Genomic DNA, 71,901 nt, shown 5'->3' on the forward strand with positions numbered 1-71,901 from the left:
TTGAAGTGGTGGAAAAATGTGTTGTATGTTATCTATTATCTGTTTGTTTCTTATTTTGTCTTGGTGATCACTATGTCTGTTAATTGCATATTACTTTTATGCTGTTTCCTCTTTTTTCTTCTTTCTTGTTTAATTCAAGTATCTGAGCAGTAAAAACTTCTGTATTTCACCTTTTTAAGTCTGTGCCTGTTGAATGTGAATTCCAAACCTAGATTAATCCTGCACAAGTCCCCTTCCCCTACACCTCGATACTATTTCTCACCTCCTTGGCTAATACATCACATCTCCCTGCTCCTTTCTCTTCCACATTCCATCTTTCTTACACTTCAGTTTCTCCCACCTCCAGAATCTAGTCTCCTCCCCCTGGAAAGCTCCCAGGGCCTGTCTTCCCAGGTGAGGATCCTCACTTCAAGGCCCCAGAAGCCCTGGCCTGCTTTTGCCTCATCCAGCTCTATTGTCCACTCCCAACTCATGGGAAGGTTCCTTGAGATATTTAGTGACCAATAGCCCAGAGGACTCTTCCTCTGGCTCCCACTAAAGAAAACTGAAGGATCTCAGTTCCCCACCCCCAACACCCTTTTCTTTCTTGAAATGCCTCCCCTAACCCCAGTTGTCAATTCACAGAATGTCAGAACTGGAAAGGTTATCTTCCAAACCATCCTGGCATCCAACCTTCTCCTTTTTCAGAGAAGAAAACTGAGGACCAGGCTTTGTGACTTTCCCCAGGGCCTTAGAACCACTCATCTCAGGCAAGTGGCTTTGTGTGTTTTGGTGAAGTGCTACAGTGTTAAGAAAAAGACTTTCCATGTGAGTACAAGGAAAAGAGCTGGATATACTGATCACAGAATTAGCGTTTTACCTTGGCAAGTCACTTCAGCCCTTTGACTTTCAGCTTCTTCCTCTATAAAATGGGGGTGAGGGGATATGGGGAAGTAGTAGGATAGACTACATGACCTTTTAAGGTTTCTTCAAGCCTATGATTCCGTGAATAGTTAACATTTGATATAAATTTGAGATACAGAAAAAAATTAATTTCCAAATTAAAATAAAAACTTCAAAACACAAAAACATAAAACTTGATCTTGGTTCTGGAGAATTATCTTAGTACATGAAAGATATCAAGTACTCTGGAAAAAATTGTGACCCTTTCCATGTGGACAAAGAAAGCCTTATTTGCTTACTACCTATATGATCTTACATAAAAATTATTTAATTTCTCTTCCCCTCAGTTTCTTCATCTGTAAAAAAGAGGGATGATAGATGGTCTCTAAGTTCCTTCCAATTCAAGATCAATGAATCTCCATATAAGGCACCATGCTAGATCCCAGGGGATGCCAAGACTAATATGAATCAGTTCTTGTCCTTAAGCAGCTTATATTCCAGGAAGAGGAATACAGAAGACATTCTTCTTCTGGAATGAATCTGGAGTCTAATCAGTGAGCATACTTCTCCCTGATGCTGCTCACATGAATACCTTCTAATCTTACTACATTCTTTTCCATATCATCTTAAAGATCTCCCAGAGAAGACCTACAGATTGAAGGGCTCCCACCTACATAGATATGGATGATACAGAAAAGTTTGAGAATGGAAGGAACTGGGATCCCAGATACTTGTGTAACTGTGAAGATCCAAGATCATGATGTCCCAAGTCTAGCTTCCTTTTCTTCAAGGAAATATTGAAAAATAGAACTATTTCAGTCTGAAATCCTTTCAGATCCACTTGATTGAAACAGCCTTCTTGATATTTAAATTCCAGAGAGGCAAAAGCCTGCCCTGAAATTTTCTAGATTCATCATTAACAAAGGCTTAACTAGTTTCTAAAGGGAAACTTAAAGCTCAAGGAGGAACCCCGACTTCCTGAAAATAGATTCCCTAGCACCTGGAATTCTCCTTCTCATCTTCACTTCAGGGAACTCAATTCCCCTGTGATCAAGAAGTCTTTCCTAGTTTTCCTCAATTTTAATGCCTTCCCTATGACTTAAAGCCTTCTCCTCTCTCCTAATTTACCTGGCAAATATCTAATTTATACATAGTTGTTCCTATATGGTCTTCTCCATTAGACTAGTAACTTCATGCAGGTAGTTACTGTCTTTTGCCTCTCTTTGTATCCCCTGTACTTAGCACAGTGCCTGGGATGCAACTAGTTCTTAATGAATAATGCCTGTATATTGAATGAATGACTAGGAACATAAATATTTTTTGATTTAGCCAATCAGCAGACAGGAATTCTACCCGTTTGGATCTCTCTTTATCCTTCCTCTTTTTTCCCTCTCTCCCTTTCTTCCCTTTTCTGTCTTTATGTCTTCCACGCCCTCACTCTGTCTTCTCTTTTTCTCCTCTATCTGTATCCCTCTTTCTTTCTCTCACCTTTCCTCTTCTTTCCCTCCCCCTTCTCTCTTTTTCCCTCTCTATCCCTCTCCTCATTCTGTATCCTTTTCCCTCCTTCCTTCTCTGTTAGGATTACTAGGTGAGAACTCAGGTTGTCTGGACAGTGACAAGGTGAGAATTCAGGTTGTCTGGACAATTACAAGGTGAGAACTCAGGTTGACTTGATAGAAGGAGCAAGCTCATTGGCTGAAGTGGTTCTTCCCAGAAGCCCTTGCATTATCCCACGCCCATTCTCTTGGAGGATAAAAGAGACAACAGTGGGCCTGGAAAGTCAGTCTGCCTGGAGAAGGATAAGAGCTGGAGGAGATTCAGAGCCATGATTCAAGGAGAAGACTGCATTACATCAGGCTTGACGCAGCTCTCTGCAGGAAGGGAAGTCGGCTCTCTGCAGGAAGGGAAGTCACTTCTCTGGACAAGAGTTAACAGCAACTACCTGGAGACAATGGTTCACTACAGGAAGAAGAATCTGTCTGAGAGATTTGAGTAGACACAGCAGATCTCTTCCTAGAGAGCGATCCGGCAGCTTCTGGAGACAACAGCTCGCTACAATTGGCGCCCAACGTGGGGCAAGGACTTTTGCTTATCCTGACAAGAGGAGCTAGACCAGACCTTCGCAATTTGGCGCCTGAACAGGGACAGACACGGTCCTGATTCCAGTGGAAAAGCCTCCCATCCAGATCTCAGTCTCTCTGACCCAGAACCGTGAGTAACAAGGAAACTTTGTTAAAGATTAAGTGAGTGTGCTAATAGATAAATAAGGAACTTGTTAAGGGCTAAACCAGCAATCTCTTATAGCTGAAATGGGGCACATGTTAGCTAAATTCAATCCCTGGACCTCAGCCAACTCAACCCCAGCCCCAGAAGCAACCTCAGCTCCACCCCCATTCAGGAGTGGTACTATAGAGAGTATAATCAAGATAATTGAGGAGCAGAGTTTACTTGTAACCTGGGTACAGATTGCTAAACTCTTGGCTGCATTAAGACGCACATCCCCTTGGTTCTTAGAGGAAGAAAAGATAGATGTAGATAAATGGAAGCTAGTGGGATTTGAAATGAAAAAAATTCATGCAAAAAATGGGCCTCGTTCAATTTCTGCAGAAGTATTTTATATCTACAACATAGTTCAATTAGCCTTAAACTATCAAGCAAGTTGTAGGAGAAGTAAAAGTTCTAAAAATGAACAGAGGAGGAAGTGTGAGGAAAAAAGGAAAGATCAAGATCTTTCCCTAGAGCAAGAGGATTTAAATGAGGAATTATGGTATGATTCTCTTGAAGAAGCTTCAACCCTGCCTAGAGAACAGATTATTTACAGGCCCACATCAACCCCACCTTCAGAGGTGGAGGAAGAAGGAGGGGAAGAGGCAGAAATACAAACAGAATCACCTGTGAAGCAGCCTAAGCTTATGACAAGATTAGAAAAAGCAATGGTTAAAACTAAGAAAGAAGGACAGGATATAAGTGATTTTGTACATGCATATCCTGTGATTGAAGATATTGACTCTGTAGGTCAAAAAAGGAGAAGATATGCACCTTTAGATTTGAATAAAATTAAAGATTTGAAAAAAGGTTGTACCCTTTATGGGGCTACATCAGATTATGTCAAAATGTTACTAGATGGTTTGTCTTATGAAGTCCTAACCCCATATGATTGGAAATCCATAGCAAGGACATGTCTGGAACCTGGAGAAAATTTGCTATGGCTTGCGGAATTTCATGAATTATGTAAAATTCAAGTCAGATTCAATTTGGAAATAGGAGTTAACACACAATTCACTTTTGAGCACTTAGCTGGTGAAGGTCAGTATGGAGATATTTCGGAACAGATTAATTATACCATGACAATATATGAACAAATTGCTAAGGCTGCAATAAAAGCTTGGGGTATCCTCCCTGGACAGAAAGATCGGGGAGAGGCTTTCACTAAAATACAGCAAGGTCCCAATGAACCTTTTGCAGATTTTGTGGGACGTTTGCAAACTGCTGTCAAAAGAACTATTGGAGAAAATGCTGCTACAGAAATAATGACCAGACATCTGGCTAAGGAAAATGCCAATGAGATTTGCAAAAGAATTATATGGGGATTAGACAAAGATGCTCCTTTAGAGGAGATCATAAGACGCTGTGCTACAGTGGGAACAAATGCTTTTTACACCCGGACAATGATGAATGTGGAAAGACAGGGTCCCTCCTGGCAAGGGCCTTCTAGAGAAACTCGGCGATGTTTTCAATGTGGAAAAATTGGGCATCTAAGAGCTCAGTGTAGATATGGAGATACAGTGAGAAGACAGAGTGAGAGAAGACCTAAAACCCCATGTCCAAAATGCAACAGAGGACTCCATTGGGCATCAGAGTGTAGATTAATTCAGGGAAATGGGATGAGGGGCCCAGGTCCAGGGCCCCAGGCAAAAAAGACTTGGGGCATGATGGCAGCTGATGTTACACCCAAAGAGCCTTTAGAAGGTCAGGACTCTGATTTGATCAACCAGCAGAAAAGCAATCACATGGCAGAAAGGGATTACCCAATCAGTCAGCCAAAAGGCAATCAGATTGCAAAAATGGATTACACTTGGGGAGAATACAGGCCTTTTAAACCAACAGGGCTGTGTCCAGTGCAAACAACTCCAATGTAATTGCCGGATGATGAGAAGAGATTTAGAAAGTGGTAAATAGAAGGAAATTAGATAGGTTAGCTGCCTGGGAGAGAGGGTTTGCTTGTATTTCTTCAGATGGAGAAGGAATCAGATGGGTGCCAACAAGTCATATTCGCCTTGTCCATCAGAGAGTGACAGAAAAAGAGAAAGACCTCAAAATAAAGGAGAAGATCTAAGAAACATCTTACACCGAAAGAGCATGGCTAATAAAAAGACTGTTAAAGAACTTTAAAACCAGCAGGAATCATTGGATTTCCTAACACAAGATGAGACTAATGGACAATGGACTTATGGACATTTATAAATTTTCAATTTATGATTATTTGATTATGTTATTTGTTATATACTTCTAGCATGTATTATGTTACTATGTTACTATGTGCTTATGTAATTTATGTAATTATCTGTAATACTTCCCATATTGATGGATTTATGTTTCAAGGTCATTTATATAATTATCTGTAATACTTCCCATATTGATGGATTTATGTTTCAAGGTCATGACTGTCCTATGTTCTAAATCAAAAGAAAGGGGGAGATGTTAGGATTACTAGGTGAGAACTCAGGTTGTCTGGACAGTGACAAGGTGAGAATTCAGGTTGACTTGATAGAAGGAGCAAGCTCATTGGCTGAAGTGGTTCTTCCCAGAAGCCCTTGCATTATCCCACGCCCATTCTCTTGGAGGATAAAAGAGACAACAGTGGGCCTGGAAAGTCAGTCTGCCTGGAGAAGGATAAGAGCTGGAGGAGATTCAGAGCCAGGATTCAAGGAGAAGACTCTGCATTACATCAGGCTTGACGCAGCTCTCTGCAGGAAGGGAAGTCACTTCTCTGGACAAGAGTTAACAGCAACTACCTGGAGACAACGGTTCGTTACAGGAAGAAGAATCTGTCTGAGAGATTTGAGTAGACACAGCAGATCTCTTCCTAGAGAGCGATCCGGCAGCTTCTGGAGACGACAGCTCTCTACACTTCTCCCCTCTTTTCTCTTTCTGTCTCTCTCACCTATATTTCTCCATCTCTGCTTCTTTCTTTCTCTGGCTCTCCTCCTCAGCTTCATCATCACATCATCAATCTTCTTCTTCTTCTTCTTCTTCTTCTTCTTCTTCTTCTTCTTCTTCTTCTTCTTCTTCTTCTTCTTCTTCTTCTTCTTCTTCTTCTTCTTCTTCTTCTTCTTCTTCTTCTTCTTCTTCTTCTTCTTCTTCTTCTTCTTCTTCTTCTTCTTCTTCTTCTTCTTCTTCTTCTTCTTCTTCTTCTTCTTCTTCTTCTTCTTCTTCTTCTTCTTCTTCTTCTTCTTCTTCTTCTTCTTCTTCTTTCTCCCTCTTTCCTTTTCACTCCTGTCTCTCTTTTTCTCTCCACGCTTCTCTCCCCTCACTCCCCCCTTATAGGGAACTAAGTGCAACAGCAAAACTTTATGCTTAGAACCCGGTCCTGGCAGGGGTCAGAGACGCTGCCCTCCTCCCCCTAGCTGCATCATCTCCACACCAGACCTGAATTTGTAGCCCAGATCTTCTGGAATCCCGGCCCCAGATCCCGGGAAGTCGCTCTGTCAGTGACTACATCCAATCTCTTTCCCCCTTGGTGCACGTCACCCGCCAGGCCCTTGGATCCTCAATACTGGGATCACCTCACATCCCGTAAGGCCTCCTCCACCAGCTTACTTAGGACTTCATTTCCCCCATGGGAGGATGAGGTCATGAATTCCAAATCTCTCTCTTTTTTTTTATTTTGGAGGCGCTTGGGATTAATGACGTAGTAAATGTCTTGGGCCGCCGAACATCCTCAGCAGAAGCAGACACCTCATCCTTCTCCGCTGTACTGTGGGACTGGGAGGACTTCCTTACCCCCTGGCAGATGTTCCTCTTCCTCCCCTTTTCCACTGTGTCATCTTCCCCATTAGAGGATAAACGCCCGAGGGCAGAGAGTTTTTAGTGGGAATGTTGATGGATTGATTGATTGGGAAATATCTAATACTGACGTCATTGCTTCGAAGGGAATTCACTGAAGGCCTTTGCGTACAATTGCGTACATTCGTGTCCGTGCTCCCGGCTCCGCCACGGCGGGGTGCTGCGGCCCTGACCCTCCCGGCACGCGGCGCGCGCCCCCCGGCTGGACTTTGGATTTTCAGGATTTATTAACTATGCTGTTAACGGGGTAATTAGCCGGGCTGCTCTGGGGGGGTCGGCGCGAGGCTCCCGGGAGGGAGGGCGTTGTAAACCTGGCTTTTGGGGGGTGTTCTGGACCCCCTTGGGCAATCAGGGGGATATTTTTAAATTCATTAAATAAAACACAAGGGATCCTAAAGAAGACTTATTATCTTCAGATAAACTTGTCAAGACATACTTTGACAGCGCGGAGAATAATCTCGGACCTGAGGGAAATGCTGCCCAGAAGAGCTAGGCCTGGGAGAAGCAGGTCAAAGGAGCGGAGCCCCGCCCACGGGGCGGGAGAGGGAGAGGGAGGAGGAAGGGGAGGAGGGAACGTTCCGCCCTTGACCCACGGCGCCTGCGGCCCGACAGCGGGTCACATGTGCGGAGAGGTATGCGGAGGCGGAGGGGGCGGAGTCCTGACCGGTGGGGGGGGGGGGGGGGGGGAGGGAAGCGGTAGCCTCCCGGTGATGCCCCGCGCCGGGAAGGGGCCGGAACTCCGGGGCGGGCGGCTTGTTGACAATATGGCGGCCGCGGTGGCGGCTGTGGCGGCCACCCGGGCAGCGGGAGGCGGTGGCGGGGCCGGTGGCGCCGGGAGAAAGGAGCCTCTCTCGGGTTAGTTGGGCAGGCCGCTGCGGGAGCCGCCGGCGCTCGCTCCGGCGGGGGGGACCGGTCACTGAATGAGGGGAGCCGGGGCTGCCCCCGCGCGAGTCCCCCCGCGCCCTCCGCCCCGACCCGGGCCCCGCCATGGCCTTCTTCCGGCGGAAAGGTAGGCGACGGGGCCGGGGCGGGGAGCGGGGCCGGGCCCCCGACTCCGGGAGCGGGGCGGACTCCCGCGCTGTTCTGCGCCGGGCCCGGCCGGGCTCGGGAGTGCGGGAGCGCGCGCCGGCCCCCAGCCGGGCTGACTGACCGCCGTCTTGCACTAGGTTCTTGGAGCCTCCAGGGCCCCTAGCGCTCGGAAATCCCCGAGCGGGAGCGCGGGCAGCGAGCGACCCTCGCGCCCGCCCAGCCCTTCTCTCGGGGAGGGAACGGGGGGCAGGCCGCCCGGCCAAGGTCGCCCCGGGGCGCTTGCCTGCCGTGGGGGCGCTCCGGGAGCCCGCGAGTGACCTTCGCGCAGCGCCCCGCGCACAGTAGGCGCTTCACGGTGCTCCTTGATCTCGGCTGCGGCCGAGGGGAAGATGCTCTGCCCCGAGGAGGGTCTCGTGCTCGGCGCTCAGGGAAGCCCCTGTGCATCGGACCTTGTTATAAATCATTAAAGAGGCTTGGGTGCTGACCGGCTTCGTCCGGGGGCTGCTCCCCCTGCCCCCATCTCTGGGAATGTTCCACCTCCCCGAGGGCGGTCAGTACTTTTTATCCTTAAGCGGGTCAGTAGAAAACCCCAAACTACACTTCGGTCCCGGTGATCGCTCAGAATTGAGGATTCCTTCCGATCTGGCCGGGGCAGTCTGGGGGTTTGGTGCTGTGGTGGGGGATGCTACGGTGGCCAGCGGCGTGCTAGAGTGATCGGAGCCGCACGGGTCCGGGAGCGAGGAGGAGGAGCCCGGTTATTTTGGGGATGGGAGCACTTGTGGGTGCTCCCCCCTACGGACCACTCCTGTGCAGTTAGGAAGCTTGCTCGGTTCGGTTCTTCGTCAGTTTCTTCCTGGTCCTCTGAGTAATTGTCATCTTATCAGTCCTGTGAATATTCTGCTCCCGGTCTAAGACCCTCTTTATGTCACTTGAACTGCTGCCCTGGCTCTGAGTTGGACTCTTGTCCTCCAATCCCCACTCTGCACAGCTGCGAAATAATCTTCCCCCCAAACTAAGGCCTGGCGGAGGACTCCCCAGTTCGAGAATCTCCGGAGGCTTCTTATCACCTCCGAGATAAAACTCCCACTCCTTTTACAGCCCCTCACCCTCTGGGCCCCCGCCCACTTTTCCTGCGTTATTTTGCATGATTCCCTTTGCAAGCCATTGGCCAACACTTAGTGTTCCCTGAGTCCAGCCCCCCATTACTTCCTGCTTTTGCACGGCTCATCCCCCATTCCCCCCGAGCATGCTTCTGTTTTCTGCCTCTAGACCCCCCAGGACCCTTCCAGCCACAACTTTGCCTGTGCCTGCAGCTGTTTCTCTCCCTCAGATTTCCACGTAAACTCAGCTTGTGTGTCGGGGCGGTTTTTCATCTTGTGTCTATATTCTAAGTACCCGGGACGGTGCCTTGTTGGAGACATGACTGAGAAAACATAGTAGAACTAAAAATGAGGTGCAATTTTGGTGAGCTGTGTGCAAAGGATTTCCTTTATTTTTGTAATTGTAGCTTTTTATTTTTAAAATATATGCAAAAATAGTTTTCAACTTTTACCTTTGCAAATTGTTCCAAATTTTTTTTTTCCCTCTCTTCCCCTAGACAGCAAGTAATCCAATATATGGTAAATAGGTGCAATTCTCATTTTTTATTAGCAAAAATATCCTTTTACCAAAAGTTTGCAGTTTGTACAAATCTATCTGGCTGCTTTTATTAGCAACAATCTCAGTGCCTTGTGTTTGTATAGGGTTTGAGTCTTTTTCATAAATGCTTTCATCTATTTCCTTTGATCTTTGCAGTACCCTGTGAGGGAGGGGGTCAGGATGGCATTATCCCAATTTAACAGTTATGCAAGTTGAGGTACCAGACTTGCACATTGCCAGAAGTTAGAATTCAGATGACTTTTAATTTAGTCAGCTTTCTGTTGAAAATGCCAGCAGGTTTTATTGTTCAATGTCTTTTTAAAGGCAAAGCCATGTTTAATGTGTGCTTTAAAGTGAAGTCAGGTCATGATGTTTGAACATATTAATTGCCCGTATCTGAAACAAAAATGACAAAATGTTATCAGAGGAAAGTTCTGGGAAGTTATTTTTTGTTTTTCCTCAAGCTTTGTATCATGTCATATAATATGGGCAGGCCTTCTGTTCACAAGTGAAAAGATGCAAATACTGAGGTTTCTTATGTGGTCTATTGTTTAGAAATAAAGTAGTAAAATGGGCTTGAAATTTGTTTCATTACTTAAAATGGAATCTAATCCTTTTTTAACTCACAATGAAACTTGTATATATATTTTGGACTTAAGGTAGCATTTTTTTATTTTGCAAAGTAATTTATTTGCATTGTCTTTCTTTTCAGTCTTTCCATCCATCTTTCTACTTACAACATTTTGTTATTTTAGAAAGTTTTTTTTTAAAATATAGACTTAGTATGATATGTGTGTTCTAATTTTGTTATTATCTACTCCACTTGGTTACAAGGCTTTCGACACTTAATTGTCATTTTTCACTTTTTAAAAAATTACTCAGTTATATCTACTACAAGTTATTCAGTCATTCCCAGATGAATTAGATGATTTTTAGTTTTTAATTTTTGCTATTGTAAACCTGCTATGAATATTTTTTATCTTTTAATAATATCCCTAGAGCAATATCCTTAGTATTAGGATCTTTGAGTCAGAGGATTGTTCATCTATAAGATTTTTAGCTGATGTGCTAGTTGGTTAGTTAAACGTAGGTAGTGGCAACATAAATAGTATTCATATTTCTCTTTTAACTAAACACTTCCCCTAGAAAAGTTTGACTCTTAGTAGTATTAAGAACAAATGGAAGTGGGGAACCAAGTTTTAGAAGAAATTGACAAATCACTATCACCTAAAATAAGACCAAATGGTAGTAATCTACTGTTATTAATATTTCTGCAATAACAAAACTAGAGAGAAGTTTTTTTTGTCTCCATATAGAAAATAACTGAATGGTCCTAGTTTTTTAATACATTAATGATATTCTCACATTGTCTTTGGAAGAAAAGCATTCGTATCCTAAATAGTTTTTGTTTTAGTTTACAAACTGTATTTTCAAGTTTTAAAGGGTGTCTGGTTTAGGAAATTACCCTGCTGGGCTAAATATAGTATAATTTAAAACCAAATGCTTTTCTTCCAAAGAAATGTAAACCATTGTACAGAAAGCTGAATTGCTCATTCTTTTTCTATTTTTTGCTTTTAGGAAATAGCTGGTAAGTATTTCAGAGAGTGTAGTGTTAGTTGTATAAATGTGGAGGCCTTGATACCTGCTAGGTAGTTGTTTAAAATTTAAGATATGCTTTCTTGCTTTGCAACCTAAAGATTTCATTTTAAAGACTGATCTTATTCTATTGATGGGTTTTGGAAGATTTCCCAGGTCAGTGGTTCATGAATGATCTGCTTGTAGTATTTTGAGTTACGTCAAAGATAATTGCACTGGATGCATTTTACATTTTGTTGGCGGAAGAAGGCAAGAGAACCAAGAAAAGAAAAACTTTTCTTAAAACTCTTCTATTCTATCCTGCATGGAGGGGTGAGGGCTCTGTGTGTGTGTGTGTGTGTGTGTGTGTGTGTGTGTGTGTGTGTGTGTGTGTGTGTGTGTGTGTGTGTCTTGGTCTTTAAAAGAAGTTGTCAAAGTGTAGAATTTAATAGTAATTTTTGTGATTGAGCAGAATGAGTTCTATTTTATGTTGAGTCAGGTGAAAGCAAGATAATGTATAAAGGAAATGAAGGAACATTATACCTGAAATTTATTTACTGTCCTATGCGTAGTGTGCACACAAGAAAGCTAAAAAACAGTTTGTCTTTAAGGCATTGTTTTGCCCCACTAAATCCAGGAAATGGTTGGAATTAAATATTGGGCAGAGTTGAGACTGCAGTTTTGAATTTGTCTGCATCATTGCTCATTTAGAAATTGTGCTGAAAGTAGATCTTTGAGTACATTCATTCATTTAACCAGTTACACCGAAGTTGCTTTCTAAGATTTGTTTGTTAATGTTCACTTCCTGTGTGCTAGAAAAAGCTATATTATGAAAATTAAACTTTTATTATGAAATCTATAAATACATTTTCTTCAGTTCTGAGAATCATACCCATTGTTTAACAACTCATTTGTCATGGTATGTATTCAACCTTTGATCTGGCTGCTAAGGAATGTAATTGTGATTACAAATGTCAAAGCCACAATGAGAATAAAGTAGAGTTGTGACATTTGTTGCATTATTTGAATCTTTTAACGTTTTTATTTTTGTCAAATGAGGTCAATTTTGTTTAGATGCCTTAATTCACTTAATCCTGGGGAAGCTTTCGATGGCTGGCCATGCCCAGTGCAGTTAGAATTATATTGGCTTTTACTTTGCCTTTAACACAAAAACATATCCCAAATAGGGAAATTAGAGTTCACTCCTGCTTAAGACACTGTAATGAGTGAATCCTTGAGGAAATAGTAATTGATACCTGGGCTCTGCTGCTGCTGTGCTGATTTTTGATGCTATGATCCTGAGCAAGCAGAAGGGAAAACACATTACAGATTTCTCATCTTTCTCCTTCTGTTGGTCAGGGTTTTGGGGCATAGGAATGGTCTAGGAATGGTCCATGGTCTTGTGTTGGTAATGACTTGGTGATGGGTTTTAAAACAAAGTTTGCCATAGCTTAAAAAAAAAAAAATTCCATCACATAAAAACAAGATTCATGAATAAGAACCAATGAGAGGGTGGGCAAACAAACTCTGAAAAACAAAACTAAACCACAGTAACAGACAAAACGTTTTGAAAACCCTGAAAGTGAGCCAAACAGCACAGAAACAGAGCTTGCCCAGGATGATTCGTGGAAATGGGTTCTTGTCTGACATACAGTTGCCCTTCTCATGTCCCAGGTATGGGTATCAGTGCTCTCAAGCTTCTCCACCTTGAGTTTGTTTTGGTGGAGTTCCAGTCCCTCATCTCCTTGAAATACAGAATGGTATGGAAGCGGAGGAGGACCAGGGGCTCAGGCTTGTTTACTCTGGCTCTACTATTACTGCATAACTTTGGATAGTGGTTAAAATCTTTAATTGGTTCCTCTGATTGATAATCCCTGCCTTGGCTTTTTCATAGAGCAGTGGTCCTCAAACTTTTTAAATAGGGGGCCAGGTCACTGTCCCTCAGACTGTTGGAAGGCCAGACTATAGTAAAAACAAAAACTCACTCTCTGTCTCCACCAATCAGCCCATTTGCCATTGACTCAAATTTATAATACAAGCCCTTTTCCAGTTGATAAATAAATCAAATAATTTGATTAATTAAGTTGATAAATAGTCAAATGGACCAAGGTTAGAAAGGATTTTGGGAGAAGAGTGGCCTGGACAAAGCCAGTTCATCATTTCAGGGAGGTGGTAAGCAAATCCTTTTGTTTAAAGCTGAGAGAAGACATGTTAGAAAATAAGAATGCTTGTGGTTGAATTGTTACCCAGGATCGAGGTCCTGATGGCCAGCCAAGGAATGGGGATTGAGTTGATAGGTTGTAGCAGGCCCTGGGCCCTTCTCGGACAGAGCAATGATGTCATGAAAGTGGTGCTTAAAATAGCTGGTGTTGGTAGAAGAGATGTTTGAGAGTCGGGCTTTCAGCTCCATGAGGAGGAAGAACATGTCTAACTTTTTTATGTGACTCCCAGAGGGTTCTATCTGCCATAGTGCCTTACACTCACAGGTGCACTGGGTTTGGCTCTAACCTGACATAAGCATCTCCAAAAAACATCGGGTGATTAAAAACCACAGAGCTTCTGGGAAAGTGGGATTAGGGTATTATATCATCAGTGGCACATTAAAATAAAGATAATAACAATAACATCTTGTTATATATGTTAAATACTTAAAAACATAAAAAAAATACACTAAACACTGAAGCCACTCCTTTCCCACACTGGGCTTCAAAAGTGTGTTAGGCAGGCCTAGTGAAAGGGGGATGAGGCAATCTAGATTCATACTAATCTTACTGCCCCAGAATATATACAATAAATGTGATACTTTGTATTTTTGTTTGGTTTTGTTATATTTTTTATTATTTGTTTGTTTTTATTAAAGCTTTTTATTTACAAGATATATGCATGGATGGTTTTTCAACATTGACCTTTGCAAAGCCCTCTGTTCCAAATTATCCCCTCCTCTCCATCCCCTCCCCTAGATGGTAGATAGTACAATACATGTTAAATATGTTAAAGTATATGTTAAATACAATATATATACACACATATTTATAATTATCTTGCTGTACAAGAAAAATTGGATCAAAAAGGAAAAAAATTGGGAAAGAAAACAAAATGCAAGCAAACAATAACAGAAAGAGTGAGAACGCTATGTGGTAGTTCACACTCAGCTCTCACAGTCCTCTCTTTGGGTATAGATGGCTCTCTACATCCTTGAACAAGTGGAACTAGTCTCAATCATCTCATTGTTGAAGAGAGCCACGTCCATCAGAATTGATCATTGTATAATCTTGTTGTTACTGTGTGCAATGTTCTCTTGGGTCTCACTTCATTTAGCATCAGTTCCTGTAAGTCTCTCCAGACCTCTCTGAAATCATCCTGTTGGTCGTTTCTTACAGCAAAATAATATTCTATAACATTCATATACCACAATTTATTCAGCCATTCTCCAACTAATGAGCAGCAATTCACTTTCCAGTTTCTGGCCACTACAGAAAAGGCTATGGCACTTTATTTTGACAAAAAACCTGAAGTTTACTTGTACAAGTGGGCTTCTGAAGGGTTGAAGTTCAAGACTTACTGTGAAGTGGGACAGTGACCTTTAAGGAAGAAATTGCAAAGAAACAAACTTGAATTTAAAGTTATGAACAAAAATATTCCTTGATATACCAGTCACAATGGAACAAATTCAGTTTTTGAAATAATTTATGGGCAAATTGACTGCACCCAATATTTGTTTAGTAGATGGAGGCAAAGAAACTAGGAGAGTGCTGTATCCAGGTACTGTAATGAGGACTCCAGATATTGGTTATAGACATGGGAAAGAATAGGTGACTTGGGAAAATATATAAGCCTTAATCATATAAAGCCTTTAAATATTGTAGTGATTTGGATAGAATGACTGCAATGAATTCTGGCTCTTATTCCTCTCTGAAGTAATATTGTTGTAGTTAGGGGATGTAGCCCTCCTGAATTCTGTGATGGATTCATCACCAAGCTTTGACATCTTCTCCCTTCTCTCTTTCTCATTAAAACATTCAGAAAGACACCATAGCAAAACTGTGATCACAGGATTTATTTTTAAGTACTCTTACTATTAATGGAAAGGTTTGAGTAATTCATTTCCTTAGCCAGCTTAACCTATATTTAAATAGTTCATCTTTCGAACCTTAAATGTAATTAACATAGTAATTTATTAAAAATGTTATCTATCCACTTATATTTCATCCCTTGAGTATTTATATCTCATTTATATATGTACATATTGTCCACTGTTCCCCACATCCAAGAAGAATATAGGTTTTTTAAGGACAGGGAATGTCTGTGTTCCCTAGTATCTGGCATATAGATGCTTAATGCTTATTGGTTAATTTATATCATTTAAGATCTTTGGAATATTTTTGGCCACAACCTTTTCCCTCAAATTTCAGTTTTTAAAATTTAATTTAATTTATTTTATTAAGTGCCTGTTGTGTTCAAAATATTGGCCTGGGCATAGAGATATAATATTTTAAAAATGATAATTGCCCTGCTCTCAAGAACCTTGGGTTCTTTTGGCAGGATATGGCATGTATATACAAGTAGAATAACAGTCATCAGGTATGGAAAGAAGAGGATTGAATTTGTCTGATAGTCCTGGTTCCACTAAACTATGTGTTTAACTTTGGACAGGTCATTTTTTGAATCTCTATCTTGAGCCATAAAATTAGGAGGTTGGATTGGATGATGTCTAAGGTTTTTTCCAGCTCAAAATACACTATTTTATAGTTGACCTTTGTATGTATTTATTTTGTGTACATGGGAATGAAAATTAATTTTACCCATTCCCAGAGAGATTTAGGCCAAGTTAAGTGTTTGCCCTAATTAGCTTTATTGTAGTAGATCACATGTATTCGTGAGCTTAAACCTGTTTTGATATTCACTACTTCATGGATGTCTAATTTCATTTGAGAATAGGCGAGGCCCCCAAATTTGTCACTGTGGCTAACATGATTATGAGTCTCTTCTAATTTGGGCTGATTCCTTAATAACATACAGACCATCACCAAAAGTACATACTTCTTGATGGCCTATATGTTTATTTTCTTTCAGACTAAGATGTGTATGCTGCTTTGGGGAATTGCCATGAGTTTTTTTTTTTTTTTTTTTTATGTGCCATCTAGCATGTGGCAGGAGCTAATATTCGTATTTCATTTCTTTAATATGAATACTGGTCAGTTCTCAATATGTTAGACTTTGTTGTTCAGTTGTTTCAGTCATGTCCCACTATTCCTGACCCATTTGGGGTTTTCTTGACAAAAGTGACTTGTGATTTCCTTTTCCAGTTCATTTTACAGATGAGGAAACTGAGGCAGACAGAATTAAGAAAGGGACTTGACCAGGATCACACAGCTAGTAAGTGTTTGAAGCCAGATTTGAACTCAGGTCTGCTGCTCTAGAAGCTGATTATATTAGATGGCCTGCCAGTTTTTTCTAGCTCCAAATCTGTTATGCTGAAAAGGCTTTAAGTATGATCCATAAAACAGAATGTACCTGCTAAAACACAGAAGGGTGGGCTGGTGATGTTAAATTCTTAGTTATAGTAACCCACCAGCAAATGCAACTGCTCAGGGACTTCCAAACCTGGCAAGGTAGAGAGTAGGATTTGGATTCGGCAGGTTATGAAAGAGAGACCAAAAAGTGGGCAGAAGGCTCCAAAAGTAACTGTCTTTTGACAGTCTTTATTCAACCCACATATGCTATTGATATCTTTGTGATGTCAGAGGAACAAGAGAGAGATCGCTCTTTAGCTTTTTGGATAAACTCCCTATATTGAAACTGTGGTAGGACCTAGATAAGCATGAATGCATTGTATAACCTGCAATATCTTGTAGTATTCGTTCCCAGAAATTAGGTCTGGTATAAATAATGTTTGCAGGTTGGTTTTTCAGGGAGCTCGAGCTGGCCTTCCCTTCTTTCTGTCAGTGCTATACCCTGAGTTAACCAAACCAGAATATCTGGCTTTGGTCATTTGGACACTCAGTTCTCATGTAAATGGCCATATCAGCGCCTCTTTCCAGACTCTGCTTTTCTTTCTCACTCTCACTCCCTCAGCTCAGCTGTCTCTTGCTTTTACACAGTTGTCTGTCTGTCCTCTGGATCCATCCCTGCTTAGCTTGCCACGTTGCTGGTCACTAGTCCTGCCTTGCCTGACCTGTTCACAGCAGCAGCAGGCAGTCACTCACTGGGAACTTGGGAGTCAGACACTTTTCCCTTTGAAAGAAGGAATCTTAGCCCCTTGTTGGGAAGCTAGAGAGAAAAATTGGGGCTAGGAAGAGTAAGGATATAGATTCTTGTTTTTGATTTCACTATTTGTGGTTTAATATTTTGAGGTGTAATCAAGCCATACACCTGCCCAGGAGTGGTATTTTCCTTTCCAGAGCTATTTTTGTCTATGGGAGGGCCATGAGGGTGAGTGTATGTATATGTGTGTACTCTGTGTTTATATTACTGTGTGTGTATGTGTGTTTATATTATTTTCTATGCATCCTAGGAAGAGAGGGTTTTATTTTCAGATTTTGAAATGCTGTTCTCTGTTCTACCAAACATTGCTGGTAGTCACAGAGCTGTGCTCTTGGTCTGTTCATGCTATCAGACTTTAATGACTTGATCTTTAAATATTTGAGTTAGTAACTTAAGATGACATTGCTGCTCCCCTGTTGGTTTTAACCTAGAGATTTTATGTAAAGTGATTTTATAGAGGGGGAAAGACGGCATGAGTTGGCTCTCCCAGAGTGGAAGGGCCTAACTCTAGAGTTGATGTGCTCTCTGCTGTTAGACAACAATGTTACATGTAAGAATGTTGTAAAGAGAATTCTTGGTTTCGTGGATAGGATGAATTTGAATAGATGGCCTCTTAGATTTCTGCCAGCTTTTGGGATTCTGTAAATCTATGTAATTCTGGATGAAGGAACCCATGAAGATCATATCTTTTTCTTCCTTCCTTTCTTTTTTTCCCCCCTCCTTCCTCTCTCAATGTCATTTTTTCCCTTTCTCTTTCATTTTATTAAGTACCTTTTAAATTCCAAGAATATAAATAAAAAATAGTCTCTTGCTCTTAAAGAGCTTGCAATATTTATTTATTTTAAGGAGCTTGCACTTTAATAGGAAAAGACTATTTGAAAGGGCATGGGTAGAGGCCAGAAAGCTCCTAGGGCAAAGTGGAAAAAGTTAGTAAAGTTCCAGAACAGTACAGAAAGTGAGAGAAATAGGGGGAGAGAGACAGAGACAGAGACACAGAGAGAGACAGTGTGTGTAAGTGAATATAAATATAGGATAAAGAGTCAGGGGAAATGTGATCTCCAGATTTCATCTCGTCTTGTCTCTTTTCTCTTCTCTCTTTTTCTTTCTCTGAAGTAACTTTATAAAACTTGAAACTTCATAGCAGAAATTGGGATGGAATCCTGAAGTAGTTATGCATGACTTTTTGTATTTGACAATTAAAAGTTCCATTTATTTTAAATGACAGACAATAGACAATCCATTTAGATGCCATAGTCCAGCATTTGAATTCTGTTTTTTACTTCAGCTTTTGGTAATTACTTTTTTTTTTCCCTAATAGTAAAAGGCAAAGAACAAGACAAGGCCACAGATGTAAAGGCAATTAAAGGTAAGTTCAATGAAGTTTCATTGTATTAAAAAAAATTTATGTTACTCATTGGCCATGAAAAATATTTTCCACCTTGTGTAACTGCGTCATACAAATCAATTTATCTTTTAAAAAAAATAAATTGCTCACTCTTTTTGTGGCGGTAAAAAATTGGAGAATGGCTGAATAAATTATGGTATATGAAGGAAAGTAATGGAATATTTTTGTTCTATAAAAATTGATGAGTAAGCTGATTTTAGAAAGGCCTGGAAAGATTTACATGAACTGATGCTGAGTGAAACAAGCAGAACAAGACAGTATGATGATCAACTTTGATAGACTTGATATTTCTTAGCATTCAGTAACTCAAAGCAATTCCAATAAACTTTGGATGGAAAATGTCATCTGCATCCAGAGAGAGGCCTGTGGAGGCTTAATGTAGAGCAAAGGATACTATTTTCACCTGTTTTTTTCTTCTTTTTTTTCCTTCTCATGGGTTTTCCCTTTTGTTCTGAGTTTTCTCATGAATGATAATGGGAATATGTTTAAAAACAAAACAAAACAAAACAAAGAATGTACATGTATAACCTAAAAAAATTAATTTTTTTTTTGAAGAGAACCATCTCTTGTAACAAAGAACACCACAGAAAAAGGAAGTAAAAGAATTGAGCAAAACTCAGCAGCTAATCATGATTCAAGTTTGACAGTTTGTGAAATGTTTCCTGGGACAAGCTTGGTTATAATTAGAGACTGTTGTGGAATTACCATTCTGTTTACCTCTCCCTGGCAGTTCATCCAGGTCTCCCCATGCCTCTCAGAAGTTTCATAGTCCTTATTTCACATGGTGCAGTAATATTCCATAGTTTAGTCATTTGCCAGTGGACATACATCTACTTTGTTATCAGTTCTTATTAATGCAAAAGGTACTGCAATGAATATTTTGGCATAAATGGGTCTTTGATACTCTGTTCTCCTATTTGGGGAAGAGAGGGCCAAGAGCAATATACTTAGCAATGGGATCTCTTATTAGGGTTTTAATCATTCTTCACAAAATTCAATTTGCTTTCCAGAATAGTTGGACCATTCCACCAACAGTATATTGGTGAGCTTATATTCCCTTAGGTATTTATTATTTTTATCTTTTGTCATCCTTCCTTAATTTGGTGAGTTTGATGTAAAATTTTAGAGTTATTTTGGCTTTTAAAAAAAGCTCACTTTTCAAAAAGCTATGATTTTATTATTGTGTATAATTAGTGATGATACCAGTAGAAGTCCTAAATAATGATTATTTTCTGGGGCCAAAAACCTTAGGTAACCATTCTTCTGAGGATAATTTTCTTTGGGTTTAGCTAGATGATGACAGACCTAACTCGAACTTACAGCCTTTTACATTTGGGTGTGGAGAAAACAAAATTACCTCCATCCTAACAATAGTATCCAAATAGGATTTTTATGGAGAAATATTATATTTAACCTTTATTATTTTAAACTTAAATTAGCATTGAAAAGTTCATTTAGAATTCCCTATTTGACAAAAGATTTCTGGGAAATCTGGAAAGCATTTGGGCAGAACCTTGCATAAACTAGTTTTTATGTCTAAAGCAACTAGGTCTGGAATCAGGAAGACCCGAGTTCAGACTAGCCTCAGACACTTAACCCTAATGGCCTGGTTTTGTCAGGCTTGGTTTCCTTGTCTGTAAAATGAGCTAGAGAAGGAAATGGCAAACATTCCAGAATCTTTGCCAAGAAAATTCCAAATGGGGTCATGAAGAGTCGGACAGGACTGAAGCAACTGAAGAACAATAAAGTTAGACCAACGTCTCCCATCTTATACCATGATAAAGTCACAATTGGTCCCCAACTTAGACATAAAGGGTGATATCATAAGCAAATTAGAGGAACAGAATATCTTACCAGTCATATATATGGATAAAGGGGAAAATTTATGGCAAAACTACATACAGCTTTATGGGAAGTAAAATGGTTAATTTTTTGATTACATGGAATTAAAAAGAGAGGGCAGGGAATAGAGCATTGACCTTGGGGTCAGGAGGATCAGAGTTTAAATCTGGCCTTAGACATTTGTTAGTTATGTGACTCTGGGTCAGTCACTTAATCTCAATTGCCTCCAAAAAATAAAATAAAATAAATTTAAAAGGGTTTGCACAAACAAATCCAATATAACCAACATTAGAAGAAAAGTGTGTATTCATGTGTGGTGGGGGAGGGAAGGGGAAAGGTAGTTTATAGCAAATTTCTGATAAGCCTTATTCTCCAATTGAAGCATTGTCAAAGATATAAACGGCTTGTTTTCAGAAGAAGAAATCAAAATTATAGTTTTATTTTTAAAATGCTCCAAATCACTATTGATTAGAGAAATGCAAATTAAAATAGCTCTGAAGAAAGACCTTATACCTATCAGAGTGGCTAATGTAACAGATAAAGAAAAGGATAAATGCTGGAAGGGATGTGGAAAAGTAGGTACACTAAATGCACCATAGATAGAGTTTTGAACTGGTCTAACTATTATGGAGGACAATCTGAAACTACCCAAAGGACTATAAAACTGCATTCCCTTTAACTCAGCAATACTACTAGGTCTATAAAAGGAAAAGAGTCTATATGTATAAAAATTTAAAGCACCTCTTTGTGATGGCAACCAATTGAAAATTGAGAAATGCCTATCAATTTAGGAATAGCTGAACAAGTTATGGTATATTATCGAATAGGAATTTTAATTGAAATGATGAGCAAGATGGTTTCAGAAAAATCTGGAAAAGTTTATATGAGCTGGTACAAAGTAAAGGGAGTAGAACCAGGAAAACATTGTACATGGTAACAGCAATGTTGTATGATCAGCTGGGAATGATTTGTCTTGGATCATTGTATAATTGAGAAAAGCTAATTATGAAGGACTCATGAGAAATGCTGTCCTCCTACAAAGAACTGATGAAATTTGAATGAAGATCAAAGTATACTTTTTTACCATTTTTATTTTTATTGACCTTTTTTTGGATCTGTTTCCTTTTTCCACATGGTTAATATGGAAATGTTTTGCATGATTGTACTTGTGTAAGCTACATAAAATTGTCTTTTCAAGAAGGGGAGAGGGGAAGGGAGGAGCAGATTTGAAATTCAACTTTAAGGAATATTAAAATCTGTTTTTATATATAATTGAGAAAATAAAATATAAAAATTTAAAAATAAAAAGTACATTTAATTTAAAACTAATCGGGTTCAAATAACTTAAATTATTTCCAATTTATCCTCTATAAATCTTGTCTGTGCATTGTTGTTTGCATGTTATGTCTTTTATTAGAAAGAGATGGCACTCTGGGAAGGGGAGGCATGCTGAGGAAAAGTATGGTGAGACTTAAACAGAAAGAAAAACTTTACCACAAAAACCCCTTGAGGAATATACAAGCAAAAAGGCACCTATTGTGTGCCAAAATGTGTTAGGGGCTGGGTGTTCGCCTCCACTCACTATGAGCTTATATTCTAGTGGGGGAGGTAACAAGTACTTCTAAAAAAAAATGCAGCATAAACAAAAAGTTAATAGATAAAATATATTCAGAGTTGTTTGGGAAGAAGGGTGCTAGGGAGGGATCACAAGGGGCTTCCTGCCAAAGAAGGTACTTGAGCTGCAGAGTCTCTGAGGGGAGAGAAAAGATGAGAGATGAGGGCAGAGAGGGGGAAGTCCAGATGGAGGGACCTGAGTTGGGGCCCCAACCTGCTCCAGAGTCACCAGAGCTCCGGAACAAGAAGGGCCAATGCTGGGGGATTGTGGGGGTCTTCAGCACAGGGTGGGATTTTGGAAAGGGGGGGGAAGAAGGTTTAGGATGAGGAATGGAAGGTAATGAGTGGTGAGGAGCCGGGACTCCTAAGACTAAGGCTGGATGTGGACATGCACGTGTATATCCATGGAATCATTATTACAGAGATGGCAGTTGAACTGTTGGGGTCTGATGGGACCAGGTACAAGTTTCAAGAGAACCATCAGGATGGAGCCGGCACCATCCCTGACGCCTAGGACTTGTCAGTTCTTCACCCACTTTTCTCCCATCTCTTCTTTTACACTGGCCATCTCTCATGTCTGGAGTGTACTTAGTTTTCACCTTGGCTTCATAAAAATCCTTTTTTTTTTTTTTTTTTTTTTTTTACACAAAACCTTATAACAGTTTATAATCTCCCCCTCTCTTCCCCAAATACCTTATATTTAACTGTCGTGTGTTTCCATTTAAAAAAAAAAAATTCTTATACATGTACTTATCGCTTTTGATAGGATGTAAGTTCCATGAAAGTATGGGTTATTTAATTTTTTTGTATCTGTATTCCCAAAATCAAGTTGAGTGCCTGGCACAAAGCAGAAACAAATGTTTATTGATTGATATCCAAAATTAGTGTTACTTGTAATGGAGAAGCATTTTCTTTCCTAACAAGCACAAGTAAAGCAAAGATCCATCTCTCCAAAAAAGCCCAATTAATTTGATTTTGTTCTAAAAATACTAGACAAGGGAAATAAAGGCATCAGCATTGTCAGAAGAGATAAAATAGTTCCTATTTGCAAGTGACATGATAATTTTCTTAAGTTGAAACCACAGAATATTATAACACAGTCTAGGAGCTTTACAGTTAATAGCCTCTGTCCCCTCCCCCCCAAAAAAATCACCTCTCCAGGTGATTGTGTACTCCATGCAGCATCTGACAATGAGATGCAACAGAATGTGGATTGATTGTCTGCTACCTCTGCTCACTTTGTCCTGGCAACAACAAAAAAGCAGGTTCTCCACCAGCTAGTAACATACCATCCGTAAGTGAAACCAGAGGTCACAGTATGGGGGAAACTTGAATGCTGTGGATAAATCCAGTTACTTTGGCAGGGGACTTTGCAGGGACATCCATGTAGACGGTGCAGTTGGTGCACCCATTGCCAGAGCCAGCTCACGTTGGGGAGTCTCTGAAGGAAAATGTGGGAGCAAACTGCTCTTGACAGCCCCACCCCTGACGATCTCCGGAGCCATCTTGCCGAGCTCATTGAGTGCTGTGATCCTCTTGGCCTTGTCAGAGCCTTGGAATCCTCCCCCTTAGTCTCAGGAAGATTCTGAAAATACCAGCAAGGGAGCGTAGCAGACACCAAGGCTCCACTCCAGAGAGCAGCTCCAGCTGGCACATGGTTCAAATGCCAGACAAATGTGGCCTAAAAGCCTATTTTATAGAGAATTCACCTAAGGCAGGTCCTTCTCTGGAGGTCAGAGGGAGCGGGACAAGGGTACTCTCAAAGCCTCTGAAGGATATCGGTGGGCAGGGCTGGCACAGACCTCCTGGCCCATTTTCCCTGAGGCAAGCAAAATCACACTGGTGCGGTGGAAATGAGAGGCCATCCCCATTGCAAATGCTCCCTTATAGATGCTGGAGTCCGTGTCCAGCCAACAGCAGTTGTATTGGACGGTTGCCCACAGATGAGCATGGTGAGGATGTTGGTCTTCCAGAACAGAGATGAGCAGCCAGGAGGCAAGGCCCTCCAGATTAGGGAAGGCCTGGGCTGCTCCCAGGTGCTTGTGAAGGCTTGGTTCTAGGGTATAGGACCAGAAATGTAGGCTAGAAAGCCATCTGTGCTCCAGGTGATGCTTGGAGCCCCAAGAATGGACACTGAACAAGAAGGAGGGGGCCTTTGGGTGTGCCAGGAGCCCTCCAGGACTAGAGGGGAGAGGCAGGATTGAGATGGCAGGGGCTGGGAAGGCTGGCATGGGCTCCCCAAGGAGAGATGAAAAGAATGTAGAACTGCTTTTCATCTTCATTATCTCTTATCCTGCATCTGAAGAGAAAACTTTCTCATTCTCCCTGATTGAGAAGTGCATTCATTCTTCTTAGCCTATTCTTCTGCAGAGTCACCAGTGAATCTTCAAAGGATCTTAAAATTTTTCTAGCTCTCATTTACTTTAGCTTGAGGGAGAAAAGTGAGCTTAATAAAGTTGGCACCTTGAAAATTACCTGTAGTAAATACACAGAAAGTCTGGGCACACTCTTACTATTTAACCCCCATTTTTGGCTGTCAGCTAGCTGTTTGTAGACTGGTAATTTAGTTACTGGAGCAACTGGTGACACCGTGGGTAAGGCTCCAGGCCTACAGTCAGAAATTCATCACCCTGAGTTTAAATCTGACCTCAGACACTTACTAGCTGTGTGACCCAGGGCATCATTTCACCCTGATTGTCTCAGTTTCCTCATCTGTCAAATGAGCTGGAGAAGGAAATAGCAAACCACTCCAATATCTTTCCAAGAAAACCTAAATGGATCACAAACAGTCGGACATGGCTGAAAATTGAATAAATTTAATTAGCCTTGGGGATTTTCTTTACCATGAATGTGAATAGCACAAAAATTCAACCTTGCTGGCTTACTGGAGAGAGAGGAATGCAAATGTGCATATTGTTTAAATCCATGTTCAAATTCACTGGTCTCTGGACAGGGAAAAGAAGTATGGCCTGTTACATCTGTTATAAGGTCAAAGTAGTATTACAACTGATATTCTTAGTACATGAGAGCAAGAGGAATAGAATTGATATTGGTCCTGCAACCTTAAAAGAGCTTTTGTTTATGTGAGTTATATCTATCGGTATTTATCACTTTTGAAATTATAATCTGTATTATTATGGAAATAATTTTGACCTTCAAGATTCTCTGAAAGAGTCCACTTTGAGACTTACTGGATAGAGCTCTTCCATGTGAGGAAACTCTTTGTCAGTGATTGGCACCTTCTCTGTATATTAAAAGTTTGAGAAAGTTGCCTGTGATCCAGAGAGATTGTCAGTTGCGCAGGGTCACACAGCCAGAATGGGTCATATATTCAGCATGAAGCAGATCTTCCTGATTCAGAAGCTGGCTGTGTATTGTCTTTTGTTCTTAAAATGTATGACAACTTTAAAAATCAGTGTTTAAAATATTCCTAAATAACGAAGAGTCGTATACTTATTTTTTAAATTAGTAAAATGGCTATACCCTTAGGAGTTAGTTATTAAGCTTCTAGATGTCCAAATCAAGGGTTTTCTGGTAAACATTTTTTTCTTTCTTTTTTAATTACAGCTGCACTACCAGTACATTCCCCACAAAAGAGCCCTAGAAATCATGCCTTATTGGAGGCTGCCGGACCAAGCCATGTGGCAATCAATGCCATTTCTGCCAATATGGACTCTTTTTCAAGTAGCAGGACAGCTGCTCTTAAGAAACAGCCCAGTCACATGGAGGCTGCTCATTTTGGTGACCTCGGTAAGTTGGTGAAGGATTTTCTTAGATTGCTACCATATTTCAAGGCACTTAGAAAACTATTTGGAAGACTATTTGTGTCAGAGTATCATCTGCAAATGTGATAGGTAAGACAGTGCACTGGTTCTGCATCAGAGATGGTGTTAACAGGATGTCAGCTGAGTTAAGTTAAAAATGCAGCTCTTCTAGTCTTTCAGGTAGCCTAATGAGCCAGCAGATGTTTGTGGCCGTCTGTTTTAAATAAAAAGATGAATCATAGACTCACTTATAATTTCTTTGTTGTAGCCACAGTCAGGTGAGACTTGGCAGATAAAATTTCCTAGCGGCTTAGTTTCTTAGGATGTGATATCCAGTATCAGGAAAAACTTGAGATTTAGTAATCTAAAATGAGAAGAAGCGACACTTTTTGAAATGTTTGCTGTTGGAGACAAGAAATATTTTTAATGCTAAAGGGGGCTGGATTGGATTTTTAAAAATGTTTTATTTAAATCTTTTGTATTCAAATCATAGTTGTTTCCCACCTCCTTCCCCTACTCCTGAGTGAATCCTTCCTTGTGACAAAGAAAACAATTAAGCAAAAACATCTGACAAGTGTACTCTGGTGTGTCCCAGGAAACCTGCACTTGTTTGCCATAAAAGGGGGGCTGTCCTGTTTTTTTTTCCTTCAGGACCTTTTCTAACCAGCTGGTCCATCACTCCAAGGTCGTCTTGTAGAATGCTTTGTGACCCTCTCTTCTCTGTGGTTCCATGGGGCACTTCTGAAGTTGGCCTCTCGTCACATTGCTGCCTTCTGTCTTTGTTTGGCTGAAGAACTAGAGTGTTCTTCAGTTACATCCTTTTTTTTTATAGGATAGATATTCCTAAGAATTAGGGATGGCCACAAAAGAGGGAAGGGAGCAGAAAATTTGAAAGTTAGTTCTGATCTTTAGGCACAAGGACACAATGTTGGGGTTTGAGAATTGATTGTATTAGAAATGTAGACAAAGTCTGTTGTGCTAATCTTGAGGCTTTTTCTCTTGATTATGTATCTTGTGATCTCATTTTCCTGGAGCAGAATAATGCGGATTAGCCAACTAACAAGGAGCCTTTTAGATAAAAATATTGAGTGCATTTAGGGATCACTTGTTCTTTTCTTTCCCCTCTGATGACTAAAAAACTGTTTTCTATAGTGCTCTTATTTTTTTATTTTACAGCCAATTAAACCATTTATTCTTTTTCTAGCTATATTGAGTTGTGTGTAAATTTTATTGCAGACAGCCAATGCTTGTCTTATTAAAGGTGCCCAGTCTCTGAATCTTAAATTGTCCAGTTTTTCTGGCTAATTTTTTTGCTGCTCTTTGTCTTTTAGGCAGATCTTGTTTGGACTATCAGACTCAAGAGACCAAATCAAGTCTTTCGAAGACCCTTGAACAAGTCCTGCAGGACAGTATTGCCCTTCCGTATTTTATTCAGTTTATGGAACTTCGGAGAATGGAACATTTAGTGAAATTCTGGTTAGAGGCTGAAAGTTTCCGTTCTACAACCTGGTCCCGCATAAGAGCACACAGTCTGAATACAGTTAAACAGAGCTCCTTGGCAGAACCTCTCTCTCCTTCATCTAAAAGACATGAAACGACAGCCTCTTTTCCATCTGAGTTTCTTGACCAGAGGTTGGAGAATTCTAGCACAGTCCAGCTGCTCATGACCCACTCAAAAGGAACAGAGATGAATAATAGAACTAGCAATGCTCAGAATCACTCGCTGCCTTCCCAGGATAGAGATAATGTTCGTTCTCTCCATCTTGAAATGTCCAAGGAAGTGACTCAAGTTTCTATGGAATATCAAGACTCTTCCAGACTTACGGGATCAAATAGAAATAGTCCTTCTTCTACTCTAAAGGAATTATCAGGAAAACTAATGAGAAGTAAGTAGGTAATGTGTTGGTAGTCTTTTATTGGCTTTATCTTTATTTTTAATCCCAATCAGAATTGAGGCTGAAGAAAGAGGAGGACAGACATGGGCCTTGCCTCATCTCAGACTATGCCCATCATGGCCTCCAGCCTCTCTGCGGGGATTGGGAGACCCAGGAACATCTTCAGAGTGATTCATGTCACCCTGGGGGGTGGGGGAGGGTTAGGGTTCCTTTTCTGTAACTTCCTTCAGAAACCCTATTGGGGAGCGGATAACTCGAAGATTCGCTTTTTTAGGTTCAGCTGGAACCTCATTTTGTGCAGCTGTGGAGCAGACGTGCCACGTTCCTTTCAATGACAATTTTGGACAGAACTCAGAGTGGATGGCTTCTGAGGCAGGAGAGTAGGCCATGGGTCAGACATGACCTTCTGAGCTAAGAAGGTCTAATCTTGCTGATAAGGCTACCTGGAGGGCTGGGGACGTTCCCTACAGTGTGGTTGATCAGGTTGATCAGAGCCTTCAGGCAGCCTCCTGGAGCGGCATGGTGGCGCAATGGGTAGAGCGCACTGAGCTTGGAGCCATAAGATTCTCACCACCTGTGTGACCCTGGCCAAGTCACTTAACTCTCTTTGCCTCAGTTTCCTCATCTGTGATTATTTCAAAGAGTATAATCTGTGATTATATACAAAGAGTAGCCATGAATGAAATGACCAAACAACAACAAAAGGCCCTATTTAATTGCCATTTTCCTTTATCTCTTGATACATATGCAGATCTGTGTAGAAATAAAGACAATTGTATTTCTTCCCAAGAATGAGGAAAGCATAAGATACTCCCAGCCCTCCTTTTCACTCAGGAAAAAATGTCACCACAGGCTGATAGATAAGAACTGGTGTGTGTGCTCAGTGTCCCTCTAACAAGGAAAGCTTCGCTGTATTGGAGTCATTAGAACTGGTGGGATACATTATGAAAAGATCTCATTGATGTTACTCCTTTGTTCACCATCTCCTGTGAGCCAGGCAGGGCAGTGTCCTCATCCCCATTTTATAGGAGTTTTGCCCAGTGTGACCCGACAGAACTTGAATCCAGGCTTTTTTGGCCAGCCTTTGAGAGGCTGAACCACCGTTCTCTGACTACATTTATCTTGAACTTCTCTCCTTCCCCCCACATGCCTCATGATTTGCACCTTCCAAAAACATGTGTTCCCTAATGTTTTAGGGAAGCTTGGTTCATGTTTAGGGACCTTTTTATCAACTACAGATGCTAAAAGGGAATTTGGTGTGATTTGGTTTGGTTTTGGTTTTCAAGGTATTCAGAGATAAGTGACTTGCCCAGACTCAAACAACTTTCACTAAGTGTCTGAGGTCACATTTGAACTCGGGTCCTTCTGACGCCAGGGCCAGTGCTCTATCAATATACCATCTAACTGCCCCTAAAAAAATTATTAAATGATTTGTTATCAAATAAAGTTGTTGCAAACTTTAAATTAGAGAAAATGTGGACCATAACATGTCTAAGATGTGGACTGGACCTATGAGTTCACTAATATAGAAAACTCCCAAATGAGGATCAGTGCCTCTCAGATAGAAAGGAAGCCCTGTAGGCTGCAGACTAACTTAGAAAAGCACAAATAAACATTATCTATGTTCTTTTTTCTTAAAAACATTTCTTTCACATTTCCCAGTTACCTTTTGATCTGGATTTGCCTGATGAACTTGTAGCTCAGGCAATGGGTTTGGCCCCTCTGACATGGGGCACTGACTTGGCTATCATATGGCCAGTATATAATCAGTAAGATTCAAACCTTGTTCTTTTTGGTTGGAGGTCAGCCCTCTCCTCTCTGCTGCAGTGCCAAAATGTGTCCTCTCTATATTATTTTTGTTTGGGTTGAAGGCTTAGAACTTTTCTGAAACAATCTATAACTTCAGGCTTATTTTATTGTATTCACTTTAATGGAAATAGGTTTATTCTGCACTAAAGAGCAGATAACTAAATGAAATTTCTTTTGAGCAGTTTCTGGGTTTTTTTGGATTGAGGTTTGTTGGACTTAAAGAGGAAGGAAGAGGAGCTGAAAGTTAAAATGCAGAAACTTAGACCACTTGATCTTAATGTCCTCAGATTCTTGCAGTGAACTTCCCTCTCTGGCAGCTTCCTCTAAATGGCATCTTTTTAGTTAAAGTAAAAAATTTGATGTTGAAGCATTTTCTTTCGTGTTCCTTCCCTCCCCCACCCCCCCCCAAAAAAAATTTGCCTTGTCTTGAATTTTTGGTTTGTAATATGGAAGTGAAAAAGCATCTGTGCCACTTTATGTAATTCTCTTAATCACCAAATAGAATAGATGAAAAATTGAACTTTGGGGATCTGTTTACAAACCGTACCCTAGCTTTCCTCAGCCCTTGGCAGCCTCTGCCCCCAGAAAAGATGGGGCTGGCTGCTGTTGGCTTCTCCGGTCATTCTGATGAGCCCCTCTGGCTGCTGCTCTTCTCTGGGGTCAGCATTTGGTCAGTATTTCATTTTGGAATTCTGTGTCCAAGGCTACTCAGATGCCAGGTCCCCTTCAGGTCCTCTTTGGGACCTCGTCAGTCAGTGTGCTCATGCTCGGCCTCCAAGGCTAATTTGTGAGTGAGAATCATCTCCAGGCCTTTATTCCCAGTTCTTGGCTGCTTTGGAAGGGCCCTCAGCAGTCGGGAGGAGATAACCAGGGGCGGGTCCTCGCTGCCTCCTCCCCCTGGACACGGCTTTCGGAATGAGCCTGTGCAAGATCCGGACCCCACTGTGCTAGGCGCTCACTTGGGGCATGGATGGCATGGAATGGGCTGGAAGGAGAAAGAGAGATGAACCCCAACAACAGACATGTCTCCCAGAATCTGGAAGAGTGATAATCCGACTTGCTCCAGAAAGAGCAGAGCAGAAGTAATGGGGGGATTGTGCAGCAGGTCAGGAGCCGGGGCATTCAGCCAGTGCCTGCCAGGAAGCTGCTGCGATTTCTAAAGCCACCATCTTGTTTCTCTTCTCAGGTATAGAACGCGATGCAGTGAGTACTTTTACCAAATATATATCTCCGGATGCTGCTAAACCGATCCCTATAACAGAGGGGATGAGAAATGACATTGTAGGTAAGCCCATTTCAGTGTTCCCAGCCTATGTTCAGAAGCCCAAAGGAATCTCCAAACAGGGGGGCGCTGTGTCATCTCTGCTTGTTCTGTTCAGAACGCTCTCTGACCTGTGAGGGTGGCTGGGGAGGGAAGGAGGCAATTTCTTGGCACCGTCCAGCCTCAAGCCACTGGCTCTGAAGGTTGCAGTGGGCCTGGGGTGGGGTGGAGAAAGGGGGACCTGTGGCACCCCCAGCGTCAGCAACATGGTGCTCTTGGTGCAGCTGGGAGGCTGCTTGGAAGGGTTATTTCTGTCTAGGTTCTTTGTTTGGGACACAAAAGACTTTGTGCCATAGAAATAATAGTACAAGGGGAGCAGGATTCTGAGTTACCTCCTAAGGCCTGTGAGCTCTGGCCTGGGCCTGCCCCTGCCCCTAGCTCTCTGCTCCCTTGCACCCCCTGGTGGAGGGTGGAGGTGGTGCTAGCTGAACACTTCCCATGAGAGTCGGGGAGGACTTCAAGGATGGGAAGGAGAATCTCTAAGGCTGGTGGAACAGGTAGGGACTCTGGGTGTGCTGTGAATTTCAGAAAGATAGTAATTGAGAAAGACAGATGTATGCTCCTAGCACAGAGAAGACCTAAGGTGCTCTCTCCTGTCCACTCACTCCAGAGCCTCGTCTCCAACATCTCAGGGGCTGAGCACAGAGCCTTCTCCCTCTTTTTTTTCACACACATCCTCAAGGCTCCCCTTCATCTTCATTTTGACTAGAATTTTCTTGTACAAAGAATGTCCAAGAAAGTGAAAGGGGGACCCTCTTAGGTGATCATTCTGGGAATACATACATTGCCCTGATAGGTACTTTATATTGAACCTGCCTCTTTATAAATGTGTTAATAAAATTGCTTCATGTTAAGCATAGAACAGGCATCCATTAATGAGGGCATTGGACATTATGTTAGGACACTATATCCTGTGTTTCCTTCATGGAACACCTCCTCTTTTTAAAAAATTACTTTTGGCTATTTTGAACTTTCTTCTTCCTGTAAGAATTTGGTAGCTACGGCTTTCTCCTCTTCCCTTCCATTCCCTTTCTCCAGGTCAGGATTGTACCTCACTAAAGAGAACATTTATCTTCAACCCAGTCACTAAAATAGGAAGCATTGGTGACTGCGTCAAAAGACAGAAGCTTCTAGGTAAACTTGGCCTATGTAGGACGGGCTGGGGCTGCTCCTTTTGGCTCACTTGGTGACCTTGGTCACATGAGATAGCCCAAACCCTCTGGCATCCATAGAGCAAAAGCTTAAACCCAGCCCCTTCCCATCCTGGGAAGATTAGAATTTGTTAATTATCCTAATAGGTTTTAGTTTTTATAGAAAGAGTAGTTTATATAGTGATGTGGTGTAGAAACAGGGGTCATTAAAAAAGAAACTTTAATTTTATCCTTCAGTTTATCCCACATTTTAATTTAAGATGACTGAATGAATTAAATCAGTCAGTCAGTGAACATTTATTAAATTCCTCCTATCTGCCAGTTACTGTGCTTATTTATAGCTTGGGCTTTCCTGAAATTTTTTACTATTTCTTTTACAGCAAAGATTTGCGGGGAGGATGGACAGGTGGATCCCAACTGTTTTATTATGGCACAGTCCATAGTATTTCATGCAATGGAACAAGAGTAAGTTAACTTGGCAGTTTGCAACATTTTGGATTCTTGGGGGTTCGGTTTTATGTTGTATGTTGTTACGCAGTACAGTGCAGTGCGATGGTGATGCAGAGGTCCTACAAGAAAAACAATTGCAGATCCATGTAGCTTGAGAATGGCTCTTAGCTTGGGTTCCTATAAAAGAGAAACACATAAATATTAATTAAATTGCACTTGTATGTTCATTTTTCACTTGTAATTTGCTTGATCTTTTTTTTCTGAGTTTAAAAAACTAATTTTCAGTTCTAACAGCTCAAGTGTTTATGTGACTAGAATAGTCACTAGCTTCATTAAATGATAAAAGGCTAAGAATGGATTCCTCAATTCTCCATTATTTTTTCTCCTATGCATATTTAATCTGCTCCCTAATATCTATTCATATTTTAAAAAAAGAAAAACAAAAAACCCAGGAAAACCCCACAATTTGGGGGGAATTGTCTTCAGATCCTGCATGTGCCATGATCAGTGATGACATTAGTGTAGGTTGTTCCTGATTAAACTGTACTTGGTTGTGGTTCCTTCAGATTTTTTCCATTTTGTCATGTTCAGGCACTTTAGTGAGTTTTTGCGAAGTCACCATTTCTGTAAATACCAGATTGAAGTGCTGACCAGTGGAACTGTTTACCTGGCTGACATTCTCTTCTGTGAATCAGCCCTGTTTTATTTCTCAGAGGTAAAATCTATATTTCTTTTCACCCTTTTATAGCATTTGTGCCCCTAAATCCATCCATATTAAGGCATTTCCTATAGAAAAGAATGTGAAAAGTAGAATGAATTAAATGAAAATATTTTCTCTTCCGGATATATATTCTGTTTAATGGAGTGAATATTCAAAAAGTTTAATGGTTAAATGAAAGAAAAAACAAATTAAATGTAAAATTATTAAAATAGCCGCTAGAATATTTGGAGAATACTCTGAACCATATTTTTAGCTTTTCATCAAATCTGATGATACTCATTTAGAGGTAGAGCCTCAGTTCTAATTTAATAGTTGGGTGGCCCATGGGTATGGATGAGTCTCCTTCCCCATCAGTAAAATGAGGAAGCACCCTAGTTATAGTTGTTGTTTTAGAGATATCTTATAAACATGCTCTGTCATCGCTAGGTCTCACAAAATAGTATTTGCAGACTAAACAACAGAGAAGATTTGTTAGTAAATACTCTTTCATGCTACCATTCTTTTAATTTTAGCTTATTGAGCAATTTCAGTACCCTGTGAAGCATTTACTAGAAGCAGCGAGTAAGTGAACCTTGGTGGGGCATTTTTACTGGACAGCTCTCAGATGGCTTTAGCAAAAGACACATTTTACTCATCTAAGTCTAACAAGTATTGCAAGCCAAGATAGCACATCTTCCAAAGGAATGGCTTTCAAAGATCAAACTTTGGTTCTGTCTTCAGCTGCATTGGTAACATGCACCGTCTGTAGCACGCGGCTAGCTGGCTATGTTCTTTATTATTTCAACTGCTGCAAGTTTAAGCCTGGAGCATTTATTCAGACTGCTGTGGCAATGTGTAATAATGAAAATGGTTGTGTGTAAAGAATTTTTTTCTGTCATCTTCTTTATATGTTTCTAGTAAAGAATTAAAATGTTTAATTTTGTTTATGTAATGAAAGCAGGTTTAATCTTGCTTCTAGTGTGATGGACATAGATCCTTTGTAAATGAGAATATGATCTTTTTCAGCCTGAGATGCCGTCTGTCTATAACTACACTGAACGTATCTTGCTTGTTGACTGCAAGATCATGTAATATAATGAATGTCTCTGGGAGGGTAGGCTAGCAGTAGTAAGAGAAGCCTTTTTCTTACTAACTTTATTATATTTTTATATTTCAGTACATGGAGAAGGAAGATGCGGTGAATATCTTACAATTTTGGTTAGCAGCTGATAACTTCCAGTCCCAGCTTGCCGCCAAAAAAGGCCAGTACGATGGTCAGGAAGCACAGAACGATGCCATGATTTTATATGACAAGTGAGTTGGATTGATTCACAATTCCTCCTGACCTTAGGGATAGGTGTGTTCAAAAAAGTAAACTTCTAACAAAGCCTGTTTTTTCATTGGTATCTATTCAGCTGAAAAGTTTGTTCCCACAGAAAAAGTCCCGAGTTGAGAGTTGAAAGCTTTTAGTAAAGGAAATGTTGATGATGTGCCCTACTCTGCAGAATCTGGTGACATTGTCCTTCTCATCAGCAGAATGGCCAAGTTTTGTATTAAATTATATGGACGTAGCACCACCTTGGGACAGCGTTCCTTAGAGTACTAGTAGGTGGCAGAATGAGGCCCTCTGGAAATACATAGGGCTCTCCAGTGGAAAGACTGCAGATAGTAGGCATTTATAATCACAGAATGAATCAATTAGAGCATGATTAATAGATGAATTAGGATTAGGTCCACTTGTTCTTGCAATCTTTAGGCATACAATATCTCTGAGTTATCTGCAGGAGCAAGAAACAGATTTTCCCCTTTTTTGTTCTCACCTGACTAAAACCCAACAGTAATTTTAGCATCACTGGAGACTTTGGACCCTGCTGAAGATAAGCTTCTTCCTTCCATTGCAGACATGCAGTAAGATGCCCCATTTTCTCATTGACACCCTATTAAACAAGTATTTATGTGCTTTCTATGTTCTAGATACTACTAAACTCTGGAGATAAAAAGAAAACATTTTCTCTGTTCTCAAGGAACTTATATTCTAATGGGAAGATAATGTGCAAAACATTATTCATATGACATATATCCTATAGCACATTGCTTGCCTTCTCAATGAATTGGAGAGAGGGGGAAAAGGGAAGGAAAGAATTTGAAACTCAGAATTTTAAAAAATAAATGTTGAAAAATTGTTTTTACATGAAATTGGAAAAAAACTATGTTTTAAAAATTATGCTTATAAGAGTTGTACAGTATAAATGCAAAGTATCTCAGAAGGAAAGCACTAATTTCAAAGGGACCAAAAAAGACCTCTTTTTGAAGGGGGAATTTGAGATGAAACTTGGAGGAGGCTAGGTAGGGCATTCTAGGCACAGGGGGAATAGTCAGTAACAGGCCAGGAGGGCAGTGAAAGTACAACTTGGAGCCAGCCTCAGTGGCCCCTAGAGTATGTAGAGGAGGAGTCCAGTGCAATAGGACTGGAAAGTAGGGCCCAGATTGTGGAGGGGAAAAAAGGCCAAAAATAAAGCCAAACCAGGGGCTTGATATTGATCTGGGGGGTTGAATTAGGGTGGAGAAGGTGACTTGAGACAGGCATATCTACCTGCAGACCATTACCATAATCCAGGTGGGAGGTGATTAGAATGTACACCTTGTTTTTTGTTTTTTTGTTTTTTTGTTTTTTTTTTTTGTTTTGTTTTTTTAATAGCTTTTTCTTTACAAAATATATGCATGGGTAATCTTTCAACATTAACTCTTGCAAAACATTCTGTTCCAAATTTTCCCTTTCTTCCTCCTACCCCCTCCCCTAGATGGCAGGTAGTCCAATATATGTTAAATATGTTAAAATATATGTTAAATGCAATATATGTATACATATTTAAACAGTTATCTTGCTGCACAAGAAAAATTGGATCTACAAAGAAAAAAACCTGAGAAGGAAAACAAAATGCAAGCAAACAATAACAGAAAGAAGGAAAATGCTATGTTGTGGTATATACTCAGCTCCTATAGTTCTCTCTCTGGCTGTAGATGTCTCTCTTTATAACTGAACAACTGAAATTGGTTTGAATCATCTCATTGTTGAAGAGAGTCACGTCCATCAGAATTGATCATCGTAAAGTCTTCTTGTTGCCATGTATAATGATCGCCTGGTTCTGCTCATTTCACTCAGCATCAGTTCCTGTCAGTCTCTCCAGCCTTTCTGAAATCATCCTGCTGGTCATTTTTTACAGAACAATAATATTCCATAACATTCATATATCATAACTTATTCACCCATTCTCCAACTAATGGGTTTCCTCTTAGTTTCCAGTTTCTGGCCACTACAAAGAGGGCTGCCACAACATTTTTGCACATGTGGGTCCCTTTCCCTCCTTTAAGATCTCTTTGGGATACAAGCCCAGTAGTAACACTGCTGGGTCAAAGAGTATGCACAGTTTGATAGTCCTTTGAGCATAGTTCCAAACTGCTCTCCAGAATGGTTGGATTCATTCACAGTTCCGCCAACAATGTATCAGTGTCCCAGTTTTTCCATATTCCCTCCAACATTTGTCATTATCTTTTTCTGTCATCTTAGCCAATCTGACAGGTGTGAGTTGGTATCTCAGAGTTGTCTTAATTTGCATTTATCTGATCAATAATGATTTGGAACATCTTTTCATATGAGTAGAAATAGTTTCAGTTTCTTCATCTGAAAATTTGTTTATAATCTTATTCTTTATGTCTAGATCATGGACCCATTTCAACCTTACCTTGGTATACGGTGTTAAGTGTGGGTCAGTGCCTAGTTTCTTCCATACTAATTTCCAATTTTCCCAGCAGTTTTTGTCAGATAGTGAATTCTTATCCCAAAAGCTGGGGATTTTGGGTTTATCAAACACTAGATTGCTGTAGTCATTGACTATTTTGTCCTGTGAACCTAACCTATTCCACTGATAACTACTCTCAGCCAGTTTCAAATGGTTTTAGTGACCGCTGCTTTATAATTTTAGATCTGGTACAGCTAGGTCACCTTCATTTTTTTTTTTTTTTTTTTTTTTTTTTTTTTTTTTTTTTTAGTTCCTTCGAAATTCTTGCCCTTTTATTCTTCCAGATGAATTTTGTTGTTATTTTTTCTAGGTCAGTAAAATAGTTTCTTCAGAGTTTGATTGGTATGGCACTAAATAAGTTTCCCACCACTGCCAGACTGATCGCCTTCGTTCCCTCACTGCCCCTCAATGGCGTTGGGTTCTTCCGTTAAGAGGGATCTCTCCCTTAGTAGCTCTAATGATGTGTTTGATTGCTCCTGTTGCCTTGTTCGTATCTCAGCCCCCATTATTCCTTATCCAGTCAGCTGCCTATATTCACTCATATGAAAAAGTGTTCCAAATCACTACTGATCAGAGAAATGCAAATTAAGACAACTCTGAGATACCACTACACACCTGTCAGATTGGTTAAGATGACAGGAAAAGATAATGACGAATGTTGAAGGGGATGCAGGAAAACTGGGAAAACTGATGCATTGCTGGTGGAGTTGTGAAAGAATCCAACCATTCTGGAGAGCAATCTGGAACTATGCCCAAAAAGTTATCAAACTGTGCATACCCTTTGATCCAGCAGTGCTACTACTGCGCTTATATCTCAAGGAAGTACTAAAGAGGGGAAAGGGACCTGTATGTGCCAAAATGTTTGTGGCAGCTCTTTTCATAGTGGCTAGAAACTGGAAAATGAATAAATGTCCATCAATTGGAGAATGGTTGGGTAAATTATGGTATATGAAGGTTATGGAATATTATTTCTCTGTAAGAAATGACCAGCAGGAGGAATACAGAGAGGCTTGGAGAGACTTACATCAACTGATGCTGAGTGAAACGAGCAGAACTAGGGGATCATTATACACTTCAACAATGATACTATATGAGGATGTATTCTGATGGAAGTGGATATCTTCAATATAAGAAGATCCAAGTCACTTCCAGTTGTTCAATGATGGACAGAAACAGCTACACCCAGAGAAGGAACACTGGGAATTGAATGTAAACTGTTAGCACTACTGTCTATCTACCCAGGTTACTTATACCTCCGGAATCCAATTCTTAACGTGCAACAAGAAAATGGTATTTACACACATATATTGTATCTAGGTTATACTGTAACACATGTGAAATGTATGGGATTGCCTGTCATCTAGGGGAGGGAGTAGAAAATTTGGAAAAATGAATACAAGGGATAATGTTATAAAAAAAATTATTCATATGTACTGTAAAAAAAAAATTTTATAATTATAAAATTAATTAAAAAAAAAAAATCCAGTCAGCTGCAGGGTGGTCGAGTCTGCTTCTGAATCATCCTTCAACCACCATGCTGCTGCCCTCCTAAGCTCTGTCATCTCTCCCCTTGGTAATTCAGCTCCCTCAGCAGCCTTTCCAAAGCCTGGGTCTGATGGTACCATTCCCTTAGGAGAAGTTTTCCATCATGTCTCATTGCCTATTGGGGAGAATAGCAGCTGGAGAAATGACAGTTGTCTTGGTGGAGGAAGGGCTTACATCCCCTTCCGTGAGTCCTTGAAACCCAGTTGCTGTTGGGAACTGGTGCCAGATTAGTCCTGGAGTATGGAGGAGATCCTAGAAGGATTCTTTTGGAAAGGGCTAAGAGGAACTGGCTTGGTTTGTCTGAGTGCTTGGGAAGCCTTTGTGGCTGGCCTCCCGACCTCATCCCTTCCTTCTCCTGGGCAGGGGAGCAGAGCTGCTGCTGAGAAGCCCCAGGAACATGTCCTCAGGACTGCCTGGGTCTATGTGCCTCTGGTGTGGAGGGCTTCGTTTCAAGTTAACGCGATGAGGAGAATGAGAATGACTTCTGGAGTCAGAATCATGGTTTACAAAGCCCTTTTCTCACCATGAGGTGAGGGTGTGATTTGTACTAAGATTGTCACCCAGTTTTATAGATCAGAAACAGTTAAATGACCAAGGAAGGTCAGAAGTATCTGAGCTGAGACTTGTCCCAGGAGTTCTGAGTCTAGGTTGAGGGTTTTGGATGAGTCCTGTATGTCATTCCAGAGTTTGCATCAAAGTTGTACTAGAACTTATTTCTAACATATATAGAGAATTGACTCAAATTTATAAGAATACAAGCCACTCCCTGTTTGATAAATGATCAAAGAATATGAACAGACAATTTTCAGACAAAGAAATTAGAGCCATTTCTAGTCATATGAAAAAAAGCTCTAAATCACTATTGATTAGAGGAATGCAAATTAAGACAACTCTGAGGTACCATTACACACCTCTCAGATTGGGCTAAGATGACAGGAAAAGATAATGAAGAATGCTGAAGGGCATGTGGGAAAACTGAGACACTAAGGTGGTGTTGGAGTTGTGAACTGATCCAACCATTCTGGAGAACAATTTGGAACTATACCCAAAGGGCTTTCAAATTATGCATACCCTTTGATCCAGCAGTGTCTTTACTGGGTTTGTATCCCAAAGAGATCATAAAAGAAGGGAAAGGACCCACATGTACAAAAATGTCTATAGAAGCAAGAGTAGTGGCAAAAAACTGGAAACTGAAGGGATGCCTGTCCGTTGGAGAATGGCTGAATAAATTATGGTATATGAATGTTATGAAATATTGTTTTATAAGAAACGATCAGCTGGAAGATTTCAGAGGCCTGGAGAGACTTAAATGAACTGATGCTGAGTGAAATAAGCAGAACCAGGAGATTGTTGTAAATGGCAATAAGATTATATGATTATCAATTCTGATCAATTCACTCTTCAACAATGAGGTGATTGAGGTCAACTCCAATGCTCTTGTGATGAAGAGAGCCATCTACACCCAGAGAGAAGAGTGTAGGAATTGAATGTAGATGACAACCTAATATTTTCAGCTTTTTTTGTTTTTGTTGTTGTTTGCTTTATTTTTTCTCAATTTTTTTCCCTTTTTGATCAGATTTTTCTTGTGCAACATGACAAATATGGAAATAGGTTTAGAAAATTGCACATATTTAAATCTATAGTGGATTGCTTGTTGTCTAGGGGAGGAGAGATAAGGGAAGCAGGGAGGAAAATTGGGAACACAAGGTTTTGCAAGGGTGAATGTTGAAAACGATCTTTGTATATATTGGGAAAAATAAAAAGCTATTATTTTAAAAAAATTGTTTTTAATAACAATAAATAAAGTTTTAATAAAGTTGCATGCAAGGCACCAGAGTACCTGGAAAGCTATATTTAAAAAAAGCTGAGGGAAAGCAAACAGGAGGAGACAGCCGAGAGAGAGAAGAGTATTGTCACTGCCATGCAGACAGATCCTTGTTGGTGCATTCCAGGCCTGTGAACCCATGTTGGCTGTTTCTTATTTGGAATTTTGACCTGTGCCACCATGACCTGTCTTTCTTGTTTTCTTGCCACAGATACTTCTCCCTTCAAGCTACACATCCTCTTGGATTTGATGACTTTGTAAGATTAGAAATTGAATCCAACATCTGCAGGGAAGGAGGGCCACTCCCGAGCTGTTTCACTACTCCATTGCGTCAGGCCTGGACAACCATGGAGAAGGTAATCCAGAGTTACAGGACTGGTGTTCAGCTCAACTTCCATTCATTTCTGCTTGTTCATTAAAAAAAAAAAAAATGCTTCACTTTGTCGTAGGTCTTTTTACCTGGCTTCCTGTCCAGCAATCTTTATTATAAATACTTGAACGACCTTATCCATTCAGTACGAGGAGATGAATTTCCAGGAGGGAATATTGCACTGACAATTGCCGGCTCTGGGGGCCCTCCTGATCAGGAGACTCATTCAAGCAGTGATAGTTCTGCTCAGGTACAAACTGATCTTCTAGAAATAAGAGTTTATGCATTAAAAAAAAAAAAAATCCCAAACCTTTAATCAGAGTTTCTAATTAACTCTTTATATCTTTTGAGGTAGAGGTAAACAGATCTTTTAAGTCTAAATATAATTTAAATGAAGTATTCAAGGGTTACCAGCACAATAACACATTGATTACCCCAGAAGGGATCTTATTTCTTATTTATGTTTAGCCTTTCTTTGTAACACCATTAAAATCATAAGGAATCCTGCATTGGTTACTAGGGATCAGTCTAGCCATTGTTCTCTGGCACTGTAATTATGTTTTGTGGAAGACAGTGATCGTTAACCTTCATGATATCATCCTAATGTTCCTTGAATAGCTAGTTATAAAATGTTAGTTTTAATGCAGACAGCTGTGATTGAGATAAACTAGTAATTTTAAATGACTATTTTAAACAATATTTTATTTTTTTCAAATTACATGTAATTTTTAGCATTCATTTTTTTAAATTTTGAGTTCCAAATTCTCTTCTCACCTTCTCATTGAGAAGACAAGTAGTTTTATATAGATTATACTTGTGCAGTTAAATGACCACAATTTTGACTTATAATAGCACTTGTGGTTTTAGAACTGTTTTCACGTGTGTTATTTATCTAGTCAGAAAACATTATCAATCATTTATCTACTAAGTGCTTTCTTTAGGGCAAGAATATAGACATGAATAAAAAGTGTCTGTCTTCTAGTAGGGGAGGTGAAACAGATAACTAAATTCCTATTGAAAGAATGACAAGATGTCACTTTGCTTTTAGAGGGCAGAGGGGGAGGAAAAATGCTTCTGGGTAGAGGAGGTAGCAGATGAGCTTGGTGCTGGAGGAAGGGTAGGAATTGAAATTAGGGTCAGAATGGTGGAGCGGCAGAGATCTGGGAACATCGAATAGTCCATCTTGGCGGGAGCACTGGCTACCTGTAGAGAATAGTTGGTTGTCATGCTGGAAAGGTGTCTTTAATGCTAAGGAAAAGAATTTGGATTTTATTTGTACATGATAAGGAAGCATAAAGTTTTTTAATCCAATGTGACATGATTAGATTTGTGATGTAGAAAGATTACATGATAATAATGGGGCATGAATCAGAGAGGGGAGAATCTGGAGAGAGTTAGCCCTGTTGAAATGGTATAGGGAGAATAATGACAGTTTGGATTAAGTGGGTGAGAGAAGATAATAAGCTTTAGGGTTAAAGGGAAAGGTTAATGGTTTGTCTTTAAGGTTTTCCAGCCAATGGTTCACAGCACTGTGGCTCCAACCTCCCTTGTACCCTCCTACTTAAAGGCCAGCTCTTTTTTAGGCTGGGTCTGAGAACAGGATGGACCAGCTGCTACTACAGCTCTAGTTAAGAGCAGGAGTAATAATAATCTTTGATGAAGGAATGCCAGCCCTTGGGATTTGATAATCTAAGTACTTTTCGTTTTCTGGGTATAAAAGAGGGCCAGATAAAACTCTGTTTAAGAAAATATGCCCAATGTCCCCATCTTTAGCCTTTTGGACCCGCTTGTTCTCAGTTCTTATTCTTTACCTTGTCAAGCTGATTGATCTTCTTAGTTAAACTATACAGAAAGTATTGCTAGCAGGACTCATAAAGTAATGTGGCCTGATGGATGCATTTAGGTCCTCCTAAGGTTTATGGGCTATAAAATATTGCAAATGGCTTCTTTACCTTGGGCTTTGAAGGTAAGCAGTGAAAATAAAATAATCTTTCCCATGAGTACTTTGCAGCTATTAGCTTGAATTACAAAGCCCAGCCTCAGTCAGATTTGGCTCTGATTATCTTCTGGCTGTAGGAGGTCACTGAAGCCAGTGTTTCCATTTCAGTTAGGAGACAGTCCAGTTTTATTCAGGACCAGTCCCTAGGATCAGTTTCCTCTTTTTTCTGATGGCTTCTTTTCCATCTCTTAAGTAAATGTACAGCATCGATGTTCCTTTGTTTCCAGGGCTATTTCTTGGGCATTTCATCTCTGTGGGCTGTTTCCAGCTGGCTATTTACTAGCCAGCGAGACTGCGCCTGGTGGAATCTCTTTGGAGCAGAGGCCTGCTCTTAAAAGTCACTGTAGTCACCAGAAGAAAACAGATTCTTTAATCTTGGTCATTGACTAAGAGGTTCAGTGCTCTGATACTTAGTAGAGATGGAGTTCAAGCCAGTCTGGTTCGAAAGGGCTCTGTGGACTGAAGCTGGAGGCTCTGCCTTGTTTCAGGCCTGGATGTTAATTGGGCTGAGGAGGTAGCAGGAGGGAGGGGAGGAGGCGCACATAAAACTAAACTTGCCTGAAATGGGATCAGGCCTCGTTTCTTCTCTGAATTCTTCTGTGGGCTTTTCACACCAGAAAAACCTAGTTTTGTATTTGAGGTCCCTGCTTTGGGGAAAATTTAATATCTAGCTGTAACGTGCTGTTGTCTCCAGAAACTGCCAATCGCTCTCTGGTCTAGACTTCTTTCCTCCAGAGAGCCGCCTCAAGTCTGGTCCAGCCAAGACACTCTCTCTCTCTGGAGTGCCGCCCTCTTTTATCCTCCCTGAGAATGGGCGTGGGATAACGCAAGGGCTTCTGGGAAAAATTACTTCAACCAATGAACTTGCTCCTCCTAAGCACGCAAGCTCTTCCCCAGGAATTCACAAGTAAAACTCCCAGTAAAGGCCGGAACTAGAGAATTTTCAAGTACAGACTTAGCACTTAGTAAGAATCTAATATCTCATTATCTCATTAGTACTTAGTAAGAACCTAACATCTAGCCTCACTAGTTACTGGAAAAGGCTATGGTGGAGAATGATCAGACTAAGGATACCCAGCATTTTCTTTTGCTGTAGAAATTGCTTTCTACATTTATTGGCTAAAAGACCTCCCAGGAACAGAGAATAGTCTATCTTTCAGACCTGTGAAGGAGGAAGGAATTTATGACCAGAGGAGAATTAGAGATCATTATTGATCACAAAATAGAAGATTTTGATTACATCAAACTAAAAAGTTTCTGTACAAATAATACTAATGCAAACAAGATTAAAAGGGAAGTAACAAATTGGGAAAATATTTTTTAAAAGTAAAGGTTCTGACAAAGGTCTCATTTCCAAAATATATAGAGAACTGACCCTGATTTATAGGAAACCAAACCATTCTCCAATTGATAAATGGTCAAGGGATATGAACAGACAGTTCTCAGATGATGAAATTGAAACTATTTCCACTCATATGAAAGAGTGTTCCAAATCACTACTGATCAGAGAAATGCAGGTTAAGACAACTCTGAGATACCACTACACACCTGTCAGATTGGCTAAGATGACAGGAACAAATAATGATGAATGTTGGAGGGGATGTGGGAAAACTGGGACACTGATGCATTGTTGGTGGAGTTGTGAAAGAATCCAGCCATTCTGGAGAGCAATTTGGAACTATGCCCAAAAAGTTATCAAACTGTGCATACCCTTTGACCCAGCCATACTACTACTGGGCTTATATCCCAAAGAAATACTAAAGAGTGGAAAGGGACCTGTATGTGCCAAAATGTTTGTGGCAGCTCTTTTTGTAGTAGCTAGAAACTGGAAGTTGAATGGATGTCCATCAATTGGAGAATGGTTGGGTAAATTGTGGTATATGAAGGTTATGGAATATTATTGCTCTGTAAGAAATGACCAGCAGGAGGAATACAGAGAGGCTTGGAGAGACTTAAATCAACTGTTGCTGAGTGAAATGAGCAGAACCAGAAGATCACTATACACTTCAACAACAATACTGTATGAGGATGTATTCTGATGGAAGTGGAAATCTTCAACATAAAGAAGATCCAACTCACTTCCAGTTGATCAATGATGGACAGAAACAACTACACCCAGAGAAGGAACATTGGGAAGTGAATGTAAATTGTTAGCACTACTGTCTTTCTACCCAGGTTACTTATACCTTCGGAAGCTAATAATTAATGTGCAACAAGAAAATGGTATTTACACACATATATTGTATCTAGGTTATATTGTAACACATGTAAAATGTATGGGATTACCTGCCATCGGGAGGAGGGAGTGGAGGGAGGGAGGGGAAAATTTGGGAAAATGAATTTTAAAAAATATATAAATAATTAATAAAAAAATAAAAAAAAAATAAAACACACGCACACACACACAAAAATAAAAATAAAAGACCTCCCAAATGCTGGTGGGAGTGGGGGGAGAATCTGAATAAATGTCAAAAAAACCCGCAGCTATTAAATAGTTAATAAAGTTATTTGAGTAGATTCAGAAGAAGTTAGAATTAATGTAATCTGTCCTTTGGGCAGCTAGATGGTAACTCTGGGCCTGCCATCAGGAAGACCTGAATTCAAATTCGGTCTCAGACACTTCCTAACAGTGTGACCCTGGGCAAGTCACTTCACCCTGTTTGCCTCAGTTTCCTCATCTGTAAAATGAGCTGGAAAGGAATAGGTCAACCACTCTGGTATCTCTTGATAATCCTAAACTAAAAAATGATTGTACATCAAACTATGCTTGGTGATAATCCCTGGGGCTGGCATTCCTCTATCAATTTGATGAGTGTATTTTATCTTTAACAGACTAGTAAGGCATCAACTATTTGCTTTTGCTTCCCTTTTCTGGTCTTTAATTTCAATGATTTTCTTGGTGGAATCATATTTTTAAATAAGTTTATATTCAAATTCTATCTGCTTCATATTAAACATTATTCCATAAAAAGTTTACTGTTTCTTTGTATTCTTCATATTTGTATTTTTGATGATGCCATATTTCATGTTCATACAAATAGGCTTTTTTCAAATTTTGTTTTTATTTTTTATTACAAATTAGAGTATATTTATACAAATAGGTCTTTTTATTCTTACAGTAGCTCTCTTAGGCTTAATAGTTTGGGACCATTGGGTCAAAAACATGAAGAGTTTGATGGTTTTGACTGTATTTTATCTTATTTCTTTCCAGAAAGATTATTCCATTTTACAACTAACTTTGCCAGTAGAATGGAAATGGATCCTTGATCTTATAAATTTGTGTCATCATGTAGATTTTGGATGTCCAATTTTTATCCAAAAACAAATTGCCCAACTATTTTTCTTTCCTTTTTATTCTGGATTTATTGATTTGTAGTGTTTTGCAAACATTAAGTTGTCTTGGGATACGTGGTGGATTATCTCTTGCATGGCTGGGAAACTTTGTCCCTGTGATATCAATTTGGAATAAATAGCCCTGATAATATAGGAAGCAATTATTAGTACTGTAATATGTGTGATTCAAAAAAATCTGGGTGGATTTATTTCCTCCATTTGGCATTAATATGTGGAATTTCTGTTGTAGTTCAATGTGAAGAAGGCCAATGTTAAAATCCTGAAAAATTTTGACGAAGCAATAATTGTAGATGCTGCAAGTCTGGATCCTGAATCTTTATATCAACGGACATATGCAGGGTAAAGTGAGCTTGTGGCAGACTTTTGCCATTGTTGTTGGTTTACATCTACTTAATACTATTAAATTTTCCTATATGGAAGAATCCCAAATGTACATGTGATGCAGATATTTGATAATCATTGATCCATATATATATATATATATATATGTTTTAAAGGTAAAAAGTCTGAATCAGCACTATAGCTATATAACTAAACTTACCACATTATTCTTCTCTGCTTAGGAAATTAGTTGCATAATTTTATCCTTAAATAATAGATATCACTTGGACATTAGAATTCTTCTATAACATGACCCCACATTAGACTTACTCATTTTTTTTCTTTTGTGAAACAACATCCACAGGTCTATCATGCCCCATCCAAAAAACTATGAATCCATTGTAGCGTGCAATCCTTTAAAAAGGAAGATTATTCTCCCTACTGACCATTGCCACCATCCTACATAGCATTAAAAAAGAGATTCCTTTGTAGTTAGTTATGTCAAGTGAGTGGAATTTTTTTGGAAGAATTGAAAATCCTTAAAAATTACACAGAATTGAATAAAATATTTTACTGATTTGATTTTAAAAAAATTTTCTTATCTAATCCAGGCTGGGAATGTAAAGACCAGTTATGGGCCTAATTCCACTAGTAACGTGTATTTGACCTGCTCCATCTGTGAGCTGAGCTGGGTCAGTGCTCCCAATGTGCCCTGGTGGCCTCCTGCTCTAGGACGCACCTCATTAGTGTTAACTCTCAATCTGCTTAGCTGCTGAAGCTCTGAGTGATCAGCTGTCTGTAAGAGAAGGGGCTACCAGTGTGCACTCACCTCATCATTTCTGCCTCCAGCCTTTCCTTGGTAAAATAGACAACACTGGGGCAATAAGAATTGGATGGTGGATGGAGTTAAATGAAAGAACTTATTGAGTATGTCCATTTTTTATAAGCTCTTGGATACTTTTTTAAAAGTTCTTTACAATAGTTATTTAGCAAATAATATCCTTGGGGCTCAAAAGAATATTTCACCAGAGATGTGACTTTGATTTTTTAGGAATAAATTCACTCACCTATAGCCTCATTTCCACGTGTTTTGTTATGTAAAATATAGGATAGACATAGTGGTTTCAGTGTTCCTTAGTTGTATAAAATAACGGAGTCAAAATATAGAGATGTCTAAAGTGCTATGCACCTGATTTTAGTGCCCTCCTGAAAGTACGTGAAAAAGGGCATTTTCATTGTTTGAAATTTGTAAGTAGAAGTTTATTACATGGTAGTCCCAAATTCTGTTCTGTGCTGATTAAACAAGTCCACTTTAAATGAAATAAGACTGCTCCAAGTAGGCCACATAGTTACCATTTTTTCCAGCAATTATGTAAAGTTGAATATTAATTAAATTTTCCCCATGAAAATTAAAGCTAGTAGACTCTTGGCAATTTGTCATTTCTGCTTTCTCTTCTCCTCAGGAAGATGACCTTTGGAAGAGTCAGTGACCTAGGGCAGTTCATCCGGGAATCTGAGCCTGAGCCTGATGTAAAGAAATCCAGAGGTTTGTGGTATTCTTTACACTTGGCTGAATATTCCTTTGTAATAGTATGACAGTCATCAAGGTAATTTCAGGTACAAAAACTAAAATTGGTTTTATAAAGTAAACTCTTATTTCCTTATTCAACTTGTGCCTGGCATGTACTCCACAGAACTTATTAGGCCACTAATTTATAAATTTGAAAGAATAGTCTGCCTTCCAACTTTTGTGAGGGTAATGTTCCCAAAAAAACAATACAGAAGTAAAAATAAAAAAAAAAAAAAAAAAAAAAAAAACCACCACAAAATGCTGATACATTGCACCTGTGGGAACTTGGGAATTAGGTTCCAACACCTACCAAAATTTTACCCATCCTTCACTAGAGATTTCTTAAATAATACATTTTTCTGCATATAATTCTTTATAATAAAACATTAATTCTGATAACACATTTTTCCTAACAGTAATTGTGAAATTATGCATAAAATGTAGTATTCAAAATAACATTGATAATATACAAAACATTTTTCTCATTAGTAGTTCCCTAGACTGCTGTGATCTTTTGTGCTAACATCTCTATTTAAAAACAAAATAAAACACTGATTTCAGATAATATTCTCTTTTCATAATGTATGGAGTCTATAATACTAGAAATAGTTTTTTTTTCCTTTTGTGGATATAACAGATTATTGATTTGTTTGTTGTTTGTAACACTAAGCTTGGGCCGTAAACATTCTAGTATGAAGTTGATCTAATACTTATTTTCTCACTAAGTTACATTCTGACTTTGGATGCCTGGACTTAGAGCCTAGAGGACTTGCACAAAGTACCTCATTTTTTTCCACATAATTGCCAATGCAAAAATTAAAAGGTTACTAATAAAAATCACACAAATGCTTGAAGTGGTGAAAGTTAAACACATAAATGTTAAGGATTGACTATATTTTTAGGCAATCTAAACTTTATTGAGTGCAGTCATTTTTGTAACTCTTTCGCATGAACTAAATTTAATTGAAATCTCTTTAAAAATATTTGATGTGGAAACTTTGTTTAATCACTGTTTTGTTTCAGGACTGCGCTCCAAATGAAAGGTAGACTTTAAAGGTCTCTTGAGATGATGTAATGTACCACAATCACATAAAAACATTAAGTAATCAGTGAACAAATGGGAACTCTCAGATAGTTAAGTTGAAACAAAGACCTCACTATGTTCAGTCAATAAAAGCTAAGTTGGGAAAATATCACTCTGATTTTATTCAAGAATTGAATGCCAAGTGCTTTTTGCTTCCTACACATCTTAGAAACTGACTTGAGTTTCAGAGTATTTGGTTTCACTGATAAATAAAGATCTCAGAAGCCCAATGTGCAGCATTAAAGGGATAATTAAAAACTCTTTAAGTTGTGACTTGACTGACTGAATTGCTTCAAATATATTAATTCATGTAGATTCAAAAATAGAAGAAAGTAATTTTGTTCATTTTTGCAAAGGCTGAAGATTTAGTGTAGCAGTTAACCTATTAAGAGTAATAATCAAGGGAAGGGAAGGATCCATGGGTGGGGGTGGGGGAAAATTTAAATTTAATTAAAATTTAGGAAATTTATTGTTACATGTTTTGAATCCTTCCTGATCTGCTAGGCACATGACAATGTTTTGTTCTTTTAATTTTCCTTTTCTTTTTTTTAATTTTGTTTTTTCTTATTTTGTTTTCTTATTTAGTTTTCAGTAATAAATATAAAAAACAAAAAGAAAGTAATAATCACTCAGCAAAACATTCATTAAACACCTGCTATTATCTGACACTTTCACAAGGCACTAGGGATACAAGTATATAAAATGCTATCCATCTTCCTTAACAGTGACTTCATTCTAATAGTGATAACAGGTATATTTATCAATGTGTAGGACATAAAATGTAAAGTGTATAAACAAATAAATACACATAAAAATGAAAGCATATTAAAGTTAGACAGTACAAGGTAGTTTAAGAGGGAGGGCACCAACTGGGCTCTTGCGGTCTAGATACCAAGAATGAAACTGTCCCTGTTCACAAGATTACATTCTATGGCAAGAGACAAGTACATACTTGAGTATAGGCAGAATAAATGCAAATTTACTCCAGCATGCTTTGGGAGAGAGAACACTGGCAGTGTGATACAAGATGGTCTTGAGTCGAGTCTTGGAGGAAAAGGAGAATTTTGTGAGGTGAGGGTGGGGAAGCATTGCCTCTGACCTTGGGGCAGACCAGACAAAGGCATAGAAGCTGGAGCTGCAGCTTCTTGTGTGAAGGGCAGAGGAAAGGCCTGGCTGGCTAGTAAGAGTCCAGAAGAGGGATGTGGTCCAAGGGAGCTCCAAAATGCAGGATGAGCCTGATCGTGGGCGGAGCTTCCGGAGCTAAATAGAGGCATTTGTTGCTTGGTTCAGGAGGCCATAGGGAGGCACTGGAGCTGACTGCATAGGGGAGTCCCATGGTTAGACCTGCCGCAGCCTGTAGGAGAGATCAGTGTTGGGAACCTTAAGGCAAGAAGGCCAGTTAAGCAGCTGTTGCTTGGGTGAACCAAGGGGGTTAGGGAAGCCATGCAAGTGGAGAAGGAGGTAGATGAGAGAGATGTGGCCTTGCACAAGCTCTGGCAGCTAGTGAAGAGAAAGGGGTAAGGGGCTCCAGGAGCCAGAAAAGTTGGCTTCGCCTTTGCCCAAATGAAGGAATTCCTTAATTCTGGGATAGAGACGAGGTCACCTGTGCATGATGTCTGGGGCATGCAGGTTGAAATGTTCCATAGGCTGTGGTACAGCCCTGATGTTCAGGAGAGAGGGAGCTGTCTCAGTGTGTAGCTATAGATGGCCACATACAAATATGTGTCATCTGCCTAGAGATAGTTAAGTCTGTGGGAGCTGGTGAGGTTACTACCTTTGGCTTTGGAGGATGTCTGTCTGCTTCAATGCTTTTTATTTTTTACATTGAGTAACATTCATGGGGATGTTGGAGCGGCATAAGCAAAATGGGATGCAGTGGGCAGGAGGCAGTTTACTTGTCACCAGCATTGAGCTGTCAGATTGTCTGAGGTTGCTCAAGGGCCGGTCTCTCAGGGGTCAGTTCCACAGGGTCTCTACTAGCTGGTCTGAGACCTTCTGGCACAGACTAAAGGAAATCCACGAATGTAGGCAGCACATACCTTTTGGGTTTGGTTTTTGTTTTGTTTTGGGGTTTTTTGGCCTTAATCATGACTTGGGGTAATGCTGTTTTATCTCTCTATTTCTAAGAGAGGGTGTCTCAGGGGCAAAATGGACTCAAGGTTTCTAGACCCATTTGTAGGGGGTTTCTATGCCATAAGACAATTATCAAGAAAGAATATAGAAGGAAAAGAACAGGGCCCCAAAGCTATAGCATTTTTGCATAACTGAAAACAGAGTCTGAGTTTTATATTTGTCTTCTGTCTCTGCAAAATAAAGGTTTATTTTTCAGAAAAAAAAATTTTTAGTCAATGGTTGTGTGCTGATTCTCTAGTCTGACGAAGAAGTTAAAAAATAAAAACATCTTGTTATGTCTTACCTTAGATGTGGGGTTTAATTTAAAGAAAAGTTTAGGTACTTCATGAATATGTGAAGGCAGACCCAGAAAATTATAATCAATTTTGGGTTTTTCTTATGTGTTTTTTTATTCTTTGTAGGATCCATGTTTTCACAAGCCATGAAGAAATGGGTGCAGGGAAACACTGATGAGGTAATTTTTTTTTTTCCCCAAGGATAGATAGCTGGTTATAAATATCATTTCCTCTGAGTAGATGCCGTTCACTTTCCCTCATACTTTAGCTCCCTTTAAATGTCACTGTCAAGATTTCAGCCCTTTGTAAAATCAAAGGGTTCCCTTGTCCAGGATGCAGTGAGGAAGAGTGGTGACCCCTTCATCTCCTTTTCAGTTGCTATATTCAATCCAGCTGAAGATAATTTGGTGGCCAGAAGGTAGCTGTTAATGCTATTCTACAGCCGTAAGAAATAGTCATACCTACCTGCTGGATAAAAGCACCAGAACTGAGCTTATATGAGGCCTTAGGAGCTTGGGGTAAATGGCTTCTCAGACTCCCTAGTGGCAGTCCCACTGACCCGATGGTGACTCAGAAATTGCTCTTAGCTCTTTAAGCGGGTTCTGGAGAATATAGAACTCACTCAGGAGTATTTTTTTGTCTTGACCAAACACCCCAAAATTGTTTCTTATGTTCAGTGCTGGATTGATTATTTCTCAGAGGAAGGGCATATCTTTTTAACCTGCGGGGCTCAAAGTAGCAGCCTAACTTCTCTCCTAACTCTGACTGGATGGTGCCCCGGCTGAAGCCCCAGAGAATTTGGGCTCAGGGACTATTCTCTGAAGCTCTGGCCTTTGGCTTACTCCTATAACCTGGGGGCTGGCAGCCTTGGACCCCACAGAGGGTCCTGGGACCGTAGAAAGGATGTTACCTAGAGCACTGTGCCTGAAGCGGGCCATGTGAGAGAATCAGAACCAGTCAACGAGTGGCTCAAGTGTTGTGTTAAATACTCTGTCACAGGCCCAAGAAGAGATGGCTTGGAAAATCGCCAAGATGATCGTCAATGATGTCATGCAGCAGGCGCAGTACGATGTGCCCTTGGAGAAGTCAACCAAGGTAAGACCCACGTTGTCCAGCTGGTCACAACAACACAGCCTCATTCAGGCCTACTGTGTGCCAGGTATTATTGATACTAATACCAAGGATGAAACCGTTTCTGTCCTTCAATGCCCTCTCTTCTCACCCCTGCTTCTTTAAAGTCCCTAATAAAGACATAACTAGTTGCTTAATAAATTTTTAAAAATGATACTGAGTAGCGATAGAAAAGGGAAGTGGTAGTCAAAAAGGAAATGGAGGGCAGAGAAGTGGAGGTAGACTCTGTAGGTCTCAGCAACTGAGAGGCTTTGGGGAGGGAAAGAGAGCTAAGAATTGAGGGTAATGCTAAGATTGTAAAACTGGGTGAATGGAACAATGGTGCCATAAGCAAAAATCGGAATTTAGGAAGACTTTGGCTGGAAAGATAATGAATTCCAATAAGTATCCCAAAATAGGGAAATGCCAAATAAAGCCTTTTTTTCATATAAAACTTAAAAGAATAAAAGATTTAAATATTGCATACCATGGAAGCCACTCTATCAGTAAGTTTCGATTCTTTTTGCCAAACAAAGGCATTCTTTAGCAGCTAGGGCTCCACTGGTTTTGAAGACAAGTTCATTTGCAAAACTTGGAGATTGTGAATTCTGTTGCTTCACAAAGTAGCAGGGGACTGCATCTGAAATCAAACTCAGCCAGACCTTCCCAAGAAAATTTGTAGATGAAACTAGTAGGAAAAATATAAAATAAAGCATCTGCAGTTGATTCTTGGTGACTTGATCTCTGTAATGATGGTAGTGGCACAGCCACAATTACCATCTGTCATATCAGTGCCCCCAGCACTATGGTTAGCCAGTAATATTTGTGCAACACAGCGGTCCCTTCTACCCCTCAGAACAGATGGGGATCACTTTGTCATACCTGTAGCATCTTTGCAAGTGTCTGTGCATAAATCGAGGCAAAAACACAAGGTAGGCTTTCTAGATGACTTTGTTCAACTATTCAGATCTTTACTTAACTGAAAGGGACTTGTAGGGAATATGAATATACACACACATAAATATATGTATGTTTGCTTATTTATTTTAGCCTATGTGACAAACACTTGTTCTGGGTATACAGAGATAAAAGAATAGCCTACAACAAGGAATGTATAATCCATAGGGGGAGGTATCTTATCCACAAATCATCATTTATGAATTATTTGCAAACTAAATAAAGTGGTAAGGGAGGGGAGAAGGCATTAGTAATTGGGATGACCCCAAAAATGTTTGTATAAGGATCTGCTGAGCCTTAATATCACTTGAGAGATAAAACATAGGAGATAATCTCTCTCTTTTTTTTTTTTTTGAGATAATCTCTTAAGACATTTACTAATATCATGAAAAATATTTTAGTCATAATACTATTAGCAGAGTATTGTACTTATTCATAGTAATATTCTTTAAATGTTCTTATTTGTAGGTTATGATAATTTATTTTGCACCACACTCTAAATTGTTGCAGCATTTCAGTGAAAATACATAGTAATAGGATGGAAAGTGGAGAAACTATTCATACTACCTAAGTTAATTGGATGAAAAATACAACTAGCCCAGTCTAAGACCTGCATCTTGATGGATTAATGTCAATTGAGTTAGTCCATTAATATATAGACATAGGCGCACTCCAGAGAGGTACCTTAGAACTATTTCATTTTGTCTTTGTGATTCTCAGTGCTTATAAGTGCTTTACAAGTGCCATTTGGTTGGTTGATTTTTTTGAAAAATGTGGCTGCAAATCAAGAAATACCTTGCGAGGCATTAAAAGAGCTTGAATTCTAAGTGGCCCAAAAGACAGTCAGAAGGTGTGTGGTGAGCTTCAGCTGCCTCCTTCTGTTCTCAGCAGTATCAGAGACCCTGAGGGTCTCTGGCTACAGAGTGAGGCAGGCCATGGCTTGGGGGACAGTGACCGAGGACCTCGAGCCTCTCCCTGTGTAAAAGGACCGAGGCGGCTGCACCATGAGTATGCTCTTTGTTGATCATGAGACAGAAGCAAAAAGAGCCCAGGCCAGAAGGCATGAAAGGACCGAGAGGAGCACAGGAGACACACAAAGACACCTGAGGGCAGTGGGCTGGAGAGGTGGAGCTCCAGTGGCCATGAGCCGCCCTGAGAGTGCTGCGCTCTCATTGTTCCATCTGTCCAGTGGCTGGATGGAATCCGTTTTCTGTTGAAATCTATTTCTGAATAAAGTTCTCTGAGGATATTTGGAGAAAGTTCAAACCCAGTTTTTACCTCAGACCTCCTGCGAAGCCAAGAGGACCCTCTGAAAAGGGGCTGGTGCCCTAGCCCTCAGGTTAAGCCTTAAGACCCAGGAGCCTTGCTGACCAAAGCGGTGAGTGAGTTAGACACCCCCACACACACACAGGAGTCAGATGTCAGGTTGGGAAGTCGTTGGGACAAGGCAGGCTCTGCTTAGATCCTTGAAGGGACAAAATGGTCCCCCAGGGTGATTGCCCTAAGCAGTAAGACCCAGAGAAAGGACTTGACCCAGATGGGCTGGGGAATTGGGCCCCATCCCCCTCAGCATCCCTCTGGGCTTTGGAGCAGGACCCATTTTTTTCTGCTGTGTGCATCAAGCCCTCATTTGGAGCCGTTTCTGAGCATCTTTCCATGACAGTGGGAATGGATTCCCCCCAGAAGCCGCTGTTCCATGTGCAGGGTGTGCTGCCCTCCTGGGGAGGCAGCCTTTGCCGAGTTGATTTTTAGCTACACAGCTCTAGTTATCCATGCCACAGGGGGAAAGGGAGATAAATATAGGCCTAAGATAAAAATAGAGGCCTACTTTTTGTGGTTCTGCCTCGCGTTACGCTGACAGCGCTTCATTTAGTTGGGAGAAATGGAAAGGTCATGCAGAAAAGGCAGATTTGGAGAAGGAAGATTGGTGCCTTGCGTTAACACTGCAGGATGTCCCTGTAAATCCTGTTCTCTGCGCCCTCTTCAGTGCCTGGCCTTGCATTTTGGCTGGCCTGTCCAGGTGTGACCTCTTGGGGCCTAGTCCTTCCAGTGCCGACTCCTGACCTTTGGCCTGTCTGTCCTCCATAGACGGAGCTGTTTGAACGGCCAGCCTCTTGAAGAGAATCCTTAGCTGGCTTCTGCAGAGCAGGTTGGGCTCTTCTTTCCTGGGCTTTTCTTTCCCAGACTTTCCGGCAGCATGGGCCGCTGTAACTGGTACTGCCCTCAGTCCCCAGCCTTGCAGACAGAGTAAACCCTCAGGGGAAGAGCCTCCTCCGGGTTAAGTTTGTCTTTGTTTTCTTTTCCAGCTATGATTTTAGAGATGAGATCCAGGAAATCTGCTTTTGAAGATAAATGAACTTTTTTCCTTTGGTTGGATTCTTCTTTAACACAGCCAATGAAAACAAGCACTGTATTTTATCACTGATACCGTCGTCATTTCCTAAGGAAGGATTGGGAGTCATCCAAGGCCCCCCACTCCAATGCGGAGTCCCATCCAGAAGTCTGCCTGTCACTGCACATATAGCACACATAGGGAAGAGTCGAAGAGACCGACGGGGGTCTGTATGTTGTTGCCAGAAGAATGTGATTGATGGACTTCACCGCAGCAAGAAGCCATTTTTGAGAGATTGTTAGACTCTCGGGAATAGTCTTGGGCCACTCACACAGCAAGTGTGGAGGCAAGCTTAGCACTAGTTCTATTGCTAATGTTACTTATAGTAATAATCACACATTCTGAAGACTGCAGAGCGAGTACCTAAAAAGATTCTGCCCTGTCCTAAAATGTTCTTTGGGAAGGCGTGTGGGCTAGGAGCTCTGTCGGTTTGCTTTCCTTACCAAAACTAGGTGAGTATTAATTACAAACTAAATGTATTTCCTTCCTTTGCAGAAGCATTAATTTTGAAGGAAAGGAACAGGCCATGAGTAAAGTGACTACACTCTCCTTGCCTTTGGTAGAGGTATATAATTTTTGTGTTTTTACTAGCTTCTGAGATGCAAAATATGTAAAAACCAGTGTCTTACTGGTGTAACTCTGTGTTGCTAACACAAGGCCGAAGGTGCAATTAAGAATGCCATGTGTGAGCATCAACGTCTCCCTGCTCTCCCTGGACTCTGCTCTCTACTTACTACTCCTTGTCCAGAAATACATGTAGAAGAAGCAGCATATTTAAAAATACCAATTGGTTTATTGATTATATCATAATGATTCACTCCAGGTTTTCATCTTGTGCTCTCCTTATGAATTAGAATGTTTGCTCCCAAATAGGACTTTTTTTTTTTTTTTTTTAAAGAAGAAAAATTTTTAAAAATATTAATCAGTTCTGTTTGGCAGTTATTCCCATCTCCTGCTTCTGCTGGTAGTTTAGAATTTGGCCATGTGTAACCTTTGTTCCTTTCATTATCATTAAGACAATAAGCAGGCTCTGCCATGTTTCTGCTTGGAACCTTGAAGCAATTCAGCAGGGCAGCACAGCATTTGGTTATCACTCCATTATGTTTTTGCCCATATTTCCTTGTAAGATGTTTTTGTTTTGATGGGATGGGGAGGGTTTTTTTTTTTTTTTTTTCCCTTTACTGCTTTTTTGTCAAGGGACTTGGGAAAAAAATCACTTATAAAGATTATCAATCATCTCCGTTTTTGAGAGTCTTTGAATGAATACAGAATGTTATTCCATTGCAATATTTGATTGTATAGAGGCACACTGTGTATTATCAACAAGAAGAAACAGAAAGGCTGTGTATAGGTTTTTGGTACTATGTACCACCTCTATTACTCCTGATGCCCAAGTATTCATGTACCTAAACCATATTCTATTTAATTGTGTTTGATTTAAAATATATATAAATATCTATAAAATATATTAAAAGATGTGTCCTTTTTCTGCTTAGAGGGGGGTTTTATGGCCTTTTCAATCTATATGTTGAAACTTCTGAATGTTTTCATTTGACTTTTTTTTTTTTAAGTATCCATTAGAAGTAGGATGTATATATGAATATGAGTCATTATTGGCCATGACCTTTGCATGAATTTTTGGCCACTCTGATTTCCTTGGGTGCAGATGGTATGTTTGAGCTGGTTTGGTTTGGCAGATGTTGGGTTTTGTTTTTTTTGTTTTTTTAATTTTTAGCCCATTTGAGATTTCTTTTTGTCTTCATAGAAAAATTTTATAAAGAACATAAAATCAAATGGGGTTTGGGATGGCTCTCATTCTCCTACACATTTTGGCATGATTTTTTGCATGAGAACATCCTAATTATTTCAACTTTTTAAAAGTTGAGTCCATTTTTCTTCACGTTTATCAGGAGATGTCCATTCCACAGAAAGCTACTTTGTCCCCACATAACATAGTTAATTGCAAGAAGGCCATAATGGGAATTCGGAAGTTAGAGTTAGGATCCAGGCTCTGCCTCTTAATTGGCTGCAGGACTATGGACAATCCTGTCACAGCAGAGTCTCTGCCAGCTCATCTGCAAAGTGAGCAGGATAGGCTGGCCAGTTCAGGAAATGGCATAGAATTCAAATCTAGTGAATAAAGATTAAATTATTGAAGAGCATTTATTGTTGATAATTTGTGGGATGAGTTATCTATATCAATGGGAAGGTTTGAATAGACCAGTGGTCCTCAAACTTTTTAAATAGGAGGCCACTTCACTGTTCCTCAGACTGTTGGAGGGCTGGACTATAGTAAAAACAAAAGCTCACACTCTTGTCTCCGCCTCTCAGTCCATTTGCCATAACCTAGCCGGCCCCATAAACGTCCTCAGCGGGCCGCAGTTTGAGAACCCCTGGAATAGACCATTTTAAAGAAATACATTCAAACCAATAGTCAATAGTGATTCACCTGGGAATCTGTCACACCTGCCTTAAAAAATAGAAGATTATTTGTAATTAGCATTGTTTATATGTCACTCCTGCTGAGTGAGTCACAGAATCCTGGCCCACTAACTTTGGAACTATCATTGGAGAAGAGTAGAATAAATAAGGACCCAGAGATGGGTGTCAGCTTGCCAAAGGCTATATAACTGGTTCACATTAACAGCCAGATTAAAACTCTTGTTTCCTGACTGGCTTCAGAACTTTTCCCTCTTTTGCCTTTGAAAACAGTTTGTTCTCTTAAGCAAACGTTCTTCAAGGAGTTCTTTTCATTCACACTTATTTTTTTTTTATTTGTTTTAATTAGCCAAGAAGTACCTCATCCTCTCATCCCTAGTTAAGAGCATAAGATAAAAAACAACCTATCACAAGCATGTCTATAGCCAAAACTGTTCTTCATTAGTCATATCCTAAAAATGTTTGTCTCATCCTGTGTCCTTCTTCTCTCTGTGTTGCATTATTAGTCCTCTAGAGTTTTAGTTGTTCATCTTGCTGATGAACAATGTGATGGTATTTCATTGCATTGGTGTGCCATCACTTATTCCTCCATTCCTCAGTCTATGGCATTCTCTAAGTTTCTCATTCTTTGCCATCTCAAATTTACATATTTTTGTAGATCCTAATAATATTGCTTAGGACTCATCTCTCTCTTAATCTACTTTCTCTTTAATTTTCCTTCCTCTTTTTCCTTTTTCCCTTCTGTTTTCCTAAAGAATGAAATGGATTTTTTTCTCAATAGTATTTAATTTTTCCAAATATATTTAGTTTTCAACATTCATTTTTTATAAGACTTTGTATTCCAATTTTTTTCTCCTTCCTCTTACTTCCCCCTCTCCCCAAGACAGCAAGCAATCTGATATAGGTTAAATATGTGTAATCCCTTTAAACATATTTCCATATTTGTCATGTTGCTCAAGAAAAATCAGACCAAAAGGGGAAAAACTATAAGAAAGAAAAAAACATATTAAAAAGGTGAAAATTCTCTACTTTGATCCACAATCAGGCTCTGTAGTTCTCTTTCTCTGGATACAGATGGCTCTTTCCATCCCAAGTCTATTGGAATTGCCTTGAATCACTGCATTGTTGAGAAGAGCCAAGTCCGTCACAATTAATCATCACATGATCCCCCTAGTATCTTTCTCTTCTCCTTTCTTTCCATTCTTCAGATCATCAAGACAAAACAGAACTACTCCTGTGACTTGTCAAATTAGTCTCTCTGTGAACCCTGATGATGATGAGTTTAGAGAAGAAACATGTGTCATCTCCCCCTATTGGAATGAAAGTGATGTATCCTTGTTTGGTCCTTTTTCATTGTTCATTCATGTTTACTTTTTTGTGCTTCACATCTGTGTTTGAACTTATGAATTTCTAAGTAGTGCTGGTCTTTTCATCAGGAATGCTGGGAAGTTCTCCATTTCATCAAAGATCCATTTTTTTCCCTTGTCAGTTTTGCTTTTTCTTGGTTGTAAGTCCTTATCCATTGCCTTCTGAAATACCATACTCCAAGTTCTCTGCTCCAGATCTTGGATTCTTTTTTTTTTTTTTTTTCCCTTGGGGGGGTGGGATTGTTTGCTTGCAAGTATATTGGAATTTCTTTCAGGAGGGGAATGGCGAATTCTTTCTGTTCCCACTTTATTCTCTTATTCTAAGGTCTTGGCAGTTTTCTTTAAAATTTCTTGAAATAGGATGTTTAGGCTCTTTTTTTGGTCATGGCTTTAAGGTAATCCAGTAATTCTTATATTACTTGTCTTTGATCTCTTTTCTTTTCTAAGTCATTTGTTTTTTCTAAGAGAGACTTTACATTTTCTTTTGGGGTTTCCCTCCCCCTCAACCTTTTGAATTAATTTTAATATTTCTTGTTGCCTATTAGGGCCATTCTAATTTTCAGAGAGTTTCTTCCAAAGCTGTTAATTCCTGTTCCAGTCTTTCTTTCATAGCTCTCATTTATTTCCCAATTTATTCCTCAAGCTCTCTCATTCTAGTTATAAAAAGATTTTTAAATTCTTCATTTCTTCCAGGAATTCTAATTGAGTTTGTGTTTTTCTCTGAGCCTTTGCTCGTAGATGTTTTGAAATCCTCCTCTTTTGCATTTGTGTCTTGAGTGTCCCTTCCACCCTGGATAGTTCATTATAGTGTGGCTTTTTTTTTTTTTTTAACTCAATTCTTCCAGCTTGCTTCCTTACTTCAGATTCAGTATTAGTGTCAGGGCTCTACAGGTATGGACTTGTATTCTTTTTTTCCTGAGGCTGGGGTTAAGTGATTTGCCCAGGGTCACACAGCTAGGAAGTATTAAGTGTCTGAGATCATATTTGAACTCGGGTCCTCCTGAATTCAAGGCTGGTGCTCTATCCACTGCGCCACCTAGCTGCCCCTTGGACTAGTATTCTTGCTGTTTTCTTGAAATATTGTGTGTTGTCTTATCCAGGGGGTCTCCAGAGTTCCCATTGCAAGCTTTCCATACTTTCTAAGGGGTGTGATCCAGGGCAAAGTTTGATCGATGTCCCCAGTCTGAGCTCTGCAGGTCCTTGACCTGGGTTTAGGTCTGCACAAGTGTAGACTTCTGCTTGATCCCCACACCTATTAACCCACTGGAAAGCTCTGTGGCAGATTCACCAGCAGGAGGTCTGGGTTTCCTCTGCAGATGATGGGGCCGGGCTTTGGGTTACACTGACCCTGCTGCTGCTGCAGGCTTCTGGTCCATTACCCAGGGCTTCTATAGACAGGGTCCCTTCTTACGCTGTCCTTCTCTGACCCAGGATTGTGTCGTGAGTGATATGTGTTAAGTTGGCACTTCTCCCCATAGCAGTTCCCTGGTATGGATCAGTAGGAATCTGGGGCCTCTTCTTGTACTGTGTGCAGAGCTCCCCGTGCTCCAACCCCCCCACCAGTCCCAGTGTCTGCTGACCCAGGCCAGATAAAAGATGCACTGTGCCATTTTCTCTGTGGAGATTTAGCCTGGGGCATTTTATAAATCTGTTTGGAGGCATTGTGGATGGGAGCTCAGCTACACCTTCTATTTCTGCCTTGTACAGGAACACACTTAAAGGGGAAATAGAGAACTTCTAAATGACCTTCATGAATTTCCCCACCACTAAATTCCTAATCCCTAAGGATAGTGGAAAGGTTAACTTCAGCACAATTCCTGTCAGAATTCCCACATAATTTAAACTGATGCTTTAAGAGCCACTTTACAATGTAATGGTAGAAGACAGATAAAATAGGTCATTATTTCTTCCAGCTATGTGAAAATGATTATTTCTATTTACACCATGAGCCTTATCCTAAAACATGTTCACAACAACCTTCAGGAAACATTCCAGAACTAATTCAGATGGGGGTTTCATGTCCAAAGCATATCATATCATGCAAATATCTGCGAATGTAGAAATGCTGACAAATAGTGTAGTGTCGCAGTAGGGGAGAGGAGGAGTTCGTGCATAAATGTTATTTCTTGGAGATTTATGTTAAGTTTAGAACTGCAAAAGAAATTGAACCAACTAAAATCACTTATAAACTCATTCTTACAGAAAATTTGTCTTTATTTTTATTTGGTTTGCAAAATAAAGTGGGAGATGACTATTTGTATTACAGAAATTTTCTTGTTTTCAGGCTCATGCATGGGATACAGTATTGAACTTGACAAGACACTAGCCACTAGCTGTGTAACCATATGGGGGTAAAAGACATTCCCTTTGCTATATTTGGCTTCCCATCTATAATCCCTGTCATCAGTGTAGCTCCCTGGGTAGGAGGATTCAACTGAGATATCTTCAGAGGACTTTGCAAATTGTAGTTAGTTCTTTATGGGCCTGTCATCATTCCTTAAAAAAGAATTCCTAGAACATTGTTAAGTTTCCAGCTCCTTTAGTGATACAACATATACAATCCAGAACAGACAGGTTTTCAAGAACCTGCCTTTCACCTAAAACAAGATGCACCTGCGTGCCTGTGTGTTTGTGATGTCTTGACTCATAGAGTGTGTGAAAAGTAGCAGAATTGGTCATTAGAACTGGATCCCCAAAATTCAATTGTAAACTGTTTTGCATTTGGCTAGCCATTAATTTATGTAGTAAAATCATGCTAATTTCCTAGAATTGGAGAAATGATTTTCTGATTGATGAAACATTAGTTCTTCAGAGATAGAAATTATTCTGTTTCCCATCTGCTGATAAAAATATGATTTCCTATTCAGATCACAGCGTTCATGGGGTGTTTTATGTGCATAAAAAGCATTAGGCTTTGCTCCAGGAATACAGTGAATTTTGGACATAGTCCCTGTCCTGAAGAGCTTACAGTGGATACAGAGTCTAATGTTCTACCTCATTTTTTTTTTTTTTTTTTTTTTTTTAGGGAAATTACATAGTATTTTTCCCACTAGTTTATATATAGTCAAGAAAAATTTTAGCATTCATCTTATTTTGAGTTCCAGATTTTTCTCCCTCCTTTCTTTCCCCTCTTCCAAAGATAGTAGGTATTTTGATATAATTTATATATGTACTATCATGTAAAACATTTCCATAGTAATTACAGTTGTGAAAGAAGAAACAAATCAAAACAGAAAAAAAAAAAAAAAAGAATAAAGAGAAACGTAGGCTTTGAGCTTGTCTTAGCTGAAAAGAGCTGAGTCAGTCGTAGTTGATCATCTCACAATGCTGTTGACACATCCCTGCCTCATCTAAGTGTGGGACAAAGGCCGTGACATTTGGCATGGCACGTGCTCAAAAGTAGGAGAATACCTGGAGCTCCAGAAGATATCTTTGTGACATGGTTCGTAAAGGCCCTGTATGCTCACTAGTGTGCTCTAAGACCACCAGGCCATCCCCAGGGTCCCCACTCCACGTGGTCTGTGCAATTTGCGTGTATTTAGCAGCACTGACATTGAGTATCCGTTGTTCAGCATCTCCTACAAGAAAGGTTACTAAGCTTTTCGGGCGAGTCTGACCTCAGCTGATTGTGCAACCCCAAGGAGCACATGGTTGCAGGCCAGAGCCAGTTCTGCCTACCTTGGGCCAGTGCCCCTCTTAGGAAAAACCAGCCCCGTTGTTAATAGAAGTTGTCTCAGCGTTTGTTAAACGAGTGAATCTCTGTATAGGACGTTAGGAAGGTCGTGGGCTGAGTGTTGGAGATGTGAAGGGACTGGAGATGATGCTGTATCAGGACTGGGTGAAGGAGCCGAGGAGGAAAGAGAACCTGGGCACATGATAAGAACCTTGGAGCGTTTGAAGGACTAGAATTGGGGAAAGAAGGACCAGCCTGGTTCTGCTTGGTCCCAGGCAGTCACCAGGTTCCCATCTTGTCAGGCACTGGAGCTGCCAAGAAAAACAAGTCCATCCCTGCCCTCAAGCAACTCACATTCTGCTAGGAGAAACCACATCTAAATAACTAGGGAGCTCCAAAGTATGGAGAGAAAGTAGGTGGAAGATCCCAGAGCTGAGCCAGTTGCTAAGAGGTCAGTGTAGGTTTGCTTTAGGCTTTGGGCAGAAGGCCGTGTTATTCTAGAAGAGCTTCTGGCTTAATGAGGAGTGGACCGAACTTCTGATGTTCCTTCATGCAAATCCCTGAGAATCTGGGACAAAAGCTCCAAGAGACCCAGCACAACCCAAGTTCCCTGGAGGGCTCTCCTGGACATTTGGATGCATGGTTCCTTCTCTCAGCAGCTTTTCTGATGATAAAATTGCATGATCCTCCACTTCCCACCCCAAGGACATTGGAAACAGTAAGCTTGTCCCACATCACACCCTGTCTCCTCTCCTCCCATTCCGTGGGTTTCCTCAAAGGTTCTAATGTAAGGAACATCTCATCTAGAATGTAAGCTGCTTAGGGGAGGAGATGTCCTCATTTTTATCTACTTCCAATACCTGAAAACAGTAGATGCCTAAAAAATGCTTATAGAAGTAAGTCATTAACCAGATCTGTAAACCCCTACTGTGTGCACAGGGCAGTGCAGAATATCTTGGCTAGGTAACAGCTGTGCTATGGTTCCCACCCCATGGGGCTTATGGGCTAACAAACACTAAAGAAAACTTGTATGTATTTTGTACCAAATATTCCTCCTTAATATAGAGCCTTAAAAGGATGGGAAACAGAAGGTCTGTAGTGTCAGGGAAGACTTTGTGACCTTGGAGGAGACAGGAAGGGTGAGTATGGAACAGATGGGAAGACACAGGTTTAAACTCATAAAATACACACCTTTTTCTACAACAGGAAGCAAAGCTAGTCCTAGTAACCAAAGGTTTCCAAGGGCAATAATGGGCAAGGCCTGCAAGGTCCTCCTCAGCTTACTTGGTAAGGGTCTGCTGGGTAGTGGGGGATGGAAGAATGGGAATGAGCCTTTCCAAGAGCTTGGGGTCTACTGGAGGCAGCCTGTTGTCGATCCTGGGTTTGAATCTGCTGAGACACTGGTTATGTAGTGCCATTTCACCATTATGCCTCAGTTCTCTCATCTGTAAAGGGAGAGGTTTGCCTTTGACGACTTCTTAGGCCCTTCAGCCCTACATGTGATCCTAGGAACCAGTGAATAAATGAGTTTGGTACTTTCAGGCAGAAGAGCATTGGGAGGATTCTAAAAGGCTAGAACCAAGATGTTCCAGGCATGGGGAGGGACTATATAGTCACCGAAGCCAGAGAGGAAACCAACTGATGGTTTGTGTGTTGTGATGTCACAAGACAATCTCTAGTCGATAGATTTTTTTTTTCTACTTGCTGTGTTAGGGAGAAGCACAAAGAGATTTTTCATGCAAACGTAACTTGCTTCCACATTGTTTCTTTTATGCAGATAAGCAACAATCAAAAATGCTTATTTTCATCTTTGCCATACTAATAAGAAAAGGAAAACATGGAAGAGGGAAAAGAAATGGAGTAAACGTGCTAAGTGCGGGGTAGACTAAAAAGAGGCAAGAGAGCCCTTGCCTTCACAGAGCTTACAGTCGAATGGGGGGTAGCATGAAAACAAATATGCCCAAAGCAAGAGGAGGACAAGAATGACAGGGAAATCACTGGCTTGAAGAGCTATCAGGGAGGGCTTCCTGTAGAAGGTGGGATGTAAGCTGGGACTTAAAGGAAGCCCTCGAGGTCAGCAGTTGGATGGAGAAGGAAGAGGGAGAAAATACCCTTAGCTGAGAATTAGATGTCTGATGTCACTGGATTCCAGAGGACCTGGCCAGAGAAGGGAGGTGTGAGGAGACTGGAAAGTAGAAGGGGGTGGGCTTAAAGGGCTTTTAAAATTTTTTTATACTTGATCCTGGAGGCATTGAGATATAAGTGATATATAGACAATTCTAGTTAAGAAATAAACCTGTTTGAACGGGATATAGAAAACTTTTCATGGATAAGCATTGTTATTTCTTCTGTTTTCTCAGGAAAGGATAGTCCTATTAAACCCAAGATGATAGTTAAACTCCATGGGAAGGGGAACCATATGGAAAGGCCAGTTGGAGCAGATTAGGGAGGACTCTCCCAGAGACAGAAGGAAGTCAATGACAAGGGGGCAGCGGAGGCTTGGGCCTTTGTAGTGTCACTGGGTGGAGGACGGTGAGAGGAGGCCTGGAGGGGGTCAGGAGTGTCCAAGGAGAGAGGCCCCTCCTGCCCAAAGGCCTGATAGCTCAGTGGAGGGTGCATCTGGTGGTAGGGAAGCTCAATGAAGCTGCCTGCCTTCGCGCCCGTGGGACAGCCCTGCTGAGCCCTGGCAGCTCGAGGTTTTGTGGGAGATGGGGTTGCCTTTGGGCCTGGGGGTCTCAGACATCTGCAGTCATCAGGCCAGTAGAAGTCCCCCTTGGAGGGTTTGTGCAGCGCTATGCAGCATATATGTGTGTACGTAGGAAAGAAGAAACATTTATTTATTAAGTACCTACTTAATATGTGTCAGGAGCTCTGCAAGCATTTGATAAATCATCTTATTTAGTTCTCGGCAACTTCCCATTTTACAGCTGAAACTGAGCCAGGCAAGGATCAATAGGAGCCGGCATTTTTATTCCAGGCACTGTGCTATGCACGTGACAGTTATTATCTCCTTTGATCCAACAACCCTATGAGGTAGGTGCTGTTATTACTCTCAGTTTATAGATGGGGAAACTGTTCTGGGACTTGTCTGAAGTCACATTTTAACTCGGGCCTTCCTGACTTGTGCTGGTCTGTCTGTGAGAAGGGAGAAGGAAGAGAATGGGGAGCAAGGATCCTGACCTTGGCTAATGGCTCCATCCCCCCCCCCTGCAGGACTGTTGGCTTCTGTTTTATTGGGAACCCTATTTAAAAAGTTTGAGGACCGCTGGACAACGCAGTGTAATGGGTTTGGGGGTTTTTAAGATAAACTTTTTCTTCTGGCTCCTAATCTTCCAAAGATCCAGCAATGGCGTCTTTTGAGTAGCTCACTAAGGCTGCTCAAAGGATCTGAGAGAATCCTCCCTTCTCCATTTGGTTCCCTCTGGGGACGTGGCTGAGTTAGTTAACCTCTCCTGAGCTCCCTTGTCCTCTTCTGTAAACTGTTGGATGACTGGGTCCCTAACAGCCCGTCCAGCTCTCGCGTTCCATGACTCAGATGCCTGTTTTCTACTGTTACCCATCCTGGGAGGAGGAGAGAGGTCACCCTGACCTGATGTGGTTGGGGAAGATTGACATCTGGAGGAAAATAGAAACCAGAAGTTTCGTGACCTGGGATCCAGGAATTCTTTTGAAAGAAAAACTTTTGGTAATTTCAGTGTCATTGATTTCCTTTGCATCTAATGCATTTTTTAAAAGCCATGATTGAGAAAAGAGGCTTCAGCTCGCTGCCAAAGGGGTCCATAACATGAAGAAAAAAAAAAAAAAAAAAAGGAAGAACCATTAGTCTAACAATGGTCTAATCAGCCAATAGCCTCTTCTGAACCCACTGTGGTCTCCCGCCTCCCCCTCCTTTCCTGCGGCCTCGTGGAGACTTCCAGCCCTGGAATTGGTCAAGTTTGAGCCACGAGTTCCAACCGTTCTAGACTGTGTCCCACCGCCTCCCTCCTGAGGAAAACCAGCATTCCTGGGAGGGGCACTTGTACTTTTGTGAGTCTCCAAGGAGTTGGTCTGGTTTTTGTTAAATAAGTATATTATTTATAGAACAAAGGTAATTTATTTTTCCCGATCCTGTGGTTCCTCCTTCCCAGAGGGAAAATCCCCTCCGCTAGAGCAGCACCTGTGCTGCAGCGGCTTCCGCTCGCCCAGGTGGCCCAGGAGCTGGTCTCCTCCTCGGGGCTTCCGAACTCGCGGGCTCCAAACGGGGCCCAAGAGTTCAGTTCCGAAGTGGTGTGGGTCCGTTCGGGCGAGATGGGCAAGGATGCTCAAGGGCCTGGATGGAGGCTCCTTAAGGAACTGGGGCTGCTCGAGCTGGAGAAGAGGAGGTTCGGGAACTTAATCGTTCTCAAGTACCCTTGCTACCCTTGGCCTTTGAGCGTTGGTCCTTAGCTGGGGAAGCCGGGCATATATTATATTATGTCATATTATATCATATGTTTTGATGACTGCGTTTCCATGGGACCGGTTCCCTGACAGTCCTGGGCGTTCGCTTCTTGAGTTCAGGAACCTCCCGGGAAGGGGTCGGGAACACATGCATTTCTGCCCCTCAGCCTGGGGGGATGCGGAGCCCGGAAGGATTCCCCACAGTGAGGCGGGAAGGGCAGTGGGGGGTCCCGGGAGGAAGCTGTTTCATCAGCCGCTTCCCGGAGAGGCCGGCGCCCTCGTCACGTGGGCTGTGGTCCTCGGGCCTCCGTTACCAGAGGTGATGTCACCACCTGCGCCGCAGAAGACCCGAGCAGCTCCGGCCCGGGGCCCGTCTCCGCCGGTGCTGTTCTGCTGTTGACCAGCAGGGGGCGCAGGAGCCCCACGGCCCCTCCCCTGTTACCGAAGGCACTGCCAGGAACCCGGGGAATCCGGGCCCTTGGAAGGAAGGATTTGGGAGGGAAAGCGGAGGCCCGGAGAGTCCCAGATGCAGAGTTGGGGCCTCCGAGCTCAGCGTCGCCAGCTCCTTCCTTCCCTGCCGCGGATCGGAGAGGCCCCTCACCGAGAGGCAGAGCCGGGTGGAGCCCCGGGCCTCCAAGTCCGAATCTAAGTCCTTTCCCTCTGTGGCGGCGGCTGGTGAAGGGGTAACCGGTCAGGATCATCCGCTGAGATCCCTCGTTCCCAGGCCCGCGACAGGCAGGGGTTTGAGGGTGCAGCAGTGACCGCCGCTTGTACTTCCTGAGGGCCGTCTTGTGCTGAGCGCGTTCTCATCATTAACGGCCGTGCTCCTCACTGGCCCCGGCCACAGGTGCCATTGGGACCCCGCTCCGCAGAGAAGGACGCGGTGCTTCGGTCCGGCTCAATGGCTGGTTTCAGGCTGCCAGAGTCCAGGCCCCGCGCTCTGACCATTGCGGCACCCAGCTCCCCCGTGAGTGTGCCACACCAGGCCGACGGAGCTACCAAAAGTCTTAGGTTTGGGGGCCTTTTCCTGAGGTAATTGGGGTTAAGTGACTTGCCCAGGGGCACACAGCCAGGAAGTGTTAGGTGTCTGAGTCCAGATTTGAACTCGGGTCCTCCTGATTTTAGACCCAGAATTCTATCCACTGCGCCCCCTAGCTACCAAAATATTTTAAAACCTCATGGACAAGTCCATAATCCCCGATCTAGGGTTGGAAGGGAGCTCGGAGCCAGTTAGTCCTGAGGTGTCAAACAGAAGCCCAGAACCTTCAGCACTCTCTGACACGGGCCAGATTAAAATGTAATTGAGAAACATTTACCGAAATAAATAAAAATGTAATAAAGGCAATGTTAATAAGTGGTTTTATAAGCCAACATGCCCACACAATCCTTATGTAGTTTAAAATGACATTTTTTCCAATTACATGTAAAAAACAATTTTCAGCTTTTTAAAATTTTGAGTTCCAAATCCCTTCCCTCACGTTCCTCCCCCTCCATAAGACAGCAAACAGTGTGATATACGTTACACATGCGTAGTCATGCAAAACTTATTTCCATATTAGTCATGTTGTGAAAGAAAACAGCTTCTCCTCCCTAAAAAAAGTTGTGTCTGAATACTTCATTCTGACTCCCATCAGTCCTTTTTCTGGAGGAGGATGGCGTTTTTCATCATGAGTCCTTCAGAGTTATCTGGGATCATTGTAATGCGGGGAAAAGCTAAGTCAATCAAAGTGACTTAATCATAAAAATATTGTTATTCACGGCAAATATGGAAATATGTTTAAAAGGATAGCACATATTTAACCTGTATCAGATTGCTGTTTTGGGGAGGAAGAAAGAGGAGAGGGAGGAAGAAAAATTTTACACACCAAGTTTTGCAAGAATAATATTGAAAACTATCTTTACATATATTTGGAAAAATACCATTGGAAAAAAAAATGTTATTACTCTGTATGGTGTTCTTATTCAGCTCAACTTTGCATCAGTTCATGTCGGTCTTTCCAGGTTTTTCCTAGAATACGTGCCATTTCTTATACCCCAACAGTATTTCATTACACTTCACAACTTGTTCAGCCATTCCCCAGCTGAGGGGCATCCCCTTGATTCCAGTCTTTTGCCACCACAAAAAGAGCTGCTATAAATATTTTCCTTTTTTTTTTTTTTTTTTAAAATATCTGTGGGGACAAGCCTAGTAATAATATTGGTGGATATGCACGTTTTTGTAGTCGTTTGGGCTTTGTTCCAAATCGCTCTCCAGAACGGTTGGATCAGTTCACAACTCTACCAGTAGTGCATTAGTCTCAATTTTCCCACATTTATTTAATTTGCATTTTTCTAAAGTGATTTGCAGCACTTTTTAATATTTAGCTTTGATTTCTTCTGAAAACTGCCTGTTCATCTCCTGTGACCATTTACCAATCGGGCTCGGATTCTGATAAACTCGGCTGGGGGTCTCTATCAGAGAAACCTGCAGTCAACTTTACCATAGTTTGTGTGCAGCTCAGTGGCCCCATTTCTGTTTGAATTGGACTCTGCTGATCTCGTCCAGTCCCTTCATTTTACAGATGAGGACAGGGTCTCCCAGGTAAGCCCCGGATGTGAAGGCAGGTCTTTTGTGCCTCTGAGCCTGCTGACTTTCTGAACAGCTGGTTGCCCCCCCAGGCCAAGCACCCGAGGGAAAATGGGAACTTGTTGCTTTTTAGCCCGTTCTGGTCCCCCTCCCAGAATGTCGGGAGCCCACCCGCCCATTGTAATGGAGTCATTTTTCCTCATACCCGCATCGGCCACCAGGTGGCGCCATAGGGGACGGAGCACGAGGTCTCCAAGAACCCGAGTGAACTCTGACTCAGTTTCCTCAGCTGTAAAATGAGCTGGAAAAGGAAATGGGCGACCCCTCCGGGGTCTCTGCCCCCCAAGAGGGGTCACAGAGTCAGCACCCCCTCTCCTGCTCGGGCCGGTTCTTGGAGCCGGGGACCGGCCCGGTGCTTTGTCTCCGCTCTCGCCTCGTGCTGAGGCTAGAAGCAGCAGCAGTCCTGTGGCGGTGAGATCATCCCGCTAACGTAATCTCGCTCATGTGTGAAGCCTTTCTGAGAGTTTTGTTTTTGTTTCCTACTGCAATCATCAGTTTTTTTCAGCCAGCTAAGTCTTCACTGGTTTCTATTTTCTTCTATCCGAAATTCTGGTTTCCAGCTTTTTTTTTCCTTAAAATTTTTTCCCTAACGCACAGATTTATTTTCTCTCTCCCGCCCCCACCCTCCCCATCCACAGTTTTCCTTTGTGTATTGAATAATAAAGTTGACATTCATTTGTTTCCATAGTAATCAACTCTAGTCCATCAGACCCGAATCTCCTCCATTCGCTCCATTGTTTTTCTCTTCTAACCCCCCCATGTAACCCTGGGTCAGCCCCGTGATCTAGCACAAAAACAAAGTGTTTCGAGGAAGGAGAGTCCCGTTAACTGGAAGGGCCAGAAGGGCTTCCTGGAGGAGGGGGCACCGGCCTGAGCCTGGGAGGAAGTCCGGGAGCGGCGGAGGCGGGGGCGCCGGCACCCCTCCCCCCAGTCCTGGCCCTGGCTCCAGGCCGGATTGCTCGGATTGAGAGAGAGCAGCGAGCGCCGGGGGCGCCGAGCCCGCAGAGTCCAAGGAAGGGGCCGTCTGGGGGGCAGAGAGCTCCCCCAGCGGGGGCTGGGCAACAAGGGAGGCCGGCCGGCCCGGCCGTTCTGCCTCCAGGCAGCTGATCCACTGGGGAGTCCGTCCGGAATGCTCCGCCTTTCCCTGGGAACTTCCTCCCTCGAGGGGATTCCTGGCATCGGATCGAGAGCAGGGTCCCGAGGACGGGGTACTCGGGGTCTTGTCCCAGATGAGCAC

The 71,901-nt window shown here is 41.1% G+C and overlaps 1 protein-coding gene across 4 annotated transcripts; it reads left to right on the forward strand.

Annotated features, from left to right (window-relative positions):
- The first annotated feature begins 7,667 nt into the window (after positions 1–7,667).
- Positions 7,668–57,614, forward strand: AKAP10 (A-kinase anchoring protein 10). 4 transcript variants are annotated; one of them, XM_074263909.1, is made up of 16 exons: positions 7,710–7,957; positions 16,497–16,566; positions 18,773–18,820; positions 25,883–26,065; positions 27,411–27,965; positions 30,970–31,068; positions 32,636–32,720; positions 33,297–33,420; positions 34,583–34,719; positions 40,787–40,931; positions 41,025–41,195; positions 46,528–46,637; positions 48,083–48,165; positions 51,808–51,860; positions 52,681–52,776; positions 56,055–57,614. In XM_074263909.1, the coding sequence occupies exons 2-16, from the start codon at positions 16,509–16,511 to the stop codon at positions 56,058–56,060; spliced, it is 1,953 nt and encodes a 650-aa protein (XP_074120010.1). In that variant the 5' UTR covers positions 7,710–7,957; positions 16,497–16,508; the 3' UTR covers positions 56,061–57,614. The 4 variants fall into 4 exon arrangements, with proteins under 4 accessions (XP_074120009.1, XP_074120007.1, XP_074120010.1 ...); XM_074263906.1 differs by lacking the exon at positions 16,497–16,566 and having other exon boundaries at positions 7,676–7,803; XM_074263907.1 differs by lacking the exon at positions 16,497–16,566 and having other exon boundaries at positions 7,721–7,957.
- The last annotated feature ends 14,287 nt before the right edge of the window (positions 57,615–71,901 follow it).

This window comes from Sminthopsis crassicaudata, chromosome 4, assembly GCF_048593235.1.
Source record: "Sminthopsis crassicaudata isolate SCR6 chromosome 4, ASM4859323v1, whole genome shotgun sequence".
NCBI classification, from domain to species: Eukaryota; Metazoa; Chordata; class Mammalia; order Dasyuromorphia; family Dasyuridae; genus Sminthopsis; species Sminthopsis crassicaudata.

What these genes read in the sequence shown, in the direction of transcription:
- AKAP10 (XM_074263906.1), top strand. Translation starts at nt 7,713, where the DNA reads ATGGCGGCCGCGGTGGCGGCTGTGGCGGCCACCCGGGCAGCGGGAGGC. An exon ending in GATGAGAAATGACATTGTAG is followed by an intron (nt 31,069 to 32,635) that starts GTAAGCCCATTT and finishes TTTCTTTTACAG; the next exon opens with CAAAGATTTGCGGGGAGGAT. An exon ending in TGCAGGGAAACACTGATGAG is followed by an intron (nt 51,861 to 52,680) that starts GTAATTTTTTTT and finishes ACTCTGTCACAG; the next exon opens with GCCCAAGAAGAGATGGCTTG.